The sequence below is a fragment of the Mustela putorius genome, unplaced genomic scaffold (assembly GCF_011764305.1).
Source record: "Mustela putorius furo isolate JIRA1106 unplaced genomic scaffold, ASM1176430v1.1 tig00003859_pilon_pilon_pilon, whole genome shotgun sequence".
NCBI lineage: Eukaryota > Metazoa > Chordata > Mammalia > Carnivora > Mustelidae > Mustela > Mustela putorius.
In genome coordinates, this window is record NW_025422011.1 from 35,160,560 (window position 1) to 35,232,648 (window position 72,089).

At 38.2% G+C, this 72,089-nt stretch overlaps 2 protein-coding genes across 2 annotated transcripts; both read left to right on the top strand.

Annotated features, from left to right (window-relative positions):
* The first annotated feature begins 32,589 nt into the window (after positions 1-32,589).
* LOC101689826 (olfactory receptor 226) lies at positions 32,590-33,573 on the top strand. Its single transcript, XM_004782593.2, has one exon. It carries the CDS (start codon positions 32,590-32,592, stop codon positions 33,571-33,573), a length of 984 nt encoding a protein of 327 aa, XP_004782650.2.
* Positions 33,574-48,556: 14,983 nt separating this feature from the next.
* On the top strand, positions 48,557-49,501 carry LOC101676729 (olfactory receptor 6-like). Its single transcript, XM_004782508.2, has one exon. It carries the CDS (start codon positions 48,557-48,559, stop codon positions 49,499-49,501), a length of 945 nt encoding a protein of 314 aa, XP_004782565.2.
* The last annotated feature ends 22,588 nt before the right edge of the window (positions 49,502-72,089 follow it).

Here is a 72,089-nt window from a genome sequence, read left to right on the forward strand (position 1 = left end):
GTTAAGGAAAGCAAGAGGACAGAGAGTTCCAAGGGTAATATTCCATTTATGCAAGCATCAAAGAAAATCTGAAGAGCATTTGATTTCCTCAAGAATCTCTGGCCCAAGTGTGGGATCAATGGACTCTGTTGTAATACTTCCCCTCTAAGGCCTTGGTCCCTCCAGACTTCTATCTGCAGAATCAGTCTCTGAGGGCCAGAAGAGACCTTGGGAACCTGAGAGTGAAAGCCCAGGAGTCTTTGCTAAAGAGGGTTCATTCTCTCTCCCTCTGATGCAGCTCTGGTGTAGGCTGAGCTCTGTTCTCACTGGCTTCTATCCTCACTCTCCTCCATCCCTGGGGTTGCAGACTAACCAGCCTATTAATGAGCAGTCACAGCCTGTGACCTCATTAAAAAGTTGTTAATGAGGCACACTGCTGCTCAGGGAGTAAGGATGACTGAGGCTCCCAGTGGCCTATCCTGGGACCTGAAGGGAAAGTTTAGGTGAATAGGTAGGATCGCATCTGGGGAGAGGGCTAATGAACTTAAGCTGCAGAGCCACACCTCCCAATGAACTCATTTTGGCAATCAGACCAGCTTTGAAGCTCAAATCCCTGCTGGCCTTCAGGCTAACAGGAGTGGATGCAGACCAGAGCAGCAGTGATTTATTCTGATCTGTCAGCTCTGTTGAATACCTACTCTGCTGCCTCATTTTGATGGAGGACTTCAAATTCTGTGATTAAATCGTGGTTTTGTGTTATCATAAATCTGTGGCTCATGAACAGGTATATAAGCATTTTGATTGGTCTATATCCCATAGTCTTTGTCCCATGCCACACATTCTCCATACTACTGCCAAGACAGGCTTGTCAAACACATAGCTTTATGACTTTATGCTTAAAATCTTTTAATACAAATACTTCACAAAGTAAATTCAAAATCTTCAGTACAGTAGTCCTTTGAATATTTGACTCCTGTCTATCTTTCTATGCTGATCTCCAGACTTCTCTTCCATGAGTATCATTTTCATTACTATTACCACCACTGTCATCATTATCATAATGTTTCTTTTAAAAAAATATTTTCTGCTATAAACATTTGGGGTACAGATGGCCCTTCTTTTCACGACATCTGTATCATTGGAGTAAATACCCAGGAGTGCCAAACTGTGGAAAGAACCAAGATGCCCTTCAAAGGACGAATGGATAAGGAAGATGTGGTCCATATACACTATGGAGTATTATGCCTCCATCAGAAAGGATGAATACCTAACTTTTGTAACAACATGGACAGGACTGGAAGAGATTATGTTGAGTCAAATAAGTCAAGCAGAGGGAGTCAACTATCATATGGTTTTACTTATTTGTGGAGCATAACAAATAGCATGGAGGACATGGGGAGTTAGAGAGGAGAAGGGGGTTGGGGGAAATTGGAAGGGGAGGTGAGCCATGAGAGACTATGGACTCTAAAAAACAATCTGAGGGGTTTGAAGTGGCAGGGAGGGGTTGGGGTACAAGGTGGTGAGTATTATAGAGGGCATGGATTGTCTGAGGGGTTTGAAGTGGTGGGGGGGGGTTGGGGTACCAGGTGGTGGGTATTATAGAGGGCACGGATTGCATGGAGTACTGCGTGTGGTGAAAAAAGTAATGAATACTGTTATGCTGAAAGTAAATAAAAAAATAAAAAAAAATCTTTTGATTTCTTTATATGAGAGAGACAATGAGAGAGAGAGAGAGAGAGAGAGAGAGAGGAGAACGTTAGAGGGAGACGCAGACTCCCTGTTGATCAGGGTGTCTGATGTGGGACTTGATATTGGGACTCCAAGATCTTGACCTGAGCTGAAGGTAGTTGCTTAACCAACTGAGCCATCCAGGTGCCCCATAATTAATATTTCTAAGTTCTTATGTATCCTCCAGTGTTTTACATATAGTAATCACTTAACATTCATAACAACTCAGTGAAGTAGGTGCTATAGGCAACTCCATTTTATGGATGTCTCTGAGTCAAGAGATGCTATATAACTTGCCCAATGTCTTTTTTAAAGATTTTATTATTTATTTATTTGTTTGTTTGTTTGTTTATTTATTTATTTGAGGGAGATGGAGAGAGAAGCATAGAGGGAGAATGAGAGGGAGAAGTACACTCCCTATTAAGGAGAGAGCCTAATGTGAGGCTAGATCCCATGACCCAGAGATCATGACCTGAGCAAAAGGTGGATGATTAATTGACTGAACAACTCAGGTGCCCTTGCCCAATATCTTCTTGCTACTCAGAAATACAGAGCCCAAAGTATGAACCCAGGCATTTTGGCTTCTGAGTTTACCTTCTTACCCACTTGAAAGTTTAGGTTTCTTCATCTTTTGCATTTACTATTTGTTTTTCTTGGAATGTCTTATCTCACATATAATTTTTTAAATTATTATTTTTTATTTTTTATAAACATATATTTTTATCCCCAGGGGTACAGGTCTGTGAATCACCAGGTTTACACACTTCACAGCACTCACCAAAACACATATCCTCCCCAATGTCCATAATCCCACCCCCTTCTCCCAAACCCCCTCCCCCAGCAAACCTCAGTTTGTTTTGTGAGATTAAGAGTTTAGTAATTTGAGCTTTCTATTTTTTTTTTTTCTTGAGCAGTCTAGTTAAACGTTTGTCAATTTTGTAGATGTTTTCCAAGAACTGACTTCAGGTAATACTGATTTTCTCTATTAAAAATAGAGAAAATACATTTCATTTCTGTATAAAATTTTAGATATCTTATTTAAAAACTCTATTATTTCCTTCTTGTTGCTCACTTTGTAGGTTTTTTTGTGCTTCTATTTCTCATTTCTTAAAATGGAATGTTAAGATATAGTGTTTTCATTTTTTCAGATGAATACCCAGACAGAAGTGGACTTGTTGGATTATATGGTAGTTCTATTGTTAATTTTTTCAGGAATCTTAATACTGTTTTCCACAGAGGTTACCAATTTACATTCTCACCAACAGTGCACATGGGTTCTCTTTTCTTCACATCCTCACCAACACTTGTTATTTCTTGTCTTTTTCATAATAGGTGTAAGGTGATAGCTCATTGTAATTTTGATTTGCATTTCTGTAATAATTACTAATGTTGAGCACCTTTTCATGTACTTGTTGTCTATCTGTATACCTTCTTTGGGAAATGTCAATTCAAATTTCTGTCCATCATTTAATTACATTGTTCTTTTTATTACTGAGTTGTATAACTTCTTTATGTGTTTTGGATATTAATCCCTTATGAGACATGATACGCAATATTTTATGCCATCCTGTAGATTGCCTTTTTGTTTTGTTGATGGTTTCTTTTGTTGTACAGAAAAGCTTTTTAGTGTCATGTAGTTCCACTTGTTTATTTTTGCTTTTGTTTCCTTTGCTTTTGGTGACAAATCAAAAAAAAAAAATCACCAAGATCAATGTCAAGGGCCTTTCCACCTATGTTTTCTTCTAAGAGTTTTGTAGTTTATGGATTTACATTCAAGTCTTTAATCTATGTTGAGTTAGGTTTTGTATATGGTGTAAGATGGTGGCCTAGTTTCATTCTTTAGCATGTGGCTCTCCAGTTTTCGCAACTTAATTTATTGAAGAGACTATACTTTCCATTTGTATAATCTTTGTCATACATTAATTGACCATATGTGCATGAGTTATTCCTGGAATTTCTATTCTTTTCCATTGACCTATGAGTCTGTTCTCATACCAGTACCATACTGTTTGGTTACTATAGCTTTGTAATATAGTTTGAAATCAGGAAGCATGATGCCTCCAGTTTGTTTTCTTTCTTAAGACTGCTTTGGCTATTGGGGATGTTTTGTGGTCCTATACAAATTTTAGGATTATTTGTTTTGTTTCTGTGAAAAATGCTATTGGAATTTTGGTAGGGATCACCTTGAATCTGTAGACTGCTTTGAGCAATATTGATATTTTGAAAATATTAATTCTTCCAGTGCATGAGCATGGAATAACTTCTCACATATTTCTGTCTTCCTCAATTTCTTTCATTAATGTCTTATTTCAGCATACATGTCTTTAAACCCCTTGTTTAAGTTTATTCCTAAATATTTTGTGTTTTTTGATGAATTGTAAATGGTATTTGTTCCTTAATTTCTCTTTGTAATATTTCGTTTTTAGTGCATAGAGATACAACTGATTTTCTTATGTAACTTTGTATCCTGCAACTTCACCTAATTCATTTATTAGTTTTAAAAGTTTTTTTTTGTGTGTGTGAAATATTTAGGTTTTCATATTGTGTGATAATTCTACTTCTTCCTTCCCAAATTGTATGCATTTTATTTCTTTTTTCTTGCCTAATTGCTCCAGGGAGGGCTTCCAATACTGTCTTGAATAAAAGTGGTGAGGGTGGGCATTATTGTCTTTTGTCTGATCTTAAAGAAAAAACTTTCAATTTTTATCTTTGTAAATTATGTTAGCTGTGGGCTTCTCATAAGTGGACCTTATTATGTTGAAGTACATTCTCTCTAAACCTTCTTTGTTAAGAGTTTTTATTACAAATGGATATGAATATTGTCCATTTTGAATACTGTCTGATGCTTCTGCATCTATTGAGATGCTCATGTGATTTTTATTCTTTATTTTGTTAATGTGGTAAGTCACACTGACTGATTTGTGGAAGTTCAACCATATTTGCATCACTGGAATAAATCCCACTTCATCATGGTGTATGATCCTTATAGTATATTGTTGAATTCAGTTTGCTAATATTTTGTTGAGAATTTTTGCATCTATGTTCATCAGGAATATTGGCTTCTAATTTTCTTTTCTTGTGGTGACATCTTGTTTTGGTATCAGGATAATGCTGGCCTCATAAAATGAGGTTGGACGTGTTGTCTTCTCTTCTTATTTGGGAGGACTTTGAAAAGGATTCATTTTCATTCTTCTTTAAAAGTTTGATACAATTGGGAGGGAGACAAACCATAAGTGACTCTTAATCTCACAAAACAAACTGAGGGTTGCCGGGGGGAGGGGGTTTGGGAGAAGGGGGTGGGATTATGGACATTGGGGAGGGTATGTGATTTGGTGAGTGCTGTGAAGTGTGTAAACCTGGTGATTCACAGACCTGTACCCCTGGGGATAAAAATATATGTTTATAAAAAATAAAAAATTAAAAAAAAAAAGATCCATCCAAAAAAAAAAAAAGTTTGATACAATTAACAAGTGAAACCATCTAGTCTTGGACTTTTGATTATTGAGAGGTTTTTGATAGTTGATTCAATCTCCTTACCAGTAATTAATTTGTTCAGGTTTTGTATTTCTTCTTTGATTCAGTCTTTTTAAAAAAGATTTTGTTTATTTATTTATTTGACAGAGAGAGAGAGAGATCACAAGTAGGCAGAAGGCAAGCAGAGAGTGGGAAGGAAGCAGGCTCCTTGCTGGGCAGAGAGCCTGATGTGGGGCTAGATCTCAGGACCTGAGCCAAAGGCAGAATCTTAACCCACTGAGCCACCCAGGTGCCCCAATTCAATGTTGATAGATTGTATGTTTTTCAGAATTTATCTATTTCTTCTAGGTTGACTAATTTGTTGCCATGTAAATTTTCATATAATCCTTTGTGTTTCTTATATTGGTTATAGCATGTCTTCTATCACTTCTGACTTTATTTCTCTGGGTTCTCTCTGTTTTTCTTGGTAAGTCTAATTAAATGTTTGTCAATTTTGTTAATTAAAAAGAAAAAAACCCTAACTCTGTTTCATTCATCATTTCTTTTTTGGTCTGAATATCATTTATCTTTGCTCTTTTGTTTCCTTCCTTGTATTAACTCTTTGCATCGTTTGTATTTTTTTTCCTATTTCTTTGAGGTGTGAAGTTAGGTTATTTATTTGAGATATTAATATAGCTACCCTAGCTTCCTTGTGGTTTCCATTTTCATAGAAATATCTTTCCATCCACTCATTTTCGGTTTGTGTGTGTTCTTACATCTGAAAGGAGTCTCTTGTAGGCAGCATATAAATGCACTGTTTTTGTTTTGTTTCATTTTGATTTTATCTGTTCAACCACTATATGTCTTCTGATTGAAGAATTTAGTTTCTTTACATGTATTGTGGTTATTGATAAGCAGGTAGTTACTGCCATTTTGGTCATCGTTTTCTGGTTGTTTTGTAATTCCTTCATCCCTTTCTTCTTCTTTTGTTTTCTTCCTTTGTAATCTGATGATTTTTCTGTAGTGGTATGTTAGTATTCCTTTCTCTTCATCTTTTGTGTATCTAACAAAGGTTTTTGCCTTGTGATTACCATGAGGCTTACATAAAACAAGTTTGATCCCATCCAACAGCTCTACATATTTACACCTCCCTCACCATGTTTTATACTTTTGGTGTCACAAATTACATCTTTTTATTCTTTAACAAGTTATTGTAGTTATAGGTATTTTTATTACTTTTGACTTTTAACCTTCATACTAGCTTTATAAGCACCTAACCCACTACCTTTACAACATTATTCTGACTTGTACTTCATATTTACCTTTTTTTACACTTTTGTAAGATTTCTTGTTACTAATTAGTGTCCTTTTATTTCAGCATTTCAGCTTAAAGAAGTCACTTTAACGTTTCTTGTAAAGTCTGTCCAGCAGTGGGAAATTCCTTTGCCTGGTATAGTATTTTGGTTGGAAGTTGTTTTTTTTTTTTTTTTTTTTCAGCATTTTGAATATAATGTACGACTCTCTTCTGGAATGTAAAGTTTGCTGAAAAATCTGCAGATTTTTCATTCCCATAGTATTATAGGGGTTTTCGTGATTACAACAAATTGTTTTTCTCTTGCTGCTTTTAAAATTCTTGCCTTGTCTTGAACTTTTTAAAAAAATTTCTTTTCAGTGTAACAGTATTCATTGTTTTTGCACCACACCCAGTGCTCCATGCAATCCATGCCCTCTCCAATACCCACCACCTGGTTCCCCCAACCTCACAGCCCCACCCCTTCAAAACCTTCAGATTGTTTTTCAGAGTCCATAGTCTCTCATGGTTCACCTCCCCTTCCAATTTCCCTCAACTCCCTTCTCCTCTCCATCTCCCCTTGTCCTCTATGCTATTTTCTATGCTCCACAAATAAGTGAAACTAAATGATGATTGACTCTCTCTGCTTGACTTACTTCACTCAGCATAATCTCTTCCAGTCCCATCCAGTCCCAAGTTGTTACAAAAGTTTGGTATTCATCCTTTCTGATGGTGGCATAATACTCCATAGTGTATATGGACCACATCTTCCTTATCCATTCGTCCACTGAAGGACATCTTTGCTCTTTCTACAGCTTGGCTACTGTGGCCATTGCTGCTATAAACATTGGGGTACAGATGGCCCTTCTTTTCAGTACATCTGTATCTTTGGGGTAAATACACAGTAGTGCAATTGCAGGGTCATAGGGAAGCTCTATTTTTAATTTCACGAGGAATCTCCACAGTGTTTTCCAAAGTGGATGCACCAACCTGCATTCCCACCAACAGTGTAAGAGGGTTCCCCTTTCTCCACATCCTCTCCAACACACCTTGTTTCTTGTTTTGGTAATTTTGGCCATTCTAACAGGAGTAAGCTGGTATCTCAATATGCCTTTAATTTGAATCTCCCTGATAGCTAGTGATGATGAACATTTTCTCATGTGTCTGATAGCCATTTGTATGTCTTCATTGGAGAAGTATTTGTTCATGTCTTCTTCCCCTTTTTTGACATGATTATCTGTTTTGTGTGTGTTGAGTTTGAGGAGTTCTTTATGATCCTGGATATCAACCTTTTCTCTGTACTGTCATTTGCAATTATCTTCTCCCATTCCGTGGGTTGCCTCTTTGTTTTCTTGACTGTTTTCTTGGCTGAAGCTTTTGATTTTGATGAAGTCCCAAAAGTTTGTTTTCGCTTTCCTTTGGCTTTGGAAACATATCTTGAAAGAAGTTGCTGTGGCTGATATCGAAGAGATTACTGCCTATGGATTTTTGTCTCACATTGAGGTGTTTTATCTATTTGGAGTTTATCTTGGTGTATGGTGTAAGAGAGTGGGCGAGTTTCTTTTAAATTGAGTATTTTTCTTATCTTTTGGATTTTAAACTATGCTTATAGAATTAGTTTGTTTATGTGTTTGCTCTATGTATTTGTTTATGTGAATGTGCATCCTTAGCATTTAACAATCCACCCTGAAGTAATATAACTACTCATATGTAATCCAACATTTTTTAAAGGTAAGCTTCCTCTTACCTCTTACCTCTCTCTCTTTTTTAAGATTTTATTTGTGTATTTATTTATTTGCTTATTTATTCTTATTGTCATTATTAGCTTTATATTGTCTTTTCAAAAAAGTTTTTAATTTATTTATTTTCAACATAAGTGTATTCATTATTTTTTCACCACACCCAGTGCTCCATGCAATCCATGCTTCTATAATACCCACCACCTGGTATCTGACCTCCCACTCCACCACCACTTCAAGCCCTTCAGGTTGTTTTTCAGAGTCCATAGTCTCTCATGATTCACCTCCCATTCCAATTTACCCCAACTCCCTTCTCCTCTCTAACACCCCTTGTCCTCCATGATATTTGTTATGTTCCACAAGTAAGTGAAACCAAGTGTAATTGACTCTCTCTGCTTGACTTATTTCACTCAGCATAGTCTCTTCCAGTCCCGTCCATGTTGCTATGAAAGTTGGGTATTCATCATTTCTGATCGAGGCATAATACTCCATAGTGTATATGGACCACATCTTCCTTATCCATTCGTCCTTTGAAGGGCATCTTGGTTCTTTCCATAGTTTGGTGACCGTGACCATTGCTGCTATAAACATTGGGGTACAGATGGCCCTTCTTTTCACGACATCTGTATCTCTGGGGTAAATACCCACGAGTGCAATTGCAGGGTCATGCAGAAGTTCTATTTTTAATGTCTGGAGGAACCTCCACACTGTTCTCCAAAGAGGCTGCACCAACTTGCATTCCCACAAACACTGTAAGATAAAATTTTTTAAATTTATTTTTTTTTCAGCATAACAGTATTCACTATTTTTGCACCACACCCATCGATCCAATCAATCCATGCCCTCTATGATACCCAACACCTGGTACCCTGACCTTCCACCCCCCGCCCCTTCAAAACCCTCAGATTGTTTTTCAGAGTCCATAGTCTCTCATGGTTCACCTCCCCTTCCAGTTTCCTCCAACCCCCTTCTCCTCTCTAACTCCCTATGTCCCCCATGCTATTTGTTATGCTCCACAAATAAGTGAAACGATATGATAATTGACTCTCTCTGCTTGACTTAGTTCACTCAGCATATTCTCTTCAAGTTCCGTCCATGTTGCTACAAAAGTTGGGTATTCGTCCTTTCTGATGGAGGCGTAATACTCCATAGTGTATATGGAACACATCTTCCTTATCCATTCGTCCATTGAAGGGCATCTTGGTTCTTTCCACAGATTGGCGACCATGGCCATTGCTGCTATAAACATTGGGGTACAGATTGCCCTTCTTTTCATTATATCTGTATCTTTGGGGTTAATACACAGTAGTGCAATGGCAGGGTCATAGGGAAGTTCTATTTTTATTTCTTGAGGAATCTCCACTCTGTTCTCCAAAGAGGCTGCACCAACTTGCATTCCAACCAGCAGTGTAAGAGGGTTCCCCTTTCTCCACATCCTCTCCAGCACATGTTGTTTCCTGTCTTGTTAATTTTGATCATTCTAACTGGTGTAAGGTGATATATCAATGTGGTTTTAATTTGAATCTCCCTGAGGGCTAGTGATGATGAACATTTTTTCATGTGTCTGATAGTCATTTGTATGTCTTACTGGAGAAGTGTCTGTTCATATCTTCTGTGCATTTTTTGATATGATTATCTGTTTTGTGTGTGTTGAGTTTAAGGAGTTCTTTACAGATCCTGGATATCAACCTTTTGTCTGTACTGTCATTTGCAAATATCTATCTTCTCCCATTCCGTGGGCTGCCTCTTTGTTTTGTTGACTGTTTCCTTTGCTGTGCAGAAGCTTTTGATTTTGATGAAGTCCCAAAAGTTTATTTTCGCTTTTGTTTCCTTTGCCTTTGGAGACATATCTTGAAAGAAGTTTCTGTGGCTGATATTGAAGAGATTACTGCCTATGTTCTCCTCTAGGATTCTGATGGATTCCTGTCTCACATTAAGGTCTTTTATCCATTTTGAGTTATTCTTTGTGTACAGTGTAAGAGAATGGTCGAGATTCATTCTTCTACATATAGCTGCCCAGTTTTCCCAGCACCATTTATTGAAGAGACTGTCTTTTTTCCACTGTATATTTTTTCCTGTTTTGTCAAAGATTATTTGACCATAGAGTTGAGGATCCATATCTGGACTCTCTACTCTGTTCCACTGGTCTATGTGTCTGTTTTTATGCCAGTACCATGCTGTCTTGGTGGTGATCACAGCTTTGTAGTAAAGCTTGAAATCAGGTAACGTGATGCCCCCCGGTTTTTTTTTGCTTTTCAACATTTCCTTAGCGATTCAGGGTCTCTTCTGATTCATACAAATATTTGGATTATTTCCTCCAGCTCTTTGAACAATATTGGTGGAATTTTGATCGGAATGACATTAAAAGTATAGATTGCTCTAGGCAGTATAGACATTTTTAACAATGTTTATTCTTCCGATCCAAGAGCATAGAATGGTCTTCCATCTTTTTGTGTCTTCAATTTCTTTTTCACGAGTGTTCTGTAGTTCCTCAAGTACAGATCCTTTACCTCTTTGGTTAGTTTTTTTGCCAGGTATCTTATGGTTCTTGGTGCTATAGTAAATGGAATCGATTCTCTAATTTCCCTTTCTGTATTTTCATTATTAGTGTGTAAGAAAGCCACTGATTTCTGTACATTGACTTTGTATCCTGCCACGTTGCTGAATTGTTGTATGAGTTCTAGTAGTTTGGGGGTGGAGTCTTTTGGGCTTTCCATATAAAGCATCATGTCATCTGGAAAGAGAGAGGTTGACTTCTTCATTACCAATTTTGATACCTTTTATTTCTCTTTGTTGTCTGATTGCTGTTGCTAGGACTTCTAATATTATGTTGAACAAGAGTGGTGAGAGTGGGCAACCTTGTCGTGTTCCTGATCTGAATGGGAAGGCTGCAGGCTTTTTCCCATTGAGGATCATATTTGCTGTGGGTCTTACATAGATAGATTTGATGAAGTTCAGGAATGTTCTCTCTATCCCTAAACTTTGAAGCGTTTTAATCAGGAACGGATGCTGGATTTTGTCAAATTCTTTCTCTGCATCAATTGAGAGGACCATGTGGTTCTTCTCCCTTTTATTAATTTGTTCTATCACATTGATTGATTTGCGAATGTTGAACCATCCTTGTAGCCCAGGAATGAATCCCACCTGGTTATGGATAATCTTTTTAATTGCTATTGGATCCTGTTGGCTAGGATTTTGTTGAGAATCTTAGCATCCATATTCGTCAGTGATATTGGACTGAATTTTCCTTTCTTGTAGGGTCTTTGCCTGGTTTGGGGATCAACGTAATGATGGCTTCATAGAAAGAGTCTGGAAGTTTTCCTTCTGCTTCAATTTTTTGAAACAGCTTCAGGAGAATAGGTGTTATTTCTTCTTTGAAAGTTTGGTAGACTTCCCCAGGGAATCCGTCAGGTCCTGAGCTCTTGTTTTTTGGGAGGTTTTTGATCACTTCTTCAATCTCATTACTAGATATCATTCTATTCCGGTTGTCAATTTCTTCCTGGTTCAATTTTGGGAGTTTATAGTTTTCCAGTAATGCATCCATTTCATCTAAGCTGTTTAGCTTATTGGCATATATCTGTTGATAATAACTTCTGATGATTGTTTCTGCCTCCTTGGTGTTTGTTGTGATCTCTCCCTTTTCATTCATAATTTTATGAATTTGGGCTTTCTGTCTTTTTTATAATTTACCATTATAATGAATGGTAATAACTTCTGATAATTGTTTCTACTTCCTTGGTGTTATTTGTGATCTCTCCCTTTTCATACATAATTTTATTAATTTGGGCTTTCTCTCTTTTCTTTTGGATTAGTGTGGCCAATAGTTTATCGATCTTATTGATCCTTTCAAAAATCCAGCTTCTCATTTCATTTGATACATTCTATTGTATCTCTGGTTTCTACCTCATTGATATCAGCTCTAATCTTGATTATTTCCCTTCTTATGTGTGGAGTTGGTTTGATTTGTTGTTGATTCTCAGTTCTTTAAGGTATAGTGAGAGCTGCTGTGTCTTGATTTTTCAATTCTTTTGAGGGAGGCTTGGATGACTATGCCCCCCCCCCTTAGGACCGCCTTTACTGTGTCCCATAGGTTTCGGACCAAAGTGTCTTTGTTCTTATTGGTTTCCATGAATTGTTTCAGTTCTTCTTTGATCTCCTGGTTGTTCCAAGCATTCTTAAGCAAGGTGATCTTTAGCTTCCAGGTGTTTGAGTTCCTTCAGAACTATTCCTTTTGATTGAGGTCCAGTTTCAAAGCATTGTGACCTGAGAATATGCAGGGAGTAATCTCAGGCTTTTGGTATTGGTTGAGTCCTGATTTGTGACCCAGTGTGTGTTCTATATTTGAGAAGGTTCCATGTGCACTTGAGAAGAATGAGTATTCTGTTGTTTTAGGGTGGAATGTTCTGTATATATCTACGGGGCTTATCTGGTCCAGTGTGTCATTTGATGCTTTTGTTTCTTTATTTATTTTCTGCTTCGATGATGTGTCTATTTCTGAGAGAGGCATGTTAAGATCTCCTACTATTAATGTATTCATATCATTATGACTCTTTATCTTGATTAACAGTTTTTTTTATGTAATTGGCTGCTCCCATATTGGGGGCATAGATATTTACAATTGTTAGATCATCTTGGTAGATAGTCCTTTTAAGAATGTTGTAGTGTCCTTCTCTATCGCTGACTACAATTTTTTTTAATATTTTATTTTTTATAAACATATATTTTTATCCCCAGGGGTACAGGTCTGTGAATCACCAGGTTTACACACTTCACAGCACTCACCAAAGCACATACCCTCCCAAATGTCCATAATCCCACCCCCTTCTCCCAAACCCCCCTCCCCCCAGCAGCCCTCAGTTTGTTTTGTGAGATTAAGAGTCACTTATGGTCTGACTACAATTTTTAGTTTAAAATCTAATTTGTCTGATATGAGAATCGCTACCCAGCCTTCTTTTGAGGCCCATTTGCATGAAAAATGCTTCTCCAACCCTTCACTTTCAGTCTGTGTATATCTTTAGGTTCAAAATGGGTCTCTTGTAGACAACATATGGATGGGTCCTGTCGTTTTATCCAATTTGCAGCTTTGTGTCATTTCATGGGTGCATTTAGGCCACTCATATTGAGAGTGATTATTGATAGATATGTTTCTACTGACATCGTGTTACCTTTGAAGTCTTTCTTTTTATAGATTGTCTCTATATTTCTGTTAAGTGCTATTCATAGGATTTTTCCTCTTTTATAGAACCCCCTTTAATATTTCCTGCTGTGGTATTTCTGGCTTGGGGGATGCATAGTCTTTTAAGCCTTGCTGGTCTTGGAAACCCTTTATCTCTCCATCCATTTTGAATGTCAGTCTTGCTGGATAAAGTATTCTTGGCTGCATGTTCTTCTCATTTAGTGCCCTGAATATATCTTGCCAGCCCTTTCTTGCTTTCCAGGTCTCTGTGCACAGGTCTGACATTATTCTGATGGACTTTCCTCTATAAGTAAGGAGCCTCTTTGTCCTAGCAGCTTTCAAGAGATTGTATCTACAGTTGTGATTCCTCCACAAATAAGTGAAACCATATGAAGATTGACTCTCTCTGCTTGACTTATTTCACTCAGAATAATCTCTTTCAGTCTTATCCATGTCGCTACAAAAGTTCGGTGTTCATCCTTTCTGATGGAGGCATAATTCTCTATAGTGTATATGGACCACATCTTCCTTATTCATTCGTCCATTGAAGGGCATCTTGGTTCTTTCCACAATTTGGCAACCATGGCCATTGCTGCTATGAACATTGGGGTAGAGATAGCCCTTCTTTTTCACTACATATCTGTATCTTTGGGGTAAATACCTAGTAGTGCAATTGCAGGGTCATAGGGAAGCTCTCTTTGTAATTTCTTTTTTTAATTTACTTTTTATTTTCAGCATAACAGTATTCATTATTTTTGCACCACACCCAGTTCTCCATGCAATCTGTGCCCCATATAATACCCACCACCTGGTACCCTGACCTCCCACCTTCCCTCCCCTTCAAATTCCTCAGATTGTTTTTCAGAGTCCATAGTCTCTCATGGTTCACCTCCCCTTCCAATTTCCCCCAACTCCCTTCCCATCTTTATCCCCCCATGTCCTCCATGCTTTTGTTATGCTCCACAAATAAGTGAAACCATGTGATAATTGACTCTCTCTGCTTGCTTATTTCACTCAGCATAATCTCTTCCAGTCCCATCCATGTTGCTACAAAGATCAGGAACACGACAAGGATGCCCACTCTCACCACTCTTGTTCAACATAGTATTAGAAGTCCTAGCAACAGCAATCAGACAACAAAGAGAAATAAAAGGTATCAAAATTGGTAATGAAGAAGTCAACCTCTCTCTTTCCAGATGACATGATGCTTTATATGGAAAGCCCAAAAGACTCCACCCCCAAACTACTAGAACTCATACAACAATTCAGCAACGTGGCAGGATACAAAGTCAATGTACAGAAATCAGTGGCTTTCTTACACACTAATAATGAAAATACAGAAAGGGAAATTAGAGAATCGATTCCATTTACTATAGCACCAAGAACCATAAGATACCTGGCAAAAAAACTAACCAAAGAGGTAAAGGATCTGTACTTGAGGAACTACAGAACACTCGTGAAAGAAATTGAAGACACAAAAAGATGGAAGACCATTCTATGCTCTTGGATCGGAAGAATAAACATTGTTAAAATGTCTATACTGCCTAGAGCAATCTATACTTTTAATGTCATTCCGATCAAAATTCCACCAATATTGTTCAAAGAGCTGGAGGAAATAATCCAAATATTTGTATGAATCAGAAGAGACCCTGAATCGCTAAGGAAATGTTGAAAAGCAAAAACAAACCGGGGGGCATCACGTTACCTGATTTCAAGCTTTACTACAAAGCTGTGATCACCAAGACAGCATGGTACTGGCATAAAAACAGACACATAGACCAGTGGAACAGAGTAGAGAGTCCAGATATGGATCCTCAACTCTATGGTCAAATAATCTTTGACAAAACAGGAAAAAATATACAGTGGAAAAAAGACAGTCTCTTCAATAAATGGTGCTGGGAAAACTGGGCAGCTATATGTAGAAGAATGAATCTCGACCATTCTCTTACACTGTACACAAAGAATAACTCAAAATGGATAAAAGACCTTAATGTGAGACAGGAATCCATCAGAATCCTAGAGGAGAACATAGGCAGTAATCTCTTCAATATCAGCCACAGAAACTTCTTTCAAGATATGTCTCCAAAGGCAAAGGAAACAAAAGCGAAAATAAACTTTTGGGACTTCATCAAAATCAAAAGCTTCTGCACAGCAAAGGAAACAGTCAACAAAACAAAGAGGCAGCCCACGGAATGGGAGAAGATAGATATTTGCAAATGACAGTACAGACAAAAGGTTGATATCCAGGATCTGTAAAGAACTCCTCAAACTCAACACACACAAAACAGACAATCATATCAAAAAATGCACAGAAGATATGAACAGACACTTCTCCAATAAGACATACAAATGGCTATCAGATACATAAAAAAATGTTCATCATCACTAGCCCTCAGGGAGATTCAAATTAAAACCGCATTGATATATCACCTTACACCAGTTAGAATGATCAAAATTAACAAAACAGGAAACAACATGTGTTGGAGGGGATGTGGAGAAAGTGGAACCCTCTTCCACCATTGGTTGGAATGCAAGTTGGTGCAGCCTCTTTGGAGAACAGTGTGGAGGACCCTCAAGAAATTAAAAATAGAACTTCCCTATGACCCTGCCATTGCACTACTGTGTATTAACCCCAAAGATACAGATATAATGAAAAGAAGGGCCATCTGTACCCCAATGTTTATAGCAGCAATGGCCATGTTCGCCATCTGTGGAAAGAACCAAGATGTCCTTCAATGGATAAATGGATAAGGAAGATGTGGTCTTTTTAATTTCTTGAGGAATCTCCACACTCTTCTCCAAAGTGACTGCACAAATTTGCATTCCCACCCACAGTGTAAGATGGTTCCCCTTTCTCCACTTCCTCTCCAACACATGTTGTTTCCTATCTTCCTAATTTTCACCATTCTAACTGTTGTAAGGTGGTATCTCAATGTTGTTTTAATTTGGATCTCACTGAAGGCTAGTGATGATGAACATTTTTTCATGTGTCTGATAGCCATTTGTATGTCTTCATTGGAGAAGTGTCTGTTCTGCCCATTTTTAAAATATGATTGTCTGTTTTGTAACACACTGGAATATTACTTAATCATCAAGAAAAGCCAAACCTTACCATTACATCAACATGGATGGAACTGGAGGGTATTATGTTGAGCAAAAGAAGTCAATCAGAGAAGGACAATTATCATATTGTTTCACTCATATATAGAATTTAAGAAACAGTGCAGACAATCATAGGGGAAGGAAGGGAAAACTGAGTGGAAAGAAATCAGAGAGGGAGAGAAATCAAGAGAGATTTCTTTACTATGAGAAAGAAACTGAGGGTTGCAGTATGGCAGTTGGTTTGGGCATGGTGTAACTGGGTGATAGGCATTAAGGAAGGCAAGAGTTGTAATGAGCATTAGGTGTTATATGCAACTGATGAATAATTAAACTCTACATCTGCAGCTAATGAGGTACTATTTGTTGGCTAATTGAATTCAAATTAAAATAAAAGAGCTCAAGAGAGAAAGAGTGGATTGGGATAATATATTTGTAAACAATATTAGGCTCTAGAACATATAATGAACTCTCAAAACACCATTTTAAAAACAGTAGTATCGATCCAAGTACAAAATGGGCAAAAGATATGAAGAGACATTTCATTGAGTCAATATCCTGGTGGCAAATACACACATGAAAGACATTTAATTTCATTAGCTGTTAGAGAAATTCAAATTGAATCACAAAAATATATCACTACATGTCTATCCAAAACACACTAAAATGAAAAACAGTGACAATACCAAATGATAGCAAGGATGCAGAGAAACTATCACTCATAGCTTTCTGGTGGTGATGTAAAATGATACATCCACAGTGGAAAAGAGTCTGCAGTTTCTTAAAAATCTATACATGCATGGGCGCCTGAATGGCTCAGTTAGTTAAGTGTGGGATTCTTGATTTTGGCTCAGGTCATGATCTCCAGGATATGAGACTAAACATTGCATCAGGCTCTTGCTAGACGTGAAGCCTGCTTAAGATTATCTCTTTCCTTTTCCCTCTGCCCTTCCCCACTCTCTCCCCCTAAACAAAACAAAACAAAACAAAACAAAACAAAAACAAACAAAAAGAACTCTAAACATGCAATTAATATATGACTCAATAATTGGATTTCTATGCTTTTATCCTCAAGCAATGAAAACTTATGTACAGATGTTTAGCAGTTTTATTCATTGTAGCCTAAAGTGGCTACTTTGAATGTCCTTCAGCTGGTACATATTTACTTTTTTTATGAGGCTTTGTTAGTAACCATACAGTACATCATTAGTTTTTGATGTAATGTCCATGGTTCATCATTTGCGTATAACACCTGTGCTCTATGCAATCCATGCCCTCCTTAATACCCATCACCCTGCTCACTCATCCCCCACCCCCTCCCTTCTAAAACCCTCTGTTTGTTTACCAGAGTCTCTCATGGCCTCTCATAGTTCATCAAAGTCATTTGCAAATGACACTACAAAGAACTGATGTACAACTGGTGCATGTATAAACAAACAGAGGAATATCCATAGCATGGAATACTGCTCAACAATAAAAAACAAAAGTCAGAACTACTGATAATACAGACAACAATCTTGATGAACCTCCAGAGAATGATGCTCAGTGAAAAAATTCAATTCCTAATGATTCCAGTTGTATAGCACTTATTAAATGACAAATTATAGAAATGGAGAACAGACAGTGGTTTCCAGGACTTAAGGGAAGGGTAGGAGAAGGAGAGAAATAGGTTTGAGTGAAAAAGGGCAACATAAGAATCCTTGTGATGAAGTTATTCTATATCCTGCCTGCATCCATGCCAATTCTGTTAGTGATCAATGTACTATAGTTTGTAATGTTTTACCATTGTGGGAAACTGGGCAAAGGGTACATGGAATCTTCATGTAGTATTTCTTACAACTACCTAAAAAATTTTAGTTTAGTCCTCTTATTTTTCTTTTTTTTTAAAGATTTTATTTATTTATTTGACAGACAAAGATCACAAGTAGGCAGAGAGGCAGGCAGAGAGAGAGAGGAAGTGAAGCAGGCTCCCTGCTGAGCAGAGAGCCCGATGTGGGACTCAATCCCAGGACCCTGAAACCATGACCTGAGCCGAAGGCAGAGGCTTAACCCACTGAGCCACCCAGGTGCCCAGAGCACTTATTTTTCATGAACATAATTATATACGAAAGTATTTCTGCATCTATTTTTAAATATGTATTATTCATTTCTCTTATGTTGTATTGTATTGACAAAAACTGCCAAAACAATATGAAATAATGGGTACAAAGAATATTTTTGCCATCTTTTGTTTCAATAAGAACAAATCTAATATTTCCCCATTTGGTGTATGCATTTATTTTAAAATAGATATAGATTCCATAAGTTCTTACCTGCAATTCCAAAATCCAAGCTGTTTTGGAAATTGAGCCATTTCCCTTTCTGGAGTACTAGGTTTTGATTCTATCATGGGATCAGTTGAGGCCTATGAATAACACGTTGATCCAGACAATGATAACTGCTCAATCATACTTATTTTGTATTGGTTATTTAAATTCTGAGAACTGTTTCCTACCAATTATTTATGAGAATCCCCATTAAATAACAAATCTCAAAGATTCTTCTCTTTTATCTTTAATATTCCCACTAATAATTACTCTCAAGTTTCAACAGACTAAATTTTAACAAATATTTCTTAAACCCTAACTAACATTTTTTTCCAAAAGTAACTTCTTTATTTCCTCATTTTCACTTAACATAACAAAATTGCCATGTTTTAAAATTTCTCTCCACAAGTGATCATCATGAATAATTTTTAAATTGAAGTAAAATCATCACTTTTTTGTATAAATATATTTAAACAACATCTTGATGTACTTCTCAATTTTTCAGTATTTTTCCAACTAATCCAGTGTTCAGGGAACAAATTAGCTACTAGGAAATACATCAAAACATGTATATAGGGACATACATTTTTTTCTTTCATCTTGAGCTCCAATCTGAACCAGCATAGCATTGGGTTTCATTTTTTAAAATTTATTTTTTATTTATTTTCAGCATAACAGTATTCATTATTTTGCACCACACCCAGTGTTCCATGCAATCCATGCCCTCTATAATACCCACCACCTGGTACCCCAACCTCCCACCCCCCCGCCCCTTCAAAACCCTCAGATTGTTTTTCAGAGTCCATAGTCTCTCATGATTCACCTCCCCTTCAAATTTACCCCAAGTCCCTTCTCCTCTCTAACTCTCCATGTCCTCCATGCTATTGGTTATGCTCCACAAATAAGTGAAACCATGTGATAATTGACTCTCTCTGCTTGACTTAGTTCACTCAGCATAATCTCTTCCAGTCCTATCCATGTTTCTACAAAAGTTGGGTATTCATCCTTTCTGATGGAGGCATAATACTCCATAGTGTATATGGACCACATCTTCCTTATCCATTCGTCCATTGAAGGGCACCTTGGTTCTTTCCACAGTTTGGTGACTAACATTTATTGAAAAATACCACACTCCTGGTACTGTTCTAAGAAACTCCCACCCATATGTTTAATCTTTTATTTAAAAAGATTTTATTTATTTATTTATTTATTTATTTATTTATTTGACACAGAGAGAGATCACAAGTAGGCAGAGAGGCAGGCAGAGAGAGAGGGGAAGCAGGCTGCCCACTGAGCAAAGAGCCTGATGTGCGACTCGATCCCAGGACCCTAAGATCATGACCTGAGCTGAAGGCAGAGGCTTAACCTACTGAGCCACCTAGGTGCCCCCATATGTTTTATCTTTATTTAATCTTTACAACTCTGTGAGATTATTAGAACTATTCCCATTTAGCAGTTAACAAAATGGAGGCACAGAGAGGTTAAATAATTTCCTCAAGGTCACATATTTAAACAGAAGTGGTATGAATGTGGAACCCACATTATCTTTTTTTTTTAAGATTTTATTTATTTATTTGACAGACAGATATCACAAATAGACAGAGAGGCAGGCAGAGAGAGAGGGGGAAGCAGGCTTCCTGTTGAGCAGAGAGCCCGATGTGGGGTTCGATCCCAGGACCCTAAGATCATGACCTGAGCTGAAGGCAGAGGCTTAACCCACTGAGCCACCCAGGCGCCCCCCACATTATCTTTTTAAAAAGATATTTATTTATTTATTTGAGAAAGCAAGAGCATGAGCAGGGGGTAGGGGCAGAGGATGAGGGAGAACCAGACTCCCTACTGAGCAGGGAGCCCAATGCAGGGCTCGATTCCAGGACCTGAGATCATCACTTGAGCTGAAAGCAGATGCTTAACTGACTGAGCCACCCAGGTGCCCCTGGAGCCCACATTTATTAACCTCTACTTATACTGATTACGATAGACTGAGACTGTGCCAAGTCCTTCCACAAACTTTGTTTCATTTTATCTTCAAAACACCATAATATATGTTGCCACTTGATGGAAAATAAACTGATTTTTAACAAACCCTAGATTAAACAAAATAACAACTACAAACATGAAACTAAAACCCAGAAACCTTAACTCTCAATTCAGTGCTCCTTCTATGACATCATGGAATTAAGATGTGTTAACTACATTGTACTAGAAGATAATGGAAGAAAACCTCTAGCATTATTGGGCTTCTATGATCTAAGCACTCCATATAACTCATAACATTTACTCCTCTCAGAAACTCTGTGAGGTACATTAATCCCACTTTATAGATTAGGAATCTAAGGCTCAAAGATGTCAAATAAATTGCCCAAGCTTTCATAAGTGAGCTAGGATATAAACCCAGATTGGGCTGGCCCAAAGTTAGAAGATTCCCCTTGAACAGGAATGTGGCATGATAGATTTAGAGACTGACAAGGAAGACGACAAGGGAAGAAATTATGAGTTTGCAGGGTATAGTGACACTTTCTCCTTTATGTAGCTTCCCTGGTAAACTTCTATTTCCTAAGTTTCCCAAACATATCCTTCTAGTCTGTCCCAGTCTTTTTTTTTTTTTTTTCTTGTATTTCTTTTGGTCCCTTGGGCTCCTGCATCAAAGACAACCCAAAGCATCAGAAGGAGGAGGGCAAACGGGAGACTGTAGGAGGGGGGGTGCAAGATAAAGAATCTTTCCTGACTTGGCTGTGTTCTCTGAACACAGGATAAAGAGAAGATGGAGTTTTCATATCATCTTTCTTTGTCCTGATGCATCAGCTTTTAAAAATATACATTCCTTAAGTCCTTTCCTCACTAGCCTGGTCATCTTAGGAAGACCCTAAGTCAAAGTCATCTTAATAAAGTGAGTGTATTCTTTTTTTTTTTTTTTAGAGTGTGTTCTATTACCTGCTTCATTCCTCTTCAAGTGGTCAATTTCCCCATATTTTCTTTCTATCCAATACATCCCTCTTTCTGTTACTCTATACACCTAATAAAGCCCAAACTCCTATCAGCATTTTTCACACCTGGTCCACCCTAATACTCAGACTAATATCACTTTCTACATCTTTTTTACTCAGAGCTGGTTTCTTTATTTATTCATACGCTGCCTGGCCTCCCTACAGTTTTTTTAATAGTCAATTCATAGCCATTCATAGTCAATTCTTTCTATATTACAGATATCTTCACCTAATCTTCTTTCATTGGATCTATTGTCTATATAACAAATTTATCCCACCCAAACATCATTTATCTTATTTACAGAAGTTCTAAACTTTTGCACTTAATCTAACTTCCTTATGTTTTATCTGGTCCCTGCAGATTTACTCACTCTTCTATGGACTGTTTTCCTTACATACCATTCTAACTCTGTCAAGTCTTCTCATAATTCATTTAAATTCCCTACTCTAGACCATTTCCAACCAACTCCTTTTTACATTCTGCTTTCTTTATATTCCATTCCTGTCATCTGCATCTCATCAGCTCTGCCCAGTTCGTACCTTTCTCCATTTTCCCATCTATCCATACAACTATTGTAATATCTTTACTAGGGGTGCCTGGGTGGCTCAGTGGGTTAAGCCTCTGTGTTCGGCTCAGGCCATGAGCTCAGGGTCCTGGGATTGAGCCCCACATTAGGCTCTCTGTTCAGTAGGGAGCTTGCTTCCCCCCCCCCCTCTGCCTGCCTCTCTGCCTACTTGTTCTCTCTCTCTCTCTGTCAAATAAATAAAATCTTTTAAAAAATACCTACACTAATCAGTTACTAAAGCAGTGCTTGTAATAAGAACTATTGTCAAAAGGAGAGACAGAAATATCAGTAAATAATCTATGTTTAGAAATATGAGTAGTTTTGGAGCATGATACCTAGCAAACTGAAACATAACAAACAAGAATTTGTAGGAGCAGGACTGGGTGTTTTTGACTATTTGCAAATCACAGAGTTAGAGAACATCATAACATATTGAGAAAAATGGAAATCATGGGCAATGACTAGATTATTGTAGGACTATTAAGAAGAAATACATTTGGGGGGGTTTACTATGTATTTCCCCCAAACTGAATGTATTTAGGGTCAGGGAGATGGCTAGATTTCTATGTAAAATTTCACTCTAGACAAAAATGGCAGTTTGACTGATGAGCATTGAGGTTGAAGGAAGAAAGACAAGGTCATAGGCTATTGAAATAATTATCTAAGAAATAACAAGGACCTGGAGGGCATAAGGGACGAGGGGGAAGGCAACAGAAATAGGGACAGACATGAGAGATAATTAAAGAGGGAGTTGAGGTAAAACCTGGGTTAGTTGTGAGTGAGATGTAGGTTTGGGTAGGGAGAATAGATATGGAAGACATAGGAAACTTTCAGATCTCTGGTATAGGTGACTGCTTGGAAAATAATGTTATTGATTGTGACAAAGGAATAACAGGCTTAGGAAATATTTTTCTAGATATTTTGTATCTGAGGGAACTCATGTGACATCAAGAGAGTCATGTCCACTCTTTGCTATATTATTAAAGACATATAGGGTGCTTTGGATAAAGTTCCTCCTTTACATCCACCTGAGTAATAGCAGCAGTGAAATAGCTTGTAAAATAATACCTGGGTTTTCACAGACTCTAATGGAAACAGTAATGAGAGAAACTTCACCAAACTGGTGTCAGGGAAAGGAAAGAAAGAAGGACAGTTAATGTCTCTATGTGGAGATGCCACACAAGCCAAGATTTGAGAGTTAATTAGGAGTTAGCTACCCTCATGAAGAATGCAGAATGAGCAAAGGTACAGAGGTGATAAGTTATATGCCAAGGGCTACAAGGTATAAAATACAATGTATGCTGTGGCAAGAAATAAGGTTTTGATAATCGTAGTGGAATATCACGAAGTACTTATATGCCCTGTTAATTAGCTTGAAGGTTACTTTGTAGGAAGTGGGGCACTATGGAAGAATTTTAAGTAGGGAAGTGAAATGGTCAGATTTGAGTCTCAGGGAAAGACTATAGGCAGTGAAACCAATTGGCAGTCCACCTATGAGAGGTTAATTTTTCTTTCTTTTCCTTTTTTTTTTAAGCATGCAGAGCATCAAACTTGAGGATAGAGAATATTAAAGGATGAGCAAAGGGTCTGAGGCCAAGAATGTCAAATGCACAATAAATGGTATATGAGGCGGTAACTGAGGAGAAAGGAACAAGGGTAAGGATACTGATGACAATTGTAGTTGTAAGGCTCCCCTTTATGAAACTGGTATAGGGGTAAGCATAGCAGTTTAAACTTTCAGGGATGAGAAGATGAAGATATGTCCCCACCATTAGATTATAAACTATTTAAAGATTAAATAAGAAATAACAAATTATTTCTTTTAAGAAATAAGTCAAATAACCTTATTGACTTTTTATGTATCAAATCTCTGAATCTGTGGCTTGGAGCATAGTTGATCCACCATGAATTTTGAAATAAATAGAACTTTGAGTATGGATGTTAAGGAAGGGAGTGATGATCCCCTGCAAGCCAGGGATATGGGCATTTTGTGATTGCATTAAAGTACTTTAGTACGGAGAGAAATGCAAGTGGCTCAAAAACTTAGTAATGGTCAAGTACTGATGGCAAAACATAAAAAGAAGAGAAACTCAGGTATAAAATCATTAGCAGGTTTGATATTTTTAGATTCCATATATAAGTGAGACATGCGGTATTTGTCTTTTTCTATCTTGCTTACTTCACCTCTCATAATGCCCTCAAAGTCCATCCATATTGCCACAATTGTCAGGATTTCCTTCTTTTTTATGACTGAATAACACTGCATTATACATAGTTATATATGTATAGATGTGTATTATATACATGTATATCACATTTTGCATGTATATTATACATGAATATACATATATACACATACATATATCACAATATACATGTATAGATATACATGTATATATATGTGTGTATATATATACATGTATATATAGTATATATGTATATATATGTATATGAGGCAGTAACTGAGGAGAAAAGATCAAGGGTAAGGATACTTACCCTTGTATTTGCTCTATAAAAGCCTTTCCACTAGCTAATGACAATTGTATATATATAATTGTATATATATATGTATATATACACATATATATATCAGTGACTATCAGTGGAGGAGTGGATAAAGAAAATATGTTTTAAATGTGTATATATATATTTAAAACATATTTTAATAATGTAATATATGTATACTTTTAAATATATATATATTTAAAACATTTTCTTTAAATGTATATATATATTTAAAACATTTTCTTTTAATAATGTAATATATGTATACTTTTAAATATATATATATTTAAAACATATTTTCTTTATCCACTCCTCCACTGATAGTCACTCAGGTTGTTTCCATATCTTGGCTCTTCATAGAAAGAGAGCACTGGGTGTTATACACAACTAGTGAATCGAACACTACATCAAAAACCAATGATATATTATATGTTGGCTGATTGAACATAATAAAAAAAGGGAAACAGAGAATAGAGTTATAAGGGTGGCTGCCAGGGGCTGGGGAGTGGAGGAAATGGGGAGATATTGGTCAATGGGTATAGTTATAAGATGAATAAGTTCTGGGCATTTAATGTATAGCATGGCAACTATAATTAACAACACTGTATTGTTCACTTGAAGGTTACTATGGTAGTAGAGCTTCAGTGTTCTCATCATAACAGCAACAAAATGGTAATTGTGTGAGGTAAGCATTGTGGTAAACATTTCAGAATATATACTTGTATCAAACTGTCACATAGTATACCTTATACAATATTGTATGTCAATTATATCTCAATAAAGCTAGAAAAAATCATTAGCAAGTTGAAGTTTGATATGTGAGCACGTTCTGCCCCTGCTGTTCAGAGGAACAGTCCTAAAACTAAAAAGTAAGGAAACTCCTCAGGGGAAATAACACCCTGGTGTTTAGCTGATTCTCTCCTATTCTCCTTTCTAATATCCATACTCCCTTCCAAAGCTATGACCATACAGAGACACTAGGGAGACTGTAACCCTTTTTTTGCACCAATTCCCATGTGAATATGTCCACCTCTGTTTCACATCAAATCAAGAAGAGGCATGAAGTTTTGAAATGGCAAGTTTTATTTTCAATACCAAGATAAACAAAGAGAGTCCTCTACTTCATGTATGCTTTTATACTGGTCTTGTTTTGGCAAAATATTTTTTAAAAGGAAGCCATTAGATTGAGATGGCTCTCATGCCTTCATTGACTGTTTAAGCAAACCAAAACTTCAGCTAGAGCCAATTGTAAATGTGCTTACAACCAAGAAAACAAAATTAAAGAATAACCAATCTCAAACAGCCAGTGAGACATTCCCAAATAAGGCAACCACTTAAACCATAGCCAATCAAATAATTCCCTTGCTTTGCTTTTGTGTTTGCTCTATAAAAGCCTTTCCACTAGCTTCTGCCAGTAGAGCACAGTTTACCACTTTCAGTTTTGTGCTGCCCGGTTTAAATCAATTTTGCTCAAACAAAGTCTTGAAAATTTTAATATTCCTCAAGTTAATCTTTAACAATACTAAAGGAAGGTGTTCTATTCTCATTCCAAGGGAGCACAACTTTCAGAACTGATGGGATTCTCAGTTCTTCTACCACTCAGAATCCACTTCCTAATATAATTTCTAGGTGGGTCCCAAGTCCCCTTTTTAAGTGCTAGGTAACATAGAACTTTCTTTCTATAGATTATGTGAGTTTCTTGGGTTCTACTTTGTTCCCTCTTTCTTGTAATATGGAGTCACTTCTGTAGCTGAGCCCTAAAGCTTCTCTCCCCTAGATGTAAATCCAGAATTATTTTACAGTTTCTTCTTCTTCTTCTTCTACTTTTCTTTTTTATTTTAAAAAAATTTAATTTTTTTATAAACATATAATGTATTATTAGCCCCAGGGGTACAGGCCTGTGAATCACCTGGCTTACACACTTCACAGCACTGACCATAGCACATATCCTCAACAATGTCCATAACCCCACCAACCTCTCCCTTCCCCCCTCACTCTGGCCCCTCTCAGTTAGTTTTGTGACATTAAGAGTCTCTTATGGGTTGTATCCCTCCCAATCCCATCTGGTTTCATTTATTCTTTTCCTAACCCTCAAACCCCCCACGTTGCAACTGCACTTCCTTGTATCAAGGAGATCATTTGATAGTTGTCTTTCTCCAATTGACTTATTTCGCTAAGCATAATACACTCAAGTTCCATCCACATCATCGCAAATGGCAAGATTTCATTTCTTTTGATGGCTGCATAGTATTCCACTGTATATATATACCACATCTGCTTTACCCATTCATCTGTTGATGTACATCTAGGTTCTTTCCACAGTTTGGCTATTGTGAACACTGCTACTATAAACATAGTAGAGAGAGAAAGGGCTCCCCTTTCTCTGCATCCTTGCCAGCATCTGTCATTTCCTGACTTGTTAATTTTAGCCATTCTGATTGGTGTGAGGTGGTACCTCATTGTGGTTTTGATTTGTATTTCCATGATGCCGAGTGATGGTGAGCTCTTTTTCATGTGTCTGTTGGCCATCTGGATGTCTTGTTTGCAGAAATGTCTGTTCACGTCTTCTGCCCATTTCTTGATTGGATTATCTGTTCTTTGGGTGTGGAGTTTGATAAGCTCTTTGTAGATTTTGGATACTAACCCTTTATCTGATATGTCGTTTGCAAATATCTTCTCCCATTCTGTCAGTTGTCTTTTGGTTTTGTTAACTGTTTCCTTTGCCTTGCAAAAGCTTTTTGTCTGGATGAAGTCCCAATAGTTCATTTTTGTCCTTGCTTCCCTTGCTTTTGGTGATGTTCCTAGGAAGAAGTTGCTGTGGCTGAGGTCGAAGAAGTTGCTGCCTGTGTTCTTCTCAAGGATTTTGATGGATTCCTTTCTCACATTGAGGTCCTTCATCCATTTTGAGTCTATTTTGGTGTGTGGTGTAAGGAAATGGTCCAATTTCATTTTTCTGCATGTGGCTGTCCAATTTTCCCAGCACCATTTATTGAAGAGGCTGTCTTTTTTCTGTTGAACATTCTTTCCTGCTTTTTCAAACATTAGTTGACCATAGAGTAGAGGGTCAATTTGGGGCTCTCTATTCTGTTCCATTGATATATGTGTCTGTTTTTGTGCCAGTACCATGCTGTCTTGATGATGACAGCTTTGTAATAGAGCTTGAAGTCTGGAATTGTGATGCCACCAAATTTGGTTTTCTTTTTCAATATTCCTCTGGATGTTCAAGGTATTTTCTGGTTCCATACAAATTTTAGGATTCTTTGTTCCATTTCTTTGAAAAAAATGGCTGGGATTTTGATAGGGATTGCATTAAATGTGTAGATTGCTTTATGGTAGCCTAGACATTTTCAAATACTTGTTCTTCCAATCCATGTACATGGAACATGGGAGTCACTTCTGACTCCCTGCCGTGTTCCTGACCTTAGAAGAAAAGCTTTTAGTTTTTCTCCATTGAGAATGATATTTGCAGTGGGTTTTTCATAGATGGCTTTGATAATATTGAGATTGTGCCCTCTATCCCTACACTTTGAAGAGTTTTAATCAGGAAAGGATGCTGTACTTTGTCAAATGTACTTTCAGCATCTATTGAGAGTATTATATGGTTCTTGCTTTTTCTTTTATTAATGTATTGTATCACATTGATTGATTTGCAGGCGTTGAACCAACCTTGCAACCCTGGAATAAATCCCACTTGGTTGTGGTGAATAATCCTCTTAATGTACTGTTGGATCCTATTGGTTATTATTTTGGTGAGAATTTACACATCTGTATTCATCAAGGATATTAGTCTGTAATTCTCTTTTTTGATGGGTTCCTTGTCTGGTTTTGGGATCAAGGTGATGTTGGCCTCATAAAATGTGTTTGGAAGTTTTCCATCCATTTCTATTTTTTGGAACAGTTTCAGGAGAATAGGAATTAATTCTTCTTCTTTTTTTTAAAAGATTTTATTTATTTATTTTACAGACAAGTAGTCAGAGAGGCAGGCAGAGAGAGATAGGGGGAAGCAGGCTCCCTGCTAAGCAGAGAGCCTGATGTCGGGCTCAACCCCAGAACCCTTGGGATCATGACCTGAGCCAAAAGCAGAGGCTAATTCTCTACAATAATTCTCTCCAATATGCCTTCTGCCCCCCTCTCTCTTTCTTCTTCTTCTGGCATCCCAATTATTTTAATATTGTTTCATCTTATGGTATCACTTATCTCTCTAATTCTTCCCTCGTGGTCCAGTAGTTGTCTCTCTTTTGCTCAGCTTCTTTATTCTCCCTCATTTGGTGTTCTATATCACTAATTCTTTCTTCTGCCTCATTTATCCTAACAGTAAGAGCCTCCATTTTTTATTGCACCTCATTAATAGCTTTTTTGATTTCACCTTGGTTAGTTTTTAATTCTTTTATTTCTCCAGAAAGGGCTTTTATTTCTCTGGACAGGATTTCTCTAATATCTTCCACTTCTTTTTCAAGCCCAGCTAGAACCTTGAGAATCGTCATTCTGAACTCTAGGTTTGACATATTACCAAGTCTGTATTGATTAGGTCCCTAGCCTTTGGTACTGCCTCTTGTTCTTTTTTTCATGATGAGTTTTTCTGCCTTGTCATTTTGTCCAGATAAGAATATATGAAGGAGCAAATAAAATATGAAAAGACCCCAGGAAAGTGTGCTTTAACCAAATCAGAAGAGACCCCAAATAGTGTGGGGGAGAAAGGGGGTAAAAAGAAGTTCAGAAAAAATAATTAAAAGAAGAAAACAAATAAAGAAAAAAATATAAAAAATAAAATATATAAATATTTATATATGTATTATATATTATATATATATACACACACACATATTAGACTGGTGACTAGAACAGGGTCACCCACTTAATTTGGGGAGTATTCCAGTCTCATAGAAGAAACTACCTCTCAAAACTTTAAAGAATGAATGAATTTTAAAGAAAGAGTGAATTTTAAAGAATGAAAAACATATATAAGGTCAAACACAGTGAAGGGATGGAATATGACTATAAAGATGAAAATAATTATTTTTTTTAATTTCTAAAAAAGGAGTTGATAAGGTAAGTTGGTTGGGAGAATAACAAAAAAGAAAGTGGACAGAATTTGCTTGGGTGGGAGACTAGAACAAGCTTGGTGCTAGATTTAGGGTGTGTTTTGATCTATTAGAAGAAGTTGTACCCCAAAATTTTTAGAAGAAAAGAACCTATGTGTATACAAAAAATAAAGTTAGATACAATGAAGAATAAAATAGGACTATAATAATGAAAGTTCAAAAAAGTCTTTTTTTGATGGCTGCATAGTATGCAGCCATCAAAAGAAATGAAATCTTGCCATTTGCGACAACGTGGATGGAACTAGAGCATATCATGCTTAGCGAAATAAGTCAAGCAGAGAAAGGCAACTATCATATGATCTCCCTGATATGAGGAAGTGGTGATGCAACATGGGGGCTTAAGTGGGTAGGAGAAGAATAAATGAAACAAGATGGGATTGGGAGGGAGACAAACCATAAGTGACTCTTAATCTCACAAAACAAACTGAGGGTTGCTGGGGGGAGGGGGTTTGGGAGAAGGGGGTGGGATTATGGACATTGGGGAGGGTATGTGCTTTGGTGAGTGCTGTGAAGTGTGTAAACCTGGTGATTCACAGACCTGTACCCCTGGGGATAAAAATATATGATTATAAAAAATAAAAAATTCCAAAAAAATTAATTAATTAATTAATTTTAAAAAAGTCTTTTTTTTAATGAAAGGTATTGTTAAGATAAACTGGTTAAAAAATATTAAAAGAGGAAAGGGTAAAAGTTAAAAAAATCAGAAGAAAAAATTAAATAAAATTAATTAACTTTGCGAGACTAAAGATTCATGGGGAGAAAGCCATGAATTCCATGCTTTTCTTTCTCCTCCTCTGGAATTTCACTGTTCTCCTTGGTAAGTGAACTTGATCTTGGCTGGATTTCTTGTTGATCTTCTGGGGGAGGGGCCTGTTGTAGTTATTCTCAAGTGGCTTTGCCCTAGGCAGAATTGCACCGCCCTTACCAGGGTCCAGGCAAGGTAATCTGCTTGGTTTTGCTTTCAGGAGCTTTTGTTCCCTGAATGCTTTCCATAGAGTTCTGGAGGATGGGAATGGAAATGGCAGCCTCCCAATCTCTGGCCCAGAGGAGCCAAGAGCTCAGGGCCCCTTTCCTCAGTGGGCCCTCAGAGAAAAGTGCTCGATCACTCCAGTCTCCCTGGCCTCCAGCTGTGCTCTGAGGTCACCCAGCCTGTGACCAAGCATCTCTGTCTCTGGCACACAGCTCCACCTGGAGTCTCTGAACCGCTGCAGATCCCTGAACTCTTCTGGGGGGGTTCTCCCTGGATCTTGTGGGGACCCCACTCACAGAGCAGTGGTCTGTACCACAGATTATGGCTCAAGGTAACCCCGAGCTGAGAGCTCACTCCTCAGCTCTGTCTCTGTAGCCAGCTTCCCTGGTCTATTATCTTCAAGATCTGCAACACTCAGACACCCTGATCCTTCTGTGACCCTACAGGAACTGGGGCCACATTGTCCCCACATGGACTTCACCCCGGCTTAGCCTCTGGAGCAATGTCCCTCGGTGGAGCACTTTTAAAAGTCCTGATTTTGTGCTCCATTGCTCTGCCACTTGCTGGGAGCCAGCCCCTCCCACCATGGTCTATCTTCCTGTAGCTTTGGATTCGCTTCTCCACTGGTCCTACCTTTCAGAAAGTGGTCGATTTTCTGTTTCTAGAATTGTTGCTCTTCTTCTCTTCGATCTCCTGTTGGATATGTAAGTGTTTGGAATGGTTTGATAAGCTATCTAGCTGATCTTCTGTTACCTGATGTTGTCTCAATGTGTTACTTCTCCGCCAACTTGACTCCCCCTCCCTTTATAGTTTCTTCTTTGTGTTGCCTGAATATTTTTGAACCTGTGAGGTCCTGACTTCCTGGTTCCAACTCTTACTATTGGTGTGACCTGGAGCAAATCAATTAATCTCTTTGCGCCTCAGTTTTCTTAGGTGTTAAGTGGGGTTAATGGTTGTACTAACTCACAGGGTTCTTCTGAAGATTAAGTGAATTAATATCTGCATATATTTTATTTTTTTAAGATTTTGTTTATTTATTTGATAGACAGAGATCACAAGTAGGAAGAGAGGCACAGAGAGAGAGAGAGAGAGAGAGAGAAGGAAAGCAGGCTCCCTGCTGAGCAGAGAGCCTGATGTGGGGCTCAATCCCAGGACCCTGGGGTCATGACCTGAATCGAAGGCAGAGGATTTAACCCACTGAGCCAACCAGGTGCCCCTATGCATATATTTTAAAATAGTGTCCACACTCTCCATCCCTGGTAAATACTCAACTGTGTTGTACATTATTGTTATTTCCTCAAAACAGAGCCATAATCTAGCTCACACAAAAAAAAAAGCCTCTCACATTAGGGCAGCCTAGACTCTCTTACTACTTTTGGTTTTGATCTATATTTTTCAGGGACCAACTAATATCACTTTTACTAGTGTTCATCAGTATATGCTTCTCCAAGGACCAAAACAGATTTTTATCCTATCATCAATATGAAGCAGTTTTTTTTTTGTCCACTTTTGTCTTAGCTCATTTCAAGATTACAGAAGAAAGTGATGGCCTCAGTTCAGTGATAAATTACATGCATTACATATATTCTGTCAATATAAATCCACCAAGAAAAAGGCTGGGTCCTTGTTGTTGGCTCCTGAAGATCCTCTTTTCCCTCTCCTAAAGGGCAGTGGGCAAGACTGACAACATGGAGCAGAGGAACCAGAGTGGGAGGGTAAGTGAGTTTGTGTTGCTGGGCTTCCCAGCTCCTGCATCACTGCGGGCACTTTTATTTGCCCTTTCTCTTCTGGCCTATGTGTTGGTGCTGACTGAAAATACACTTATCATTATGGCAATTAAAAACCACCCCACCCTTCACAAACCCATGTACTTCTTTCTGGCTAATATGTCCTTCTTGGAGATCTGGTATGTTACTGTCACTATTCCCAAGATGTTAGCTGGCTTTGTTGGGTCCAAAAAGAACCAGGGACAGCTAATTTCCTTTGAGGGCTGCATGACACAGCTATATTTTTTCCTGGGACTGGGCTGCACTGAGTGTGTCCTTCTTGCTGTTATGGCCTATGATCGCTATGTAGCCATCTGCCATCCTCTCCACTATGCTGTCATTGTCAGTGGCCGGCTGTGTGTGCAGCTGGCAGCTGGCTCCTGGGCTGGAGGTTTTGGCATCTCCATGGTTAAAGTTTTTCTCATATCTCGCCTCTCCTACTGTGGACCCAACATCATCAACCACTTCTTCTGTGATGTTTCCCCGTTGCTCAATCTTTCATGCACTGACATGTCAACAGCAGAGCTTACAGACTTTGTTCTGGCCATTTTTATCTTGCTGGGGCCACTCTCTGTCACTGGGGCCTCCTACATGGCCATCACTGGTGCTGTGGTGCGCATTCCTTCAGCTGCTGGGCGCCATAAAGCCTTTTCCACCTGTGCCTCTCACCTCACTGTTGTGATCATCTTCTATGCAGCCAGTATCTTCATCTATGCCCGGCCAAAGGCACTCTCAGCTTTTGACACCAACAAGCTGGTTTCTGTGCTCTATGCTGTTATTGTACCATTGCTTAACCCTATCATCTACTGCTTGCGCAATCAAGAGGTCAAGAGAGCCCTACGCCGTACTCTGCACCTAATCAGGGGTCAGGATGCTAAGCACGGGAAAGCTAGCCGAGATGGGTAGAAAATGCTCTCGAGCTTGAGATCTGTATCTTCTGTAAAGTTCAGAGGAGCTCTTATGGCCTAAATTAGGGACTAGGATTCAAAACCACCTTCAAGGAACTAATCCAAGAGAAAGAAGAGGGATGGATTGCAAGTTGACAGCTGGATTTCTGGACAGCACTGAAGATACATGCTAGAATTTCCCATGTCCTCTGTTCTATTGTAGTTTACATAGAACAGTTCATGAATCATGCATCCTGATGGGGTGGAAAGGATTGACCGAGCAGAAGATTGATAACAATTCAATATTTAAATGAGAAAACAAATGCAGAACTAGTATCTCTCTAAATGGCCTTTCCTGGATTTGCTCTTTGATTTACTTCTGAGGCTGAAAGTGTAGAAAAGGAAAGCACAAAGAGGAAGCCATTCAAGGAAGCAGAGCCTTCATTATAGAATAGCATTAGGAGACTTTTGGTGAGATCTCTTCTAGCCATAAGCCACTGACTGTAGCCTATGATTATTATTTTAGTATGATTTATACTAGGTGATTATTTTTACAGGTGATTATTTTAGTATGAATTACAAGGCAAGTAGAGAGGAAAGTGAGAATTTTTGTGTTGGCAACATATCACCTCCTGCACTACAGAGATCTCTAGCTTCATTTCCTGATTATCTAGGTTAGTGCCCACATGGAGCTAGTGACTGATGGCAGTTGTTTATTTAGTCTTCTGTCTCTATAATTAGGGAATTGTTATATCATAAACTTATAGTTTATATATTAAATGGAATCTTATGTAGGGTCTAAACATAACATGATCTGCATGTTAATGACAGAAAAAATATTCTTAACACAATAAATGCAAATAGTATTTTATATAACAGTATCAAATGTAGCAGGCTTACAAATGGAGAAGGAAGATATGATATAGATTTATATACACACACACACTGAAATATCAGTCAGCTGTAAAAAAGGATGATGTACCATCTGCAACAATATGGATGGAACTAGAGGGCATTACACTAAGTGAAATAAGTCAGATTAAGGAAGACAAATAGCATATTGTTTCATTTATTTGTGGAATCTAAAGCATCAAATGAATAAACAAACAAAATGCAGATTTAGACCTATATGTACAGAGAACAAACTGATGGTGGCCAAAGGGGAAGAAGGTATTGGATGAGTAAAATGGGTGAAAGGAGTGGGATATACAAGTTTTCAGTTATGGAATGAATAAGTCATGGCATAGAGAAAACACAGCATAGGGAAAACAATTGATGGTATTATAGTAGTAATGTAGTGAGACTGATGGTAGCTATACTTGTGGTGAATGTAGCATAATATACAGAGAAGTCAAATTACTATGCTGTACATCTGAAATGCACCATTGTATTTCAACTATACTCAAGTTTTTAAAATTAATTTAAAAAAAAGCTTAGGATATGAGGAAGTGGAGATGCAACGAAGGGGTTTTTGGGGGTAGGAAAAGAATAATTGAAATGAGATGGGATCTGGAGGGAGACAAACCATAAGAGACTCTTTTTTAAATATTTTATTTATTTATTTGACAGAGAGATCACAAGTAGGCAGAGAGGCAGGCAGAGAGAGAGGAAGAGAAGCAGGCCCCCTGCAGAGCAGAGAGTCCAACGCGGGACACGATCCCAGGACCCTGGGATCATGACCTGAGCTGAAGGCAGAGGTTTTAACCCACTGAGCCACCCAGGTGCCCCCCATAAGAGACTCTTAATGTCACAAAACAAAATGAGGGTGGCTGGGGGGAGAGGGGTAGGGAGAGGGTGTTGGGGTTATGGACATTGGGGAGGATAAGTGATATGGTGAGTGTTGTGAAGTGTGTAAACCTGGCAATTCACAGACCTGTATACTTGGGGCTAATAATACATTATATGTTTATAAAAAAATTTATACCACATTGAAATATCACCTTACACCAGTTAGAATGGCCAAAATTAACAAGACAGGAAACAACATGTGTTGGAGAGGATGTGGAGAAAGGGGAACCCTCTTCCACTGTTGGTGGGAATGCAAGTTGGTGCAGCCTCTTTGGAGAGCAGTGTGGAGATTCCTCAAGAAATTAAAAATAGAACTTCCCTATGACCTGTCCATTGCACTACTGGGTATTTGCCCCAAAGAGACAGATGTCCTGAAAAGAAGGGCCATCTGTACCCCAATGTTTATAGCAGCAATGGCCACAGTCGCCAAACTGTGGAAAGAACCAAGATGCCCTTCAATGGACAAATGGATAAGGAAGATGTGGTCCATATACACTATGGGGTATTATGCCTCCATCAGAAAGGAGGAATACCCAACTTTTGTAGCAACATGGACGGGACTGGAGGAGATTCTGCTGAGTGAAATAAGTCAAGCAGAGAGAGTCAATTATCATATGGTTACACTTATTTGTGGAGCATAACAAATAGCATGGTGGACATGGGGAGTTAGGAGAAGGGAGTTGGGGGAAATTGGAAGGGGAGGTGAACTATGAGAGACTATGGACTCTGAAAAACAATCTGAGAGGTTTTAAGTGGTGGGGGAGTGGGATGTTGGGGGAACCAGGTGGTGGGTATTAGAGAGGATTGCATGGATCACTGGGTGAGGTAAAAAAAAAAAATGTATACTGTTATGCTGAAAATAAATGAAAAATAAATTAAAAAAAAAGAAAGAGAAAAAAAAATTTTAAAAAGAGCGTAAGACAGCCCAGCCTAAAAGTAAGCATAGATTTTTAGAAAAAATTGCCTGGTGATGGAGATTAAAGAGGGCACATATTGCATGGAGCACGGTTGTTATATGTAAACAATGAATTTTGGCACACTACATCAAAATCTAATGATGTACTGAATGGTGACTAAGATAACATAATAAAAATAATTTTAAAAATTAAAAAAAATTAAGTAGGCTCCACGCCCAGCATTGCCTGGCTTTAACATAAAACCCCGAGGTCAAGACCTGAATTTAGATCAAGAGCTGGACACCATAACTCACTAAGCCACCTAGGTACCTTAAAGCATATGTTTTTTGAGAAAAAAATACTGTCAGCACAGATGTTATACTCATGAAGCAGATGTCGGTTCTAGCTGCAGAAACACATCTAAAATATGACCATCTCAAAAGAAAAAAAAAAAGAATCAGTCTTATTTATTTATTTACTTAAAATTCAAATTTCTTTTTTTTTAATTTACTTATTTCTTTTCAGCATAACAGAATTCATTGTTTATGCACCACACCCAGTGCTCCATGCAATACATGTCCTCCATAATATCCATTACCTGGTTCTCCCTACCTCCTACCCCCCAGCCCTTCAAAACCTCAGTTTTTTTCAGAGTCAATAGTCTCTTATTGTTCATCTCCCCTTCCAATTTCCCTCTACTCACTTCTCTGCATCTCCCCATGTCCTCCATGTTATTTGTTATGCTCCACAAATAAGTGAAACCATAGGATAATTGACTCTTTCTGCTTGATTTATTTCACTCAGCATAATCTCTTCCAGTCCCATCCATGTTGCTACAAAAGTTGCGTATTCCTCCTTTCTGATGGAGGCATAATACTCCATAGTGTATATGGACCACATCTTCCTTATCCATTCGTCTGTTAAAGGGCATTTTTGTTCTTTCCACAGTTTGGCAACCGTGGCCATTGCTGCTATAAATATTGAAGTACAGATGGCCCTTCTTTTCATGACATCTGTATCTTTGGGGTAAATACCAAGTAGTGAAATTGAGGAGTCATGGGGAAGTTCTATTTTTAATTTCTTGAGGAATCTCCACACTGCTCTCCAAAGAGGCTGCACCAACTTGAATTCTCACCAACAGTGTAAGAGGGTTCCCCTTTCTTCACATCTTCTCCAAACACGTTGTTTCTGGTCTTGCTAATTTTGGCCATTCTAATAGGTATAAGGTGGTATCTCAATGTGGTTTTAATTTGAATCTCCCTGATGGCTAGTGATGATGAACATTTTTTCATGTGTCTGATAGCCATTTGTATGTCTTCATTGGAGAAGTGCCACATCTCCAATGAAGTCTTATTTATTTGTTTAAGTTAGACTAGAAGGAAATTAACTGAAGTGTTACCTGTAACTATGCCATGAAGACCTTACCCTTATAAATTGCAATTAATGACAAGGGCATTGTTACTGATGTATTTATTTAAATAACATTTCTTATCCAATAAAATACAAGACTATATTCTTCTGGACAGAGAGATGGTGACAGGGTATCTCGGTGTGATTTTTAGAAATTTAGTTCCTTACTGTTACCTAAGATCCAGAACCCTGAGTACAACAGCCTACATGAAGCTTTTCTCTCCAGATGTGGTAGCCTTCTCTTGCTGCAACCTGTCTCTCCATAGTTTTCTGCTGCTTAATAAAGTCTGAAAGACTACTAGCAAGGAAATTGAGCATTATTTGCTAACTGATTCATATTATAATTCTAATATAGGAAAGCCACTGATTTCTGTACATTGACTTTGTATCCTGCCATGTTGCTGAATTGCTGTATGAGTTCTAGTAGCGTGGGGGTGGAGTCTTTAGGGTTTTCCATATATAGAATCATGTCATCTGCAAAGAGAGAGAGTTTGACTTCTTCATTGCCAATTTGGATACCTTTTGCTTCTCTTTGTTGTCTGAATGCTGATGGAGGAGTAATACGCCATAGTGCATATGGAACACATCTTCCTTATCCATTTGTCCGTTGAAAGGCATCTTGGTTTTTTCCACAGTTTGGCAACGGTGGCCATTGCTGCTATAAACACTGGGGTACAGATGGCCCTTCCTTTCATGACATCTGTCTCTTTGAGGCAAATACCCAAGAGTGCAATGGCAGGGTCATAGGGAAGTTCTATTTTTAAATTCTTGAGAAATCTCCACACTGTTCTCCAAATAGGCTGTACCAAATAGCATTCCCACCAACAGTGTAAGAGGGTTTCCCTTTCTCCATATCCTGTCCAACACATGTTATTGTCTGTCTTGCTAATTTTGGCCCTTCAAACTGGTGTAAGGTGGTATCTCAATGTGGTTTTAATTTGAATCTCCCTGAGGGCTAGTGATGATGAACATTTTTTCATGTGTCTAATAGCCATTTGTATGTCTTCATTGGAGAAGTGTCTTCATATTTTCTGCCCATTTTTTGATATGATTGCCTCTTTTGTGTGTGTTGAGTTTGAGGAGTTCTTTACAGATCCTGAATATCAACCTCTTGTCTGTACAGTCATTTGCAAATATCTTCTCCCATTCCATGGGTTGCCTCATTGTTTTCTTGATGGTTTCCTTTGCTGTGCAGAAGCTTTTGATTTTGATGAAGTCCCAAAAGTTTATTTTTGCTTTTGTTTCTTTTGCCTTTGAAGACATATCTTGAAAGAAGTTGCTGTGGCTGATAGAGAAATAAAAGGTATCCAAATTGGTAATGAAGAAGTCAAACTCTCTCTCTTTGCAGATGACATGATTCTTTATATGGAAATCCCAAAAGATTCTACCCCCAAACTACTAGAACTCATACAGCAATTAAGCAACGTGGCAGGATACAAAGTCAATGTACAGAAATCAGTATCTTTCTTATACACTAACAATGAAAATACAGAAAGGGAAATTAGAAAATCAATTCCATTTACTGTAGCACCAAGAACCATAAGATACCTGTGAATAAACCTAACCAAAGAGGTAAAGGATCTGTACTCGAGGAACTACAGAACACCCATGAAAGAAATTGAAGAAGACACAAAAAGATGGAAGACCATTCTGTGCTCTTGGATCGGAAGAATAAACATTGTCAAAATGTCTATACTTCCTAGAGCAATCTATACTTTTAATGCCATTCCGATCAAAAATTCCACTGGTATTCTTCAAAGAGCTGGAGCAAATAATCCAAAAATTTGTATGGCATCAGAAGAGACCCCGAATCACTAAGGAAATACTGAAAAACAAAAATAAAACTGGGGACAACATTACCTGATTTCAAGCTTTCCTACAAAGCTGTGATCCCCAAGACAGCACGGTACCAGCATAAAAACAGACACAGAGACCTGTGGAACAGAGTAGAGAGCCCAGATATGGACCCTCAACTCTATGGTCAATTAATCTTCGACAAAACAGGAAAAAATATACAGTGGAAAAAAGACAGTCTCTTCAATAAATGGTGCTGGGAAAACTGTGCATCTATAAGTAGAAGAATGAAACTCGACCATTCTCTTACACCATACACAAAGATCAACTCAAAATGGATAAAAGACCTCAATGTGGGACAGGAATCCATCATAATCCTAGAGGAGAACATAGGCAGTTGCTAGGACTTTTAATACAATGTTGAACAAGAGTGCTGAGAGTGGGCATCCTTGTCGTGTTCCTGATCTCAACAGGAAGGCTGCAAACTTTTTGCCATTGAGGACCATGTAGTTCTTCTCTCTTCTTATATTAATTTGTTCTATCACACTGATTGATTTGCGAATGTTGAGCCATCCTTAAGCCCAGGGATGAATCCCACCTGGTTATGGTGGATAATCTTTTTATGTGCTATTGGATCCTGTTGGCTAGGATCTTGTTGAGAATCTTAGCATCCATATTCATCAGTGATATTGGTCTGAAATTCTCCTTTTTGGTAGGGTCTTTGCCTGGTTTGGGGATCAGGGTAATGCTGCCTTCATAGAAAGAGTCTGGAAGTTTTCCTTCTGCTTCAATTTTTTGAAATAGCTTCAGGAGAATAGGTGTTATTTCTTCTTTGAAAGTTTGGTATAATTCCCCAGGGAATCCGTCAGGTCCTGGGCTCTTGTGTTTTGGGAGGTTTTCAATCACCGTTTCAATCTTGTTACTAGAATTTGGTCTATTCAGGTTGTTTTATTTTGCTTATTGATAAGAAAGAGTTGGAGTATATTTTTTTATTAAATAAATTTATTTATTTTCAGAAAAACAGTATTCATTATTTTTTCACCACACCTAGTGCTCCATGCAATTTGTGCCCTCTATAATACCCACCACCTGGTACCCCGACCTCCCCCTCCCCCCCCCGCCACTTCAAACCCCTCAGATTGTTTTTCAGAGTCCATGGTCTCTCATGATTCACCTCCCCTTCCAATTTACCCCAACTCCCTTCTCTTCCCTAAACCCCTTGCCCTCCATATTTGTTATGCTCCCCAAATAAGTGAAACCATAGGATAATTGACTCTCTCTGCTTGACTTAATTCACTCAGCATAATCTCTTCCAGACCAATCCATGTTGCTACAAAAGTTGGTGTTCATCCTTTCTGATGGAGGCATACTACTCCATAGTGTATATGGACCACATCTTCCTTATCCATTCATCCATTGAAGGGCATCTTGGTTCTTTCCACAGTTTGGTAACCATGACCATTGCTGCTATAAACATTGGGGTACAGATGGCCCATCTTTTCATGACATTTGTATCTTTGGGGTAAATACCCAGGAGTGCAATGGCAGGGTCATAGGGAAGTTCTATTTTTAATTTCTTGAGGAATCTCCACACTGTTCTCCAAAGAGACTGTACCAACTTACATTCCCACCAACAGTGTGTAGGGTTCCCCTTTCTCCACATCTTCTCCAACACATGTTGTTTCCTGTTTTGTTAATTTTTGCCATTCTAACTGGTGAAAGGTGATATCTCAATGTGGTTTTAATTTGAATCTCCTTGAGGGCTAGTGATGATGAACATTTTTTTAATGTGTCTGATAGCCATTTGTATGTCTTCATTGGAGAAGTGCCTGTTCATATCTTCTGCCCATTTTTTGATATTATTGCCTGTTTTGTGTGTGTTGAGTTTGAGGACTTCATTATAGATCTTGGATATCAACCTTTTGTCTGTACTGTCATTTGCAAATATCTTCTCCCATTCCGTGGGTTGCCTCTTTGTTTTTTTGACTGTTTCCTTTGCTGTGCAGAAGCTTTTGATTTTGATGAAGTCCCAAAAGTTTATTTTTGCTTTTGTTTCCTTTGCCTTTGGAGACATATCTTGAAAGAAGTTGCTGTGGCTGATATTGAAGAGATTACTGCCTATGTTCTCCTCTAGGATTCTGATGGATTCCTGTCTGACGTTGAGGTCTTTTATCCATTTTGAGTTTATCTTTGTGTATGGTGTAAGAGAATGGTCGAGTTTCATTCTTCTACTTATAGATGCACAGTTTTCCCAGCACCATTTATTGAAGAGACTGTCTTTTTTCCACTGTATATTTTTTCCTGTTTTGTCGAAGATTAATTGACCATAGAGTTGAGGGTCCATATCTGGGCTCTCTACTCTGTTCCACTGGTCTCTGTGTCTGTTTTTATGCTGGTACCATGCTGTCTTGGTGATCACAGCTTTGTAATAAAGCTTGCAATCAGATAACGTGATGTCCCCAGCTTTATTTTTGTTTTCAACATTTCCTTAGCGATTCGGGGTCTCTTCTGATGCCATACAAATTTTTGGATTATTTGCCCCAGGTCTTTGAACAATACTGGTGGAATTTTGATTGAAATGGCATTAAAAGTATAGATTGCTCTAGGCAGTATAGGCATTTTAACAATGTTTATTCTTCCGATCCAAGAGCACAGAATGGTCTTCCATCTTTTTGTGCCTTCTTCCATTTCTTTCATGGGTGTTCTGTAGTTCCTCGAGTACAGGTCCTTTACCTCTTTAGTTAGGTTTATTCACAGGTATCTTATGGTTCTTGGTGCTATAGTAAATGGCATTGATTCTCTACTTTCCCTTTCTGTATTTTGATTATTAGTGTGTAAGAAAGCCACTGATTTCTGTACATTGACAAATAGTAAAACCATACCTCTTCTTTCAGATAGTACCTTTTGGTGCTGGAGAATATGAGTGGACAGTTTCATGCACTGCAGAGATGAGAAGGCTTATAGCACAGGTGTTTTCATTTTCTCTTAGAGTCATTCCTCAGGTATAATTACCCTCCCTGATTTTCATGTTCCATTGTCTTATGTCATGAGGACTCAGTGGTCCCTGCCTTCCCAGAATTAATCCTAACTCACCAAATGCCTTTAGTCAAAGAATATAGAAGGGTGGGGGAAAGAGCTAGAGCTACCCTTCTCCATCAAATTCTGATTAGTCACGCATAGACCTTTAGATACCTTCTAGGATCCAAAGTTTCTTTAGGATTTCCAATATTTTAGGCCCCTGCTTCACTCTTTTCCTCCACCTTTGGTTATTTTGATTACTCACAGAAACACAAGTTTATTTCTGGGCCTTCATTCTGACAAAACTTCTAGCACTTGATTTTTAATTTTATGGTTACTGACAACAATTAATACCAGAGTCTGTGGGCTAACTCAACTGTGAATAACTTGACAGACAGGAGTTGTCATTTCACACTGCTCTTAGCACATAGCACATGCTTCACAAACATTGATCAAATGACTGCATACTTCCTGGAGTCCAAGTTCGGTAAGTGTGAACTATAGTCACTGCAGAGGCCTCATTATTCCATCATCTCACTTCTCACTATATTCTTTCCTGTGCTGGTCTGTCTACACTGAAAGCCCTCTCACCTCATTTCTTCTAATCAAATCATGGCTGTGGTTCACATTCCAACACAGGTCATTTTTTACATTTGTGTAGCTATTACCACAGAGCTGGTTTAGAATTGCTTTCATAGGGGTGCCTAGTGGTTCAGTTGATTAAGGGTCTGTCTGCCTTTGGTCAGGTCGTGATCCTGGGGTCCTGGAATCAAGCCCCACAATCGCGGCCTGGAATCAAGCCCCACAATCGCAGCCTGCTCAACAGGAAGCCTGCTTCTCCCTCTCCCTCTGTCTGCTGCTTCTGCTGCTTATGCTCTCCCTCTCTGTCCAAAAAAATAAATAAAATCTTAAAAAAAAAAGAAAGAAATCTTGCCATTTGTGACAACATGGATGGAACTAGAGCGTATTATGCTTAGTGAAATAAATCAAGCGGAGAAAGACAACTATCATATGATCTCCCTGATATGAGGAAGTGGTGATGTAACATGGGGGTTTAAGTGGGTAGAAGAAGAATAAATGAAACAAGATGGGATTGGGAGGGATACAAACCATAAGTGACTCTTAATTTCACAAAACAAACTGAGGGTTGCTGGGGAGGGGAGATGGGAGAAGGGGGGTGGGGTTACGGACATTGGGGAGGGTATGTGCTTTGGTGAGTGCTGTGAAGTGTGTAAACATGGCGATTCACAGACCTGTACCCTGGGGATAAAAATATATTATATGTTTATAAAAAATTAAAAATTTAAAAAAAGAATTGCTTCAATATACAAATTCATTCTGAAACTAACATTAATGATATGATGTTAACAAGTGAATTATTGTTATCCCATTTTTAGGGTGAATAAACTGAGGAATAAAGACAATTTTGTAAGGTCAAAGGTCTTAAAAATGGTAGGACTTAGATTAGAAACTTGATCTTCTGACTACTGAGCCAAAATTATTTCCTATAACACTACTTCCACACTATTGTCCTCCATGAGTCTGGAAAGACACCTCTTAAATCTTTTTCTAAATTCCTAACTTATAAAGCATCACTTCCTCATTGAAGCTCCTAGAGCACATTGTACTTCTCTTTTGGCACATGTCACATTCTGTGCTCATTATAGTGTATATTTATTATTTTGCTTAGAATACGACAAGTTTCTGAAGGACAGAAACCATGCCTTACATATTTTTATTCTAAAGAACATATAGCACAGCACCCTACACATAATAAGAGTTCAGTAAAAGTTGGTTATGGTTTTGTGATTAAGCATAAGAATGTACTGGTTATCTTATTAACCCGGATAGATTTCTTATTTTGGCTTTTGAATAAGTTATTGCTGCAATACCTTGCATATAGTTGTGAGAGAAAGGGGCCACATCCTACCCACAGATATAAATAAACTTGGTCCAGATATAAGCAGGAACTAGTAGATAGATGGAGTTTCAGCTTCCCTGTAAAATCCCCTGGACATAGTCTGAGCAGCACATACAGGGCTTCCCTGGGGCCAGGAAAGACTGTCAGAGAGCCTCCTGGGAAGCAGATATGGGCAAGCTGTAGGTGAGTGTTAAATATATTCTCCTGCCTCAGCTCCAGACTTGCCTTAATGCTGCAATACCTATCATGCAGTCAAACAGAGACCAGATGTGGATCTCTGGGAAGTATAAAAATATGCAAACCAGTCTGCATTTCCATGTTTAGTTGCAAATGTCTGCAAAATTTTCCACTCTTGGAAGAGAGGGCAGGTGGACCATGGTGAGTGGTTGAAAGTTCCAGGTGAGATTGGATGATCCGATAAAATATATATATATATATATATATATATATATTTAATTTATTTTTTATTTATTTTCAGCATAACATTATTCATTATTTTTGCACCACACACAGTGCTCCATGTAATCCGTGCCTTCTATAATACCCACCACCTGGTACCCTGACGTCCCACCCCCCACCCCTTCAAAACCCTGATTGTTTTTCAGAGTCCATAGATGGTCTGATATCTTGATTCAAGAAAGCTCCAAAGAAGATGAAGAGGGACTTGGGGGACGTGACTGCAAGCACCATGACTGGACAGGAGAAAGGGTATTGTGGAGAATGAATGAGAAAATGAGATTCACTACTTCTTTACCCAAGGTTGGGGTAATGTGGGGCATTATGGGATCTTTTGGGTGTTGAACCACACCCAAAAGATATGTTTTCTTATTCCAGAAGAAATAATCTTGGAAATAAGCATAAACAAGACTGTAAAAAGTTCTATAGTCCAATGAAAGAATTTCTTTGCTCTGATACCATAGAGGAGACCCCAGAACTTAGTGCTTTCAGTTCTGAAAACAAAGAAAATAGTAAGAAAGAGTTCTTCATTGCTCTATGATACAAAATAGAACCTGCTGAGAGGTCCATCCATGGCCAAAAAGCAGAAGAAAATATTAAGTAAGAAGGTTATGCTTGAATATATGAAAGCAATATACTAGGGAGAGGATTAGAAAGAGGCATGGATGATTTATAACTCAGAGCTCTTCAAAGATGTTTTAGTCCTGTTTGGGAAATTTGGCTTCCCTCACTCCCCCAGCATATAACAGAAAATAGATGAGCAAAAGAGAAAGAGAATGAATGTCTGTGTGTTTATATGAACACATGTGAGTGAGTTGCATGTGTGAGTCTAATGTGACATAATATAGTAATAGCTAACACCTATAGAGGAAAACCATGGACCAACTCCTATGCTTAGTGTTTTCTGTGCATATTCATGTTTATTTTCATAGTAAACCTGGAAGGTAGGCATTATTAAAATTATTCTACTTCACAACAATGGATCTTTAAGTCCATAATCATTGAATATTCTCTTCAGGATGATGCAGCTAGTAGCCTTGTTCTGACTCTAAAGTCAACGCTTTTAACTAGTAGACAAAGGTAAATGTGTGGGAAATTGTGTGGCTGATGGTGAGAATGTGGAAGGTTATACATGCCCTGAAAGAAAGTCTCTACATTCTTCCCACTGAGACTAGAGGCCAGAGCCTAGGCCAGAAAGTGCTTACTTATGAACTACTTCAGGGTGAAGGTGTTGGTTGGAAGCCTGGAGATAAGGTACAATCCCTTTCTACTCAGCAAGCAGGACTGAGCTCTGCTGATATGTGCTGGTGTGGAAAGGAGGCCGTGGTGTCAGTAATATCTATTTCAGTGCCTCATTCTTCTGTCCCTTACCACGAGCCATGGCCAGAAAATCTCTTGTCCAATGATTCCTTGATCAGCCACCCAACTTCTGTGTGTCAAGTGAAGAGCATGATGCACAAATTGTTTGGCAGGATTGAGCAATGTTCTAAAGGCAGGACCTGACCTCAGTCTTTATGGATCTTTATGAGTGAGTGTGATATTTAATAGAGTGACAGATTCATTCATGTGTATTCAAAAGATACCCCATGGAGCACAAATTAAAACAGTTGAGCTACCTCACAAATATGCTCTCTTCCTGCATTGTAAGATCTGCCTGTCCTTAAGCTATATTTACCTGCCCTCCTGACTCCTTTCTTTCTTTTTAAATTTTTAATAAACATATAATGTATTATTAGCCCCAGGGGTACAGGTCTGTGAATCGCCTGGTTTACACACTTCACAGCACTCATCATAGCACATACCTTCCCCAATGTCCGTAACCCCACCACCCTCTCCCATCCCCACTCCCCCTGGCAACCCTCAGTCTGTTTTGTGACATTAAGAGTCTCTTATGGTTTGTATCCCTCCCAATCCCATATTGTTTCATTTATTCTTTTCCTACCCCCCAAAGCTTCCATGTTGCATCTTCACTTCCTCATATCAGGGAGATCGTATGATAGTTGTCTTTCTCCAATTGACTTATTTCACTAAGCATAATACCCTCTAGTTCCATCCACATCATCGCAAATCTGCCTCCTTTCTTCTTGCTCCTCTAGGAGACCTGAGATACAGGCTGATATTTACAGACCCAACCTACCAAGTAACCCAAGACCAGGGATCATATTCACTGTTTTCAGACCCTGTGGATTTTATATTGCTGAGACAATAACCTGGATATACAAGCTGAGGCTATGTCCAAAGATATGCTGTCTGATAGAGAGATGTCTTCTGCTAGCAAACTACCCTGAATTCACATTCCTCTGCCTCTATTTCCTGTGGATCCCAAAGCTCCAAGGGATCCATTAATTCACTTACTAATCCATATTCACTTAATATTCATGTATTTTCCAATTTCTGTCCTAACCATTGGGTTCACAGTCAGGAAGGCTGAGTCTTTCCCCCACAGGTTTATTGAGATATAAGGGGAAGCTTAAGGGGGGCAGTGTGAAGATTTGATACATGTATATTTTGTGAAGTTATTACCACAAAAAGATTAAATGGTATCTCCATCACATCATATAATTATCACTTTTTGTGTATGGTAAGAACACTTAAGATATACTCTTAGTAACTTTCAAGTATATGATACAGTAGTGTTAAACTACAGTCACCTTGCTGCACATCAGACCCCCAGACCGTACTCATTTTATAACTGGAAATTTATACCCTCCTTCCAATATTTCCCTCAGTTTTAGAAAGTTGCAGTGTAATTGAGAGAAATCTCCACATGTGAAGGGGTTGTGCTTTAGGATCAAATGATTCTGAGGCACTTGACTGAATTCTGGTGAGATGTCTCCTAAGTGGAATCTTGAAACTTGAATCAGCCAATAAAGATTGCAGAATGGGCACAATAGGAAGAGGGAAGAGTGTAGGCAAATCCCAAGAGTGATTAGTGTGTTTGGGGAGCAAAAACTAGTTGAGTATGTCTGGTTTATGGAAATCATTTAGAGGTCATGAGTGATGAGGAGGATGAAATATATGGCTGGATGAATATATGAAGTGCCTCCTAGGTGTGATATTGAAAACATTTTGATAAAAACAGTTTTATCTGAAAGCAACTGGAGAGTCACTAAGAAACTTTCCAAGAATTACTCTCTTTTATTTTCACAAATAACGTCTAAAGAAACTTCCTGATCAAAGGACTAGAGATAATGGATCACCCAAATATTAACCTTTGAAGCTTTTCCTGAAATGAGCTTATCCCTCACATTTCCTTTAAGGAGGAAAGAAATCTTCATGTAGTGAGTCCCTAATTAAACAGAGATCTGAAACCAACATGGGGGAGATGAACTATGTCTACTACAAAGCACAGGGGAATGACTTGGGTAGTGACATTCAAATATTTCATCAGGTGACTGTAATTAGGGGTGGGAGTGCATTTTTTAAATTTAAATTTCAGGTAGTTAACATACAGTTCAATATTGGTTTCTGGGAATGCATTTTGACTCTGGGAGACTTTCATAAAAAACAAACAGAAAAAGGACAACAAAAAACGTTGATGGACATGTGTGCTTTCACATTTAAAGATTATTTTGTATTAACAGAAGTAACTTTATGAGTCACTTGCAGGAAAGTCTGATTTACTAACTTCTTTTGGTCTCTTGTCTGACAGCATAATCATCTTCCTTATCTGTAGTGCCAGACTATAAAGACTTCAGTATCTCTCAGTGCTTTTAGTCATGCTGGAGAAAAATATCACTCTGGTCAGTGAATTCATCCTGGTGGGCTTCCCCACTGCCCCATGGCTACAAACCCTGCTCTTCTTCCTCTTCCTTGTGGTCTACCTGCTGGTGGTAGTAGAGAATCTTATCATCATGCTCACTGTTTGGATATCTGACTCCCTCCATAAGCCCATGTACTATTTCCTGAGTAGCTTGTCCTTTTTGGAGGTCTGGTATGTCTCTGTAACAGTCCCCAAGATGCTGGATGGATTCCTTCTGCAGAGACGGCACATCTCCTTCACAGGTTGCATGACCCAACTCTACTTCTTTATCTCACTTGCCTGCACAGAGTGTGTGCTTCTAGCAGCCATGGCCTATGACCGCTATGTGGCCATCTGCCACCCTCTCCAATACCCAGTCATCATGACCACAGTTTATTGTGTACAGCTGGTGGCTTTCTCCTATGTGAGTGGTTTCATGGTCTCTGTCATCAAGGTTTATTTCATTTCACATGTTGCCTTTTGTGGTTCCAATGTCATGAACCACTTTTTCTGTGACATCTCACCAATCCTCAAGCTGGCTTGCAAAGACATGTCCATAGCCGAGCTAGTGGACTTTGCTTTGGCTATTGTCATTCTTGTCTTCCCACTCATCACCACTGTCCTTTCCTATGTCTACATTGTCTCCACCATTCTGCGGATACCCTCCATCCAGGGAAGGAAGAAAGCCTTCTCCACCTGTGCATCACACCTTACTGTAGTCACAATTTATTATACAGCCATGATTTTTATGTATGTTCGGCCCAGGGCTATTGCATCATTTAATTCCAACAAACTAATCTCAGCTGTGTATGCAGTCCTCACACCCATGCTAAATCCGTTTATCTACTGCCTTAGGAACCAGGAAGTAAAAAATGCTATCAAAAAGACCATGGGGGTTGAACAGTGCCTCCTGCTCAGCTAAGCCCTGCTACCTTGAGAAGGAGACAATGTCTCAGCAGGGCTGTCATTTCTGTGACACTTCATGGTTCTGCTTTTTAGTGTTATTCTATAAATCTACATTCTTAAAGAAATCCCAGCATGGGAAGAGAGAAAAAAAATTAAAACTAGAAAAAGGACACATTATGTATTTCTTTAATCTTGAATTAGTTTATTACATACTGTATATATTTAAAATTACTTTGAGATGTAGACTCAAAAGAATATTTGACCTATATAAGTTGGTGTTATTGGCACTTAACATATAATAAACTATTTTATTCTCATAACATCTCTATGAGTTAGTTATGATTACCTGCCTAATCTTACAGATCAGGAAACTGAAACATACATGGAGAGGTTAAATAAGTTGTTCAGCATTGCATAGTTAAAAAAATATCAAAGCCGTTATTTGAACTCATGGAGTCTAGTTCTACAATCTATTGTATTAGACTATCCCTACATGTAAGAGTCTGTGATAGTAGCCTTAGGGTCACATTAGTTAAGAAACACTGATGCCAGGAAGAAACAAGCAATCCATCCGGTAAGGTATGTGTAGATGTTATGATAAATGACAATGATATGGTAGTGGTGGTGGTCATAGGGATGGTGGTGATAATGATGTCTATAATGGCATTGGGTTAATGATGACCAACCACTGATATTAATAATTTTGTTGTTCATTTCACAATTTTTTGTAATTGTTGCCTCCTTATAGGACCATAATACCTCATTTTTCATTCTACAGATGGGATACAGTTTCATGAGAGATGAAATTATTTGTATTACTGCAACTTTTGCAGTTCCTATGTCTCTTGAGAAATTGTCTTTTGGGCTCTTGAATTCTTATGGCCTTCCATGTTGTAATATCACTATTATCAGCATACAAATGAAATACCATTACATCAATATATGTTTGAACTGAAAGTCTCAATATATCAATGTAAAATATGTCCTACACATAAATAAGGTGAAAAATGAATACAAAACTTTCTAATACAAATGAGATTGTTAGATACCACTGAGGGATCTGCTGATTAGAGAAAGAAATGTACCAGGGAGAATTCTACAGAATTGAAACTGAAATTGAAGAAAAACAGAAACTAAAATATGAAAAAAAAAATCAGAAAGAGTTACCTTGCCTCTCTCTATCCTATACTTTTTAAGTAGGAGTCTAAAATTGGTTTCCTGAATGTTGAATGCTCTTCAACATTTGTGGACTAATCTTTCCTATATGTATATTGCTCTTATAATGTTATCTTACCACTTAAGAATTCTCAGTTTGAATTAAATAGGACCTACTCATTCTCTTTATTTTTATTACTTTAGAATCACTCTAGCATTCATGAACCTTAGAATCTAATCTTTTCCTCACCTACACCAACTCCACCTTGTTTTTTATTGATCCTCAAAATGAAATATTCATTTTAATATTAGTCACCATAATGTATTCAGTACTTACAGTATTCTAAGTTATCTTGTTTAACTTCATTCATTCATTCATTTACTCATTCATTCAGTATTTTTTGTGCCCCTATTCTTTGGACTGTGATAGCCCATGAAGATATGCTGGTCAACCACAGCAACAAAAATAAACACAGATTCTTCCTTCAAACAGCTCAGAGTAGGGAGGATAAAGGCACAATTACCTTCAGCATTAGGACTGTGATGATGCAAGTTTGGGGAAAATGTTCCAGCAGAGGACATTCAGCTGGAATGTGTTAGCATTCAGGCTAACACTTGAAGGAATTAGATGAGAAATGGTGGGCAGTAGTGAAGGTCTGGTGTTGTAGATATGAAAGGCTAGTGGCAAGAGAAATAGCAGCATACTCTAGGACCTGAAAGATGATTAACACTAAGGGACATGAATAAGAAAGAGGTCACATGAGGAAATAGATTCATGTTCACCTATCTAGATCTTACCAGTTTGTCAATTTTCTTACTATATGGGTTGATAAACACATAATAAGTTCTACAGAGTCATTTTCAGTTTTTGCAAGTACTAGATATTTAGCATGTAGCCCTTCTGCCAGAGAAATGGTAGTCACTGAGAGAGTGAAGCAAGAACAAGTCCTCAGCTACAACTTTTCATTCTGTTTGGCAGATGCCAGTTTGTGTTTGACTCCTCACTAGATTGTGAGTTCCTCTAGGGCAGAACCTAACCTTATCCATCTTTGTGTCCACAATACCAGCCATTGTCCCTGACACAGTGGGTGACTGTGCTGGTTATTCTCTATACCCTTGCCCCCCCAATTATCTATTCTTTGCACTCCTTTTAACCCTTTGTATACCCCAACTCTGAGGGTGGGAGGAGTTGTTTCTGTTGACAGTCCACTCTGGCTCTGTTGGCCTCTGGCTTCCAATTTGGTTGAGCCACTAGGAGGCACCACTAGGAAATTGAAAGGATTCCAGGCAAGAGATGGCAAGGGATTCATTTCTACTTTCCTTGATGGGTGACTGGCCACAGCTACAGCTCCTGTCACAAAGGTGCCCCTTCTGAGTCTGCAGTCATCACTGGGTTTCTGCACTGCTAATCCTTATGTGGCTCAACTTCCTTTGCTGGCTGTCATTATCTGGCCCAGCCTCAGTAAATTTGTCATGAAGTTTAATTCCATGCAAAAATTTCAACAAACATTGCTTTCTGTTTCTTACTGGGATCCTGACTAATATGGCACTTGATAAATATTCATCAAATTGAAATAAGTCTTAGTGGGAATGCTTGCAATAAATATACCTCTTTAAAAAATCACATGTAGGGGCACCTGGGTGACTCAGTCAGTTAAGCATCTGTCTTCAGCTTAGGTCATGATCCTAGGGTCCTGGGGTCATGTTCCATGTTGGGGCTCCCTGCTCAGGGGAGAGCCTGTTTCTCCCTCTCCCCTCTGCATGTTCTCTCTCTCACTCTGTCTGTCTGTCTCTCAAATAAATAAATAGATAAAATATTTTAAAATACAACAAAATAAAAAGTCACATGTGTTTTGGTTTGGAAATCAATAACATAACACAGGCAAACTGCATTTTCTACTTCAGTACGATATGTGATAGAGCTTGAAATAAAATATAAAACCATTTGTTCCACACTTAATTTTTCAAGTATTTCTCCATAAATACCCTCTACTTTTCTTCCATTCACATGATGGCACTGCCAAACTGAGTTGATTCTGAGAGTTCTGAGTAGCACATTCAACAAATTCAAATTCAGATATTGAATCATGCCCAGCTTTTCTGCCATTTATTGTAGACTGCATAACCCATTAGGAAACACTTTGTTCCTCTTAGAATTGGCATGTTAGTTTAGTGCATAGAACTAATCTCTTACTATTTCCTTCTTAGGTTGCACTTCTTTTCTTATCAGAGTAAGCCAGACAACATTTTAGGATATGAAAAAGAATTTCCCCTGGGATATCTGGTTGGCTAAGTCCATTACGTGTCTGCCTTTGGTTCACATCATGATCTCAGGGACCTGGATCAAGTCCCATATCAGGCTCCTTTCTCAGTGGGGAGCCTTCTTCTCCCTCTGCCTGCTGCTCCCCCTGCTTGTGTGCTTTCTTTCTCCCTCTCTGAAAAATAAATAAATTTTTAAAAAGAGATTTATCAATATATTTTTCTAGGTGCTTCTAATTCATTCACTCAGTTTACCAATACATAACATAATTAGGCTTTTAAAACAGTCTCAATGGCAACTGGGTCCCAGGGAAAATACTTGGGAAGCAAATATTTGCTTCAGAGTCTGGCATTACCAGTTGTTAGCTCTAAATATTTCTTAGGTTATTTAAATTGTGATTTCTTTGATCTTCAGTTTCCTCATTTGTGAAATATGGGTTATAATATCTACCTTTAAATGTTTGCATGAAAATTAAATAAAAATGAATATATATGGTGGAGAAATAAAATCATATCATCATCTCGATACAGAAAAAGCATTTGACAAATTTAACATCCATTCATGATAAAAACTCTCAACAAAGTAGGTTTAGAGAGAACATAATTCAACCTATTAAAGGGCATATATGAAAAACCCACTGCTAATATCATACTGGATGATGAAAAACTGAGAATGTTTCATCTAAAATCATAAACAAGACAAGGATGTCCACTCTCACCACTTTTTTAAAAAGATTTTATTTATTTATTTGACAGATAGAGGTCACAAGTAGGCAGAGAGGCAGGCAGAGAGAGAGGAGGAGGCAGGCTCCCTGCTGAGCAGAGAGCCTGATCTGGGTCTCGATCCCAGGACCCTGAGATCATGACCTGAGCTGAAGGCAGAGGCTTTAACCCACTGAGCCACCCAGGCACTCCCACTTTTATTCAACATACTACTGGAAGTCATAACCTGAGCAATCAGACAAGAAGGAAATAAGAGGAATTTATATTGGTAAATAAGAAGTTAGTCTCTCACTATTTGCTGTAATACTATAATCTGTCACTATATGACATAATATTGCACATAAAAAATCCTAAAGACTCTACCAAAAAGCTACTATAAGTAAAAAATGAATTCAATAAAATTTCAGATACCCAGAAATTAATAGAATTTCTGTACATGAATAATAAATTAACAGAAAGAGAGATTAAAAAACAATTCTATTACAATTGCACCAGAAAGAATAAAGTATCTAGCAATTTACTTATGCAAGGAGGTGACAAACCAGTACCCTTCAAACTATAAAACGCTGAGGAAGGAAACTGAAGATAACACAAACAAATGGAAAGATATCCCATGCTCATGAATTGAAAAAATTAATATTCTTAAAATGTCCATACTATCAAAAACAATCTACAGATGCAGTACAATCCCTAACAAAATACTAACAGCACTTCTCACAAAGCTTTTAGAGAAAATAATCCTAAAAATCTTTATGAAATCACAAAAAAATGCCAAATAGCCAAAGCAATCTTGAGAAAGAAAAACAAAACTGTAGTTATCACTATTCTAGATTTGAAGATACATTACAAGGCTGTAGTATTAAAAACAGTATAGCACTGGCACAAAAATAGATCAATGGAACAACAACAAAAAAGAGCCCAGATATAAACCCACATTAATATGTTAATCTATGGCAAAGGAGGCAAGAAAATATAATTGGAAAAAGACAGTCTCTTCAACAAATGGTACTGGAAAAACTGGACAGCTACCTGCACAAAAGTAAAATTGAATGACTTTCTTACAGCATATACAAAAATAAACTCAAAATGGATTAAAGAACTAAATGTGAGGATTTGAAAGTACAACACTCAGAGAAGAAAGCATAGGTGGTAATTTCTTTGACATTGGTCATAGAAACATTTTTCTGTATACATGTGAAGAAGTGAGTCCAAAGCAATGGGAAGATAGACTGTGGGGTGAGGGGCCAAATCCTGGCAAGTGGTGGAGCAGTGGAGCACAAAATCAGAACTTTTAGCAGTCTTCACTGAGGGACATTGCTCCAGAGGCTAAGCGGGAGTGGAGCTCTTGCAGGGACAGTGTGGTCACAGGACCCGTGGGGCCACAGATATTCTGGGGATGACTGAGTGTGGCAGAGCTTCCAGGTATTGGTGCAGGGAAGTGGCTACATAGACAGAGCTAAGGAAGGAGCTCTCAGCTCGGGGTTACCTTAAACTATGATCCAGGCATAGTCAGGGCACTGCTCGTCGAGCAGGGACCCCACAAGTGAAGATCCAATGAGACCCCCTCCTTCCTTTTATGGAAGGAGTGGCATGGGAACACTAGCAGGAATCTGCTGGGTTTGGAGACTCCAAGTGGGGCTGTGTGCCAGAGATCAATGCTCAGTCACAAGCTGGGTGAGCACAGACTATGGCCAGAGACCAGGGAGATAGGAGGGATTGACTTCTTTTCTCTGGGGGCTCAATGAAGAGGGAGACCTGAGCTCTCAGTTCCTCCAGGACTCCGATTGGGAGGCTGCCATTTTCATATTCTCATCCTCTAAAGCTCTACGGAAAAGCATTCAGGGAACAAAAGTTCCAAGAGTGAACCCAAGCAGATTCTGAGCCTGGCCCTTTGTAAGGGTGGTGCAATTCCATCTTGGGAAAGACATTTGAAAATCATTGCAACAGGCCCCTCCCCTACAAGATCAGCAAGAACATCCATCAATACCAAGTTCACCAATCATTGAGAACTATGGAACTCCAGAGCTAGGGGAAAGCAACACATAGAATTCATGCCCCCCCCCCCGCCATGATCCTTTAGTCTTGCATAGTTAAATTTTTTTAACTTTCTTTTTCTAATTCTTTTTTTTTTTTTTTTTGGAGGTAACATTTCCCCACTTATTTTATTTATTTATTTATTCTGAGTTTACAGAATAATTATTACTTTGACATTTTTTATACTAGGGTTATGCACAAATTTTTATTTAAAAAAATGTTTGATTTCCTAAGAGTTTGGGAAATGTTGCTCTACAATGCAAATTTTTAAAGATTTTCATTTACTTATTTGACAGACAGAGATCACAAGTAGGCAGAGAGGCATGCAGAGGAGGAGGGGTTAAGAAATCTCCCCATTGAGCAGAGATCCTGATGCGGTGTAGTTTTATCACCAATTATGCCAATCAATCTCCTATGTAAAGTACCATGCTGGTTATTTACCAGAAAGTCCCTCCTCTTCATCCCATTCCCAGGGCCCCACATTAAATCTTTCCACAACCAATCCTTCCATCTGTCCAAATTTCTTATACTCTGCATCATGTTGATGACACCCTTTGGGTTTTTCCTCTGTTTCATCCATACTCCATGCCAGGTTAATACTTCTTTAGGATAGCAATTATGTTATTTTGCATTTATTAAATGATCACTTTCTTAAATAAAAGAATTAGGTACAAGAATCTGAAAGTAAATATCATCACCATCACCGTCAACACCAAAACAATTTCATACATGCTGCCATTTGAAGCATCTATCAAATTATAGGTATTTTTTAATTAGAAAAGTATGTAAAGTATGATAACTTCAAAAACCATATGCAAAATCTCCAATATTTTAGAGTAAGTTGACAATGTGGTAGAATATGATGGGTATAACAGGAATAATGAAAACAATAATTTACTGAACACTTATCATGCATGTGATAGATCTTTAATATTTTCTCCTATCACCTAATAGTTCTCCAAAATGGGCACCATCTCGCTTTTTAAAAAATTTTTAGTTATTTTCAGCGTAACAGTATTCATTGTTTTTGCACCACACCCAGTGCTCCACGCAATCTGTGCCCTCTCTAACACCCACCATCTGGTTCCTCCAACCTCCCACCCCACGCCCCTTCAAAACATTCAGATTGTTTTTCAGAGTCCAGAGTCTCTCATGGTTCACCTCCCCTTCCAAGGAGAAGGGAGTTGAGGGAAATTGGAAGGGGAGGTGAACCACTTCTTTTTTTTTTAATTTATTTTTTATTTTCAGCATAACAGCATAACAGTATTCATTATTTTTGCACACACGCAGTGCTCCATGCAATTCATGCCCCCTATAATACCCACCACCAGGTACCCCGACCTCCCACCCCCCACCCCTTGAAAACCCTCAGATTGATTTTCAGAGTCCGTAGTCTCTCATGGTTCAACTCCCCTTCCAATTTCCAACTCCCTTCTCCTCTATATCTCCAAATGTCCTACATGCTATTTGTTATGCTCCACAAATAAGTGAAACGATATGATAATTGACTCTCTCTGCTTGACTGATTTCACTCAGCATAATCTCCTCCAGTCCCATCCATGTTGCTACAAAAGTAGGGTATTCGTCCTTTCTGATGGAGGCACAATATTTCATAGTGTATATGGACCACATCTTCCTTATCCATTCGTCTGTTAAAGGGCATCTTGGTTCTTTCCACAGTTTGGCGACCATGGCCATTGCTGCTATAAACATTGGGGTACAGATGGCTCTTCTTTTCACGACATCTGTATCTTTGGGGTAAATACCCAGGAGTGCAATGGCAGGGTCATAGGGAAGTTCTATTTTTAATTTCTTGAGGAATCTCCACACTGTTCTCCAAAGGGACTGCACCAACTTACATTCCTACCAACAGTGTAAGAGGGTTCCCCTTTCTCCACATCCCCTCCAACACATGTTGTTTCCTGTCTTGCTAACTTTGGCAATTCTAACTGGTGTAAGGTGATATCTCAATGTGGTTTTAATTTGAATCTCTCTGATGGCTAGTGATGATGAACATTTTTTCATGTGTCTGATAGCCATTTGTCTGTCTTGATTGGAGAAGTGTCTGTCCATAGCTTCTGCCCATTTTTTAATATGATGTCTGTTTTGTGTGTTTTGAGTTTGAGGAGTTCATTATATATCCTGGATATCAACCTTCTGTCTGTACTATCATTTGCAAATATCTTCTCCCATTCCATGGGTCGCCTCTTTGTTTTTTTGACTGTTTCCTTTGCTGTGCGGAAGCTTTTGATTTTGATGAAGTCCCAAAAGTTCATCTTCACTTTTGTTTCTTTTGCCTTTGAAGACATATCTTGAAAGAAGTTGCTGTGGCTGATGTCAAAGAGATTACTGCCTATGTTCTCCTTTAGGATTCTGATGAATTCCTGTCTCACGTTGAGGTCTTTATCCATTTTGAGTTTATCGTTGTGTACGGTGTAAGAGAATGGTAGAGTTTCATTCTCCTACATATAGCTGCACAGTTTTCCCAGCACCATTTATTCAAGAGAGTGTCTTTATTCCACTGTATATTTTTTCCTGTTTTGTCGAAGACTATTTGACCATAGAGTTGAGGGTCCATATCTGGGCTGTCTACTCTGTTCCACTGGTCTATGTGTCTGTTTTGATGCCAGTACCATGCTGTCTTGGTGATCACAGCTATGTAGTAGAGTTTGAAATCAGGTAACATGATGCCACCAGTTTTATTTTTGTTTTTCAACATTTCCTTAATGATTCGGGGTCTCTTCTGATTCCATACAAATTTTAGAATTATTTGCTCCAGCTCTTTGAAGAATACCAGTGGAATTTTGATCGGAATGGCATTAAAAGTATAGATTGCTCGAGGCAGTATAGACATTTAAACAATGTTTATTCTTCCGATCCAAGAGCATGGAAGGTCTTCCATCTTTTTGTGTCTTATTCAATTTCCTTCAGGAGTGTTCTGTAGTTCCTCGAGTACAGATCCTTTACCTCTTTGGTTAGGTTGATTCCCAGGTATCTTATGGTTCTTGGTGCTATAGTAAATGGAATCGATTCTCTAATTTCCCTTTTTGTATTGTCATTATTATTGTATAAGAAAGCCACTGATATCTTTACATTGACTTTGTATCCTGCAATGTTGCTAAATTGTTCTATGAGTTCTAGTAGTTTGAGGGTGGAGTCTTTATATGGGTTCTCCATATAAAGAATTGTTATCTGCAAAGAGAGAGTTTGACTTCTTCATTTCCAATTTGGATACCTTTTATTTCTCTTTGGTGTCTGGTTGCTCTTGCTAGGACTTCTAATACTATGTTGAACAAGAGTGGTGAGAGTGGGAAACCTTGTCGTGTTCCTGATCTCAACGGGAAGGATGCAAGCTTTTTCCCATTGAGGATGATATTTGCCAATGGGCCTCAAAAGAAGGCTGGGGTAACGATTCTCATATCAGACAAATTAGATTTTAAACTAGAGACTGTAGTCAGAGATACAGAAGGACACTACATCATTCTTAAAGACTATCCACCAAGATGATCTAACAATTGTAAATATCTATGCCCCCAATATGGGAGCAGCCAATTACATAAAAAAACTGTTAATCAAGATAGAGCCATATCGATATGAATACACTAATCATTGGAGATCTTAACATGCCTCTCTCAGAGATAGACAGATCATTGAAGCAGAAAATCAATAAAGAAACAAGAGCATTGAATGACACATTGGACCAGATGGATCTCAAAGATATATACAGAATATTCCACCCTAAAACAACAGAATACTCATTCTTCTCAAGTGTACATGGAACCTGCTCAAGAATAGACCACATACTAGGTCACAAATCAGGACTCAACCGATTCCAAAAGACTGAGATTATTCCCTGCATATTCTCAGATCACAATGCTTTGAAATTGGAGCTCAATCACAAGGAAAAGTTCAGAAGGAACTCAAACACCTGGAAGCTAAAGACCACCTTGCTTAAGAAATTTGAATCAACCAGGAGATCAAGGAAGAACTGAAACAATTCATGGAAACCAATGACAATGAAGACACTTCGGTCCAAAACCTATGGGATACAGCAAAGGTCCTAAGGGGGAAAAACATAGCCATCCAAGCCTCCTTCAAAAAAATTGAAAAATCAAGAACACAGCAGCTGTCTCTACACCTTAAAGAACTGGAGAATCAACAACAATTCAAACCAACTCCACACATAAGAAGGGAAATCATCAAGATTAGAGCTGAGATCGATGAGGTAGAAACCAGAGATACAGTAGAACCTATCAATGAAACTAGAAGCTGGTTTTTTGAATGAATCAATAAGATCGATAAACCATTGGTGACACTAATCCAAAAGAAAAGAGAGAAAGTTCAAATACATAAAATTATGAATGAAAAAGGAGAGATCACAATGAACACCGAGGAAGTAGAAACAATCATCAGAAGTTATTATCAACAGTTATATGCCAATAAGCTTAGCAACCTAGATGAAATGGATGCATTCCTGGAAAACTATAAACTCCCAAAATTGAACCAGGAAGAAATCGACAACCTGAGTAGACCAATATCTAGTAACGAGATTGAAGCAGTGATCAAAAACATCCCAAAAAACAAGAGCCCAGGACTTGATTGATTCCCTGGGGAATTCTACCAAACTTTCAAAGAAGAAATAACACCTATTCTCCTGAAGCTGTTTCAAAAAATTGAAGCAGAAGGAAAACTTCCAGACTCTTTCCGTGAAGCTAGCATTACCCTGATCCCCAAACCAGGCAAAGACCCTACAAAAAAGGAGAATTTTAGACCAATATCATTGATGAATTTGGATGCTAAGATTCTCAAAAAGATCCTAGCAAATGGGATCCAACAGCACATTAAAAAGATTATCCACCATGACCAGGTGGGATTCATCCCTGGGCTACAAGGATGGTTCAACATTCGCAAATCTATCAGTGTGATAGAACAAATTAATAAGAGAAGAGAGAAGAACCACTTGGTCCTTTCAATTGATGCAGAAAAGGCATTTGACAAAATCCAGCATCCGTTCCTGATTAAAATGCTTCAAAGTATAGGGAGAGAGGGAACATTCCTGAACTTCATAAAATCTATCTATGAAAGACCTACATATAGGTTTTTATCTTTAAAATTTTGAGATACCTGGGGAGGAGTCAAGATGGTGGAGAAGTAGCAGGCTGAGACTACTTCATCTAGCAGGAGATCAGCTAGATAGCTTATCTAAAGATTGCAAAGACCTGCAAATCCATCGGCAGATCGAAGAGAAGAACAACAGCAATTCTAGAAACAGAAAAACAACCACTTTCTGAAAGATAGGACTGGCGGAGAAGTGAATCCAAAGCGAAGGGAAGATAGACCCCGGGGGGAGGGGCCAGCTCCCCACAAGCAGTGGAGCAACAGAGCACAAAATCAGGACTTTTAAAAGTATGTTCCGCTGAGGGACACCGCTCCAGAGGCTAAACGGGGGTGAAGCCCACGTAGAGTCAGCGTGGCCTCAGGTCCCACAGGGTGACAGAAGGATCGGGGGTGTCTGAGTGTCACAGAGCTTGCGGGTACTGGAACGGGAAAGCCAGCTACAGAGACAGCAGACAGTAAGCTCACAGCTGGGGGTTACCATAAAACGGTCGCTGGCTCAGTGAGCTCGGAGCACGGCCAGAGGTCAGGCAGACGGGAGTTACTGGGGCACTGTTCTCTGAGGGCGCACTGAGAAGTGGGGCCCCAGGTGCTCAGCTCCTCAGCCGGAGATCAGAAGGGCGCAATTTGTATTCCTGACCTCTGGAACTCTGTGGAAAGCGCTCAGGAAACAATAGCTCCTGAAAGAACAGCCGAGCAGATTACTCAGCCCGGCCCCTGGTAAGGGCGGTGCAATTCCACCTGGGGGAAAGACACTTGAGAATCACCACACCAGGCCCCTCCCCCAGAAGAACAACAAGAAATCCAGCCAAGACCAAGTTCACCTACCAAGGAGTGCGGTTTCAATACCAAGGAGAGGAGCAGAATTCCAGAGGAGGAGAAAGCAAAGCACGGAACTCATGGTTTTCTCCCTGTGATTTTTTACTCTTGCAGTTAATTTAATTTTTTTCTTTTTCATTTTTTTTCTCTTCTGCTAAAATTTTTTTAACATTTACCCTTTTCTTTTTTAACATTTTTAAACTAGTTTAATATATATATATTTTTTTCTTTTTTATACTTTTATTTATTCATTTTCTTTTCTTAATTCTTTTTTTTTCTTTTTTTCTTTCTTTCTTTTTGACCTCTTTTTATCCCCTTTATCCCCCCTCACGATTTGGGATCTCTTCTGATTTGGTTAAAGCATATTTTCCTGGGGTTGTTGCCACCCTTTTACTATTTTACTTGCTCCTTCATATACTCTTAGCTGGACAAAATGACAAGGCGGAAAAATTCACCACAAAAAAAAGAACAAGAGGCAGTACCAAAGGCTAGGGACCTAATCAATACAGACGTTGGTAATATGTCAGATCTAGAGTTCAGAATGACAATTCTCAAGGTTATAGCTGGGCTCAAAAAAGGCATGGAAGATATTAGAGAAAGCCTCTTGGGAGATATAAAAGCCCTTTCTGGAGAAATAAAAGAACTAAAATCTAACCAGTTGAAATCCAAAAAGCTATTAATGACGTGCAATAAAAAATGGAGGCTCTCACTGCTAGGATAAATGAGGCAGAAGAAAGAATTAGTGATATAGAAGACCAAATGACAGAGAATAAAGAAGCTGAGAAAAAGAGGGACAAACAGCTACTGGACCACAAAGGGAGAATTCAAGAGATAAGTGACACCATAAGAGGAAACAACATTAGAATAATTGGGATTCCAGAAGAAGAAGAAAGAGAGAGGGGAGCAGAAGGTATACTGGAGAGAATTATTGGGGAGAATTTCCCCAATACAGAGAAGGGAACAAGCATCAAAATTCAGGAGGTTCAGAGAACGCCCCTCAAAATCAATAAGAATAGGCCCACACCCCGTCACTAATAGTAAAATTTACAAGTCTTAGTGACAAAGAGAAAATCCTGAAAGCAGCCAGGGAAAAGAAGTCTGTAACATACAATGGTAAAAATATAAGATTGGCTCCTGACTTATCCACAGAGACCTGGCAGGCCAGAAAGAGCTGGCATGATATTTTCAGAGCACGAAACGAGAAAAACATGCAGCCAAGAATACTATATCCAGCTAGGCTATCATTGAAAATAGAAGGAGAGATTAAAAGCTTTCAGGACAAACAAAAACTAAAAGAATTTGAAAACACCAAACCAGCTCTACAGGAAATATTGAAAGGGGTCCTCTAAGCAAAGAGAGAGCCTACACGTGGAAGATCAGTAAGGAACAGAGACAATATACAGGAACAGACACCTTACAGGCAGTACAATGGCACTAAATTCATATCTCTCAATAGTTACCCTGAATGTTAATGGGCTAAATGCCCAATCAAAAGACACACCGTATCAGAATGGATAAAAAACCAAAACCCATCTATATGTTGCCTCCAAGAAACTCATTTTAAGCCCGAAGACACCTCCAGATTTAAAGTGAGGGGGTGGAAAAGAATTTACCATGCTAATGGACATCAGAAGAAAGCAGGAGTGGCCATCCTTATATCAGATCAATTAGATTTTAAGCCAAAGACTATAATAAGAGATGAGGAAGGACACTATATCATACTCAAAGGGTCTGTCCAACAAAAAGATCTAACAATTTTAAATACCTATGCCCACAACGTGGGAGCAGCCAACTATATAAACCAATTAATAACAAAATCAAAGAAACACATCAACAATAATACAATAATAGTAGGGGACTTTAACACTCCCCTCACTAAAATGGACAGATCATCCAAGCAAAAGATCAACAAGGAAATAAAGGCCTTAAATGATACACTGGACCAGATGGACATCACAGATATATTCAGAACATTTCATCCCAAAGCAACAGAATACACATTCTTCTCTAGTGCACATGGAACATTCTCCAGAATAGATCACATCCTCAGTCCTAAATCAGGACTCAACCGGTATCAAAAGATTGGGATCATTCCCTGCATATTTTCAGACCACAATTCTCTAAAGCTAGAACTCAACCACAAGAGGAAGTTTGGAAAGAACCCAAATACATGGAGACTAAACAGCATCCTTCTAAAGAATGAATGGGTCAACCGGGAAATTAAAGAATTGAAAAAAATCAGGGAAACAAATGTTAATGAAAATACAACGGTTCAAAATCTGTGGGACACAACAAAGGCAGTCCTGAGAGGAAAATATATAGCAGTACAAGCCTTTCTCAAGAAACAAGAAACGTCTCAGATACACAACCTAACCGTACACCTAAAGGAGCTGGAGAAAGAACAAGAAAGAAACACTAAGCCCAGCAGGAAAAGAGAAATCATAAAGACCAGAGCAGAAATCAATGAAATAGAGACCAAAATATATATATATATATAGAACAAATCAACGAAACTAGGAGCTGGTTCTTTGAAAGAATTAATAAAATTGATAAACCCCTGGCCCGACTTATCAAAAAGATAAGAAAAAGGACCCAAATAAATAAAATCATGAATGAAAGAAGAGAGATCACAACTAACACCAAAGAAATACAAACTATTATAAGAACATACTATGAGCAACTCCACACCAACAAATTTGACAATCTGGAAAAAATGGATGCATTTCTAGAAACATATAAACTACCACAACTGAACCAGGAAGAAATAGAAAGCCTGAACAGACCCATAACCAGTAAGGAGATTGAAACAGTCATTAAAAATCTCCAAACAAACAAAAGCCCAGGGCCAGATGGCTTCCCGGGGTAATTCTACCAATCATTTAAAGAAGAACTAATTCCTATTCTCCTGAAACTGTTCCAAAAAATAGAAATGGAAGGAAAACTTCGAAACTCATTTGATGAGGCCAGCATCACCTTGATCCCAAAACCAGACAAGGATCCCACTAAAAAAGAGAGCTATAGACCAATATCCTTGATGAACACAGATGCAAAAATACTCAACAAAATACTAGCCAAAAGGATTCAACAGTACATTAAAAAGATTATTCACCACGACCAAGTGGGATTTATTCCAGGGCTACAAGGTTGGTTCAACATCCACAAATCAATTAATGTGATACAACACATCAATAAAAGAAAGAACAAGAAGCATATGATATTCTCAATAGATACTGAAAAATCATTTGACAAAGTACAGCATCCCTTCCTGATCAAAACTCTTCAAAGTGTAGGGATAGAGGGCACATACATCAATATCATCAAAGCCATCTATGAAAAACCTACCGCAAATATCATTCTCAATGGAGAAAAACTGAAAACTTTTCCGCTAAGGTCAGGAACATGGCAGGGATGTCCATTATCACCACTGCTATTCAACATAGTACTAGATCCTAGCCTCAGCAATCAGACAACAAAAGGAAATTAAAGGCATCCAAATAAGCAAAGAAGTAGTCAAATTATCACTCTTTTCAGATGATATGATACTATATGTGGAAAACCCAAAAGACTCCACTCCAAAACTGCTAGAACTTGTACAGGAATTCAGTAAGTGTCAGGATATAAAATCAATGCACAGAAATCCGTTGCATTTCTCTACACCAACAACAAGACAGAAGAAAGAGAAATTAAGGAGTCAATCCCATTTACAATTGCACCCCAAACCATAAGATACCTAGGAATAAACCTAACCAAAGAGGCTAAGAATCTATATTCAGAAAACTATAAAGTACTCATGAAAGAAATTGAGGAAGACACAAAGAAATTGAAAAATGTTCCATGCTCCTGTATTGGAAGGACAAATATTGTGAAAATGTCTATGCTACCTAAAGCAATCTACACATTTAATGCAATTCCTATCAAAGTACCATCCATCTTTTTCAAAGAAATGGAACAAATAATGCTAAAATTTATATGGAACCAGAAAAGACCTCGAATAGCCAAAGGGATATTGAAAAAGAAAGCCAACGTTGGTGGCATCACAATTCCGGACTTCAAGCTCTATTACAAAGCTGTCATCATCAAGACAGCATGGTACTGGCACAAAAACAGACACATAGATCAATGGAACAGAATAGAGAGCCCAGAAATAGACCCTCAACTCTATGGTCAACTATTCTTCGACAAAGCAGGAAAGAATGTCCAGTGGAAAAAAGACAGCCTCTTCAATAAATGGTGTTGGGAAAATTGGACAGTCACATGCAGAAAAATGAAATTGGACCATTTCCTTACACCACACACAAAAGTAGACTCAAAATGGATCAAGGACCTCAATGTGCAAAAGGAATCCATCAAAATCCTTGAGGAGAACACAGGCAGCAACCTCTTCAACCTCAGCCGCAGCAACATATTCCTAGGAACATCGCCAAAGGCAAGGGAAGCAAGGGCAAAATGAACTATTGGGGTTTCATCAAGATCAAAAGCTTTTGGACAGCAAAGGAAACTGTTAATAAAATCAAAAGACAACTGACAGAATGGGAGAAGATATTTGCAAATGATATATCAGATAAAGGGATAGTGTCCAAAATCTATAAAGAACTTAGCAAACTCAACACCCAAAGAACAATTAACCCAGTCAATAAATGGGCAGAGGACATGAACAGACATTTCTGCAAAGAAGACATCCAGATGTCCAACAGACACATGAAAAAGTGCTCCATATCACTCGGCATCAGGGAAATACAAATCAAAACCACAATGAGATATCACCTCACACCAGTCAGAATGGCTAAAATCAACAAGTCAGGAAATGACAGATGCTGGCGAGGATGCAGAGAAAGGGGAGCCCTCCTACACTGATGGTGGGAATGCAAGCTGGTGCAGCCACTCTGGAAAACAGCATGGAGGTTCCTCAAAATGTTGAAAATAGAACTGCCCTATGACCTAGCAATTGCACTATTGGGTATTTACCCTAAAGATACAAACGTGGTGGTCCAAAGGGGCACGTGCACCCGAATGTTTAAAGCAGCAATGTCCACAATAGCCAAACTATGGAAAGAACCTAGATGTCCATCAACAGATGAATGGATCAAGAAGATGTGGTATATATACACAATGGAATACTATGCAGCCATCAAAAGAAATGAAATCTTGCCATTTGCGACAACATGGATGGAACTAGAGTGTATCATGCTTAGTGAAATAAGTCAAGCGGAGTGACAACTCTCATATGATCTCCCTGATATGAGGAAGTGGTGATGCAACATGGGGGCTTAAGTGGGTAGGAGAAGAATTATTGAAACAAGATGGGATTGGGAGGGAGACAAACCATAAGTGACTCTTAATCTCACAAAACATACTGAGGGTTGCTGTGGGGAGGGGGGTTGAGAAAATGAGGGTGGGGTTATGGACATTGGGGAGGGTATGTGCTTTGGTGCATGCTGTGAAGTGTGTAAACCTTGCAATTCACAGACCTGTACCCCTGGGGATAAAAATATATGTTTTTTAAAAAGAAAAACGAAAAAAAGAAAAAAATTTTTTGAGATACCATTTCTCTAGTAGATCAAAATATACCCTAACGCTAGCTTCATCCTGACCACATTCTCTCCTTTTTTTCCACTCCTTCTTCCAACCAACTTATCAATTCCTTTTTTAGAGTCTTTTAAAATTTTCATCTTTACAGTGATATTCATCTGTTCATCGTGTTTATCTTTATTTTTGTATATAGATATCTTTTTCTTTCTTTTAAATTTTGGGAGATAGTGTCTTCTAAGAGACCAGAATATGCCCCCCAAATCAAGTGGGTGGCTCTAATCTATCCATCAGTCTTATGTATACATTTTATTTTTATTTAATTTTTAATTTTTAATTTTTTTATTTTTTTAATTTTTTAATTCTTTTTTTTCCCCCTTTCTTCTCCTCCCAGTCTTCTGATCTTCCTTGTGGTCCTTCAAATCTTCTGATTTGTTTAGCATATGTTTTTCTGGGGTCTTTGCCATCTTTTTACTCTCATTCATTCATATATTGTTGTCTGGATAAAATGACAAGATTCAAAAACAAGAGGCAGTACCAATAGCTAGGGACCTAATCCATATGGACACTGGTAATATGTCAGAACTAGAGTTCAGAATGGCAATTCTCTAGGTTCTAGATGGGCTCAAAAAAGAAGTGGAAGATATTAGAGAAATCCTGTCCAGAGAAATAAAGCCCTTTCTGGAAAAATAAAAGAACTAAAATCTAAACAAGGTGAAATCAAAAAAGATATTAATTAGGTGTAATAAAAAATGGAGGCTCTTACTGCCAGAAGGAATGAGGCCAAATGGAGAATTAGTGATATAAAAGACCAAATGATGGAGAATAAATAAGCTTAGCAAAAGAGAGACAACTACAGGATCATGAGGGGAGACATCTGGAGATAAGTGATACCATAAGACAAAACAATATTAGAATAACTGGGATTCCAGAAGAAAAAGAAAGAGAGAGGGGGGCAGAAGGTATATGGTAGCAAATTATAGTAGAGAATTCCCATAACATGGCAAAGGGAACAAGCATCAAAATCCAGGAGGAAGAAAGATCCCCCCCAACATGAATAAAAATAGGTCCACACCCCGTCACCTAATAGTAAAACTTACAAATCTTAGTGACAAAGAGAAAATCCTAAAGGAATCTCAGGACAAGAAGTCTACCTGGCAGGCTAGAAATAACTTACATGATATATTCTGAGCACTAAATGAGAAAAATGTGCAGCCAAGAATACTATATCCAGCTAGGCTGTCACTGAATGTAGAAGGAGAGATAAAAAGTTTCCAGGACAAACAAAAATGAAGAAAATTTGCAAACACCAAACCAGTCCTACAAGAAATATTAAATGGGGCCCTCTAAGCAAAGAGAGATGCTAAAAGTAGTAGATCAGAAAGCAACAGAGACAATATACATAAACAGTCACCTTACTGACAATACAATGGCACTAAATTCATATCTTTCAATAGTTACCCTGAATATAAATGGGCTAAATGCCCCAATCAAAAGGCAAAGGGTTTCAGAATGGATAAAAAAACAAGACCCACCAATATGCTGTCTACAAGAAACTCATTTTAGACCCAAATACACCTCCAGATTTATATTGAGAGGTGGGAAACAATTTGCTATGCTAATGGACATCAAAAGAAAAGTGAGGTGGCAATCCTTATATCAGATAAATTAGATTTTAAGCCAAAAGCTATAATAAGAGATGAAGAAGGACAATATATTATACTTAAAGGGTCTGTCCAACAAGAAGATCTTACAATTTTAAGTATCTATGCCCCTAATAAGGGAGCAGCCAATAATATAAACCAATTAATAACAAAATAAAAGAAACACATTGACAATAATACAATAATAGTAGGGGACTTTAACACTCCCCCCCACACACACACACACTGAAATGGACAGATCTTCCGGCAAAAGATCAAGGAAATAAAAGCTTTAAATGACACACTGGACCAGATAGACATCACTGATATATTCAGAACATTCCATTCCAAAGCAACAGAATACACATTCTTCTCTAGTGCACATAGAATATTCTCCAGATAGATCACATTCTGGGTAACAAATCAGGTCTCAACTGGTATCAAATGATTGGGATCATTCCCTGCATATTTTCAGATCACAATGCTCTGAAGCTAGAATTCAATAACAAGAGGAAAGTTGGAAAGAACTCAAATACATGGGGGATAAAGAGCATCCTCCTAAAGAATGAATGGGACAACCAGAAAATTAAAGAAGAATTGAAAAAATTCATGGAAATAAATGAAAATGAAAACACAACTGTTCATAATCTTTGGGACACAGCAAAGGTGGTCCTGCGAGGAAAGTATATAATGATACAAGTCTTTCTCAAGAAACAAGAAAGGTCTTACGTACACAACCTAACCCTACACCTAAAGGAGCTGGAGAAAGAACAACAAAGAAAGCCTAAAGCCAGCAGGAGAAGAGAAATCATAAAGATCAGAGCAGAAATCAATGAAATAGAAACCAAAAGAACCTTGGAACAAATCAACAAAACTAGGAGCTGGTTCTTTAAAAAATATTATGAGCAACTCTATGCCAGCAAATTTGACAATCTGGAAGAAACGGATGCTTTCCTAGAGATGTATAAACTACCACAACTGAACCAGGAAGAAATAGAAAACCTGAACAGGCCCATAACCAGTAAGGAGATGGAAACAGTCATCAAAAATCTCCAAAAAAAAAAAAAAAAAAACCCACAAGAGCCCAGAGTCAGAAGGCTTCCCAAGGGGAATTCTACCAAACATTTAAAGAAGGATTAATACCTTAATACCTGTTCTCCTGAAACTATTCCAAAAAATAGAAATAGAAGAAAAACTTCTAAACTCATTTTATGAGGCCAACATCACCTTGATCCCAAAACAGACAAAGACCCCATCAAAAAAGAGAATTACAGACCAATATCCTTGATGGACACAGAAATTCTCACCAAAATACTAGCCAATAGGATCCAACAGTACATTAAGAGGATTATTCACCACAACCAAGTGAGATTTATTCCTGGGCTGCAAGGTTGGTTCAACATCTGCAAATCAATCAATGTGATACAATACACTAAGAAAAGAAAGAACAAGAACCATATGCTACTCTCAATAGATGCTGAAAAATCATTTGACAAACTACAGCATCTTTCTTTATCAAAACTCTTCAAAAACACTCTCAGTGGGAGAGAGGGTACCTACCTGAATATCATCAAAGCCGTTTATGAAAAACCCATAGCGAATATCATTCTCAATGGGGAAAAACTGAGATCTTTTCCCCTAAGGTCAGGAACATGGCAGGGATGTCTGCTATAACTACTGTTATTCAACATAGTACTAGTAGTCCTAGCCTCAGTAATCAGATAACATAAATAAATAAAAGGCATCTGAATCAGCAAAGAAGAAGTCAAACTGTCACTCTTTGCAGATGAAATGATACTTTATGTGGAAAACCCCAAACACTCTACTCCAAAACTGCTAAAACTCAAACAAGAATTCAGTAATGTGTCAGGATATAAAATCAATGTATAGAAATCAGTTTCATTTCTATACACCAACAGGAAGACAGAGAAAGAGAAATTAAGGATTCAATCCCACTTACAATTGCACGCAAAAGCATAATATACCAAGGAATAAACCTAATCAATGGGCCAAAAGTATAGAGTACTCATGAAGGAAATTGAGGGAGACACAAAGAAATGGAAAAATGTCCATGCTCATGGATTGAAAGAACAGATATAGTGAAACTCTCAAAAGCAATCAACACATTTAAGGCAATCTTTACCAAAATACCAATCACTCTTTTCAAAGAAATTGCACAAATAATCCTAAAATTTATGAAACCAGAAAATACCCACAAATAGCCAGAGGAATGTTGAAAAAGAAAGCCAAAGTTGGCAGCGTCACAATTCCAGATTTCAAGCTCTATTACAAAGCTATTATCATCAAGACAATATGGTACTGGCAGAGAAACAGACATATAAATCAATGGAACAGAACAGAGAGCCCAAAAGTCGACCCTCAACTCTATGCCAAATAACCTTCAACAAAGCAGGAAATAATGTCCAGTGGAAAAATATACAGTCTCTTCAAAAAATGGTGTTGGAAAAATTGGACAGCCACATGCAGAAGAATGAAATTGGACCATTTCCTTACAGCACACACAAAAAATAGACTAAAATGGATGAAAGACCTCAATGTGAGAGATAGGAATCCATCAAAATCCTGAGGGAAACACAGGCAACAACCTCTTTGACCTCAGCTGTAACGACTTCTATCTAGACACATCGCCAAAGACAAGGGAAACAGGGCAAAAATGAGCTATTGGGACTTCATCAAGATCAAAAGCATTTGCACAGCAAAAGAAACAGTCAATGAAACCAAAAGACCACTGACAGAATGGGAGAAGATATTTGCAAATGACATATCAGATGAAGGGCTAGTATCCAAAATCTCTAAAGAACTTAGTAAACTCAAAACCAAAGACAATTAATCCAATTTATAATGGGCAGAAGACATGAGCAGACTTTTCTGCAAAGAAGACATCCAGACAAATGAAAAAATGCTCTTCATCACTCCGCATCAGGGAAATGCAAATCAAAATCACTAATGAAATACCACCTCACACCAGTCAGAATGTCTAAAACTAACAAGTCAGTAAATGACAGATGTTCGTGAGGATGCGGAGAAAGGGAACCCTCTTACACTGTGGGAATGTAAGCTGGTGCAGCCACTCTGGAGAACAGTATGGAGGCTCCTCAAAAAGTTGAAAATAGATCTATTCTATGACTCAGCAATTGCATTACTGGGTATTTACCCTAAAGATACAAATGTAGTGATCTGAAGGGGAATGTGCTCCTGAATGTTTATAGCAGCAAAGTCCACAATAGCCAAACTATGGAAAGAACCTAGACGTTCATCAACAGATGAATGGATAAAGACGACATGAGACTATATATATATATATACACA

Coding starts and splice junctions, on each gene's coding strand:
- LOC101676729 (XM_004782508.2), top strand. CDS start 48,557: ATGCTGGAGAAAAATATCACTCTGGTCAGTGAATTCATCCTGGTGGGC.
- LOC101689826 (XM_004782593.2), top strand. CDS start 32,590: ATGGAGCAGAGGAACCAGAGTGGGAGGGTAAGTGAGTTTGTGTTGCTG.